The sequence below is a fragment of the Etheostoma spectabile genome, unplaced genomic scaffold, assembly GCF_008692095.1.
Source record: "Etheostoma spectabile isolate EspeVRDwgs_2016 unplaced genomic scaffold, UIUC_Espe_1.0 scaffold00018607, whole genome shotgun sequence".
Lineage (NCBI taxonomy): Eukaryota > Metazoa > Chordata > Actinopteri > Perciformes > Percidae > Etheostoma > Etheostoma spectabile.
Genome location: NW_022604346.1, coordinates 1 through 65,443, shown reverse-complemented (window position 1 = coordinate 65,443; position 65,443 = coordinate 1). Strand labels below are relative to the sequence as shown.

The 65,443-nt window shown below is 41.8% G+C and overlaps 1 long non-coding RNA gene and 4 other non-coding genes across 5 annotated transcripts; 4 read left to right on the top strand and 1 right to left on the bottom strand.

Moving 5' to 3' along the window:
- Positions 1-7,324: 7,324 nt before the first annotated feature.
- On the bottom strand, positions 7,325-27,026 carry LOC116681299 (uncharacterized). Its single transcript, XR_004329993.1, has 3 exons — positions 26,938-27,026; positions 21,247-21,249; positions 7,325-7,335 (listed from the first exon to the last, which is right to left on the bottom strand). It is a non-coding gene; the product is annotated as an uncharacterized LOC116681299 (long non-coding RNA).
- A 21,631-nt stretch (positions 27,027-48,657) lies between these two features.
- Positions 48,658-48,730, top strand: trnak-cuu (transfer RNA lysine (anticodon CUU)). Its single transcript has one exon. It is a non-coding gene; the product is annotated as a tRNA-Lys (tRNA).
- An 869-nt stretch (positions 48,731-49,599) lies between these two features.
- On the top strand, positions 49,600-49,672 carry trnak-cuu (transfer RNA lysine (anticodon CUU)). Its single transcript has one exon. It is a non-coding gene; the product is annotated as a tRNA-Lys (tRNA).
- Positions 49,673-50,901: 1,229 nt separating this feature from the next.
- trnak-cuu (transfer RNA lysine (anticodon CUU)) lies at positions 50,902-50,974 on the top strand. Its single transcript has one exon. It is a non-coding gene; the product is annotated as a tRNA-Lys (tRNA).
- A 1,229-nt stretch (positions 50,975-52,203) lies between these two features.
- Positions 52,204-52,275, top strand: trnak-cuu (transfer RNA lysine (anticodon CUU)). Its single transcript has one exon. It is a non-coding gene; the product is annotated as a tRNA-Lys (tRNA).
- The last annotated feature ends 13,168 nt before the right edge of the window (positions 52,276-65,443 follow it).

The window sequence follows — 65,443 nt, the reverse complement described above, 5'->3', positions numbered from 1 at the left end:
TGTGTGTGTGTGTTAGTCAGATTCTAACAGTAAGACATATTTCCCTTGATCTCTCTCTCGTCTTCCTCTCCATTATGACACATTTATGACAGATGAGTGCAATTATTATAATTTTTTTTAATTTGCCTCTGCAATTTTGTGTCTACTCATGTCTTTCCATTACCTTGTATGCAATCATGTCACCGCTCATTGATGCCTTGAGTTATGTCTGAACACACAGTTTACTTGCTAAACATGAACATGTTGACACTGGCTAAGTTTCCATCCACTTGTCATCAAGTTATCTGAAGTTCGGTAAAAACAACTCATGTGAATAATGCTGGTTAAAGTGTGTTAAACGGCTTTAAAGCGAATAAAAACCTGTGCGTAATGACGTCACACGCTGTTTTTTTGCCATCAAATTGGCATGAGGTGTTTCCATTCATTTCACCATGAATCGCATAACATTCAAGCAAACATTTGCGAACAAGTTTTTCTAGACAAAATGGATCGCTCCGTCTACAAACACACGATCAAAATTGCACAAGTTGTAAAGTCCTTATGTGCCAGCTGATAGTAACATATCAAGCATAATAAGAAAACAACGACACATTGCTATGAGACACAGATGCAACTTGCCTTTTACTTCCCTCTGGCTCCGCTGCAAGACAACTCTTTTTTGAGACATGTCTCGCTGTTTGAGTGCTTTCCATTAACTTCTGGAGGACGTCCCACAGCTGTCCTAACCTTTGTCGGCCATTTCCATTGAGAGTTCCTGATAAATTAAAGTAAAACCTCTCGTCTCCTCGTCCGTCCACTTCCATCTGACTTTGTTGACGTCAGCCTGTGTGAAAACAGAGCGGAAATACTGGGCGGAAATTAAATAAAATTCTTCTTCTTCGTTTTGTGGCGGGTTGCAACCATAAAGTGACTTAAACTTAATCGTAATTCATTATTTATTTGGCAAAAACGTTTCCATCAGCGTTTATTGCATAAGCCGTATATCTTTTGAGTCGATATTCTAAATTCCATCAAATTTTACTGTTTAAGGAATTTTCCATTCAACTTAAATTGGATCAAAACGTGTGGATGGAAACATAGCTCTGTCACTGTCAATGGTGACAAACTGATGTTAGCATTTATCTCAAGTCACTGCTCACATGTCCCCTAGTGTGGCAGAAAACTCTAAGTCTATCAATTGGAATTCTGATACTGTCAGTTACAGCTTCTGTATCTTATATTCTGCTAAAGAACCACAACCATATGGTGGCAATAAGGCTTGAAGGTCACAATTGGTGGCACTTGTTTCTAAATAAAATCCAGCAGAACTCAAATACAATTAATTTAGCTAATAAAAAAGGAGCCTCTATACTTCCAAAAGTGACACGAGTCACTAACTTGCCTGACAATCTGCAAAACAGACAACCTTGCTCAAAAAAATCTTTTAATGTGAATCTTTTCTGGTTTTGTAAGTAGCTTTGTTTTTAACATAACACTGAAATGTGACAAAATAAAAAAGCTTATTATGACTATTTCTCTGTTGTGCTGTTTGGCCTAATACTGGGGTAAACTCTCTTGGATCGGCAGCGGGACTCTGCCAATTCAGAATAAGATATAGGTTTTCAATTATGTTCCATTCTTCCAACATTGTGTAAAACAGCATAATAAGCACAAGTAGTGGGTTAGCATGAGCAGCAGTACTCACCAAATTGTTATACTACGTTTCTCAATTAACATCTGAAGAGGCGTGTAGTTTTTGATCTGTAACTTTAATTTAAAAGTTTCTTTAAAAAATCCTGCAGTGAATTAATGCCCTTTTTGCCCCTTAGGCATCCAACAATTCAGCTGTTTGTAGGCTAAGCTGATGATGGAATAGGCCTCTTAAACAAAATCAGTTTCACCAAAATGACCTAAGAAACAAAACCAAGCCTGACTTACAACATTTCTGTCAAATACCCAATCTATTCATTCAAATTATTTGGTTTGACCCAAAAATTAATTTGCTTCTGACACAACACTCATTCACAATTACGTCTAAATCGGCTTAGATGTGACAACCTGCTCAAGCATAAAGCTGTTTAGAATTTTTTTTTCTTTTTTTTTTTCAAACCAATTGACTCGGAAGTGAAGAAGAAGATTAAATTGAAAGCAAATTAAACCGGGCCTCGGACATTATGGATATTGAGTCATCACTCTTCTTCTGTCTCTTCTGTCTCCCAGGCGTCCTGCAAATCAATCTACAGCTGAAGTGGTCAGTGGTCAGTATTGCTTTCGGATGGAATGGGGATTGGTAAATGGGACCAAACATAATCTCTAATGGATTGAATCTGAAAACAAGCTAGAGGTCATGATGAGGAAGATGGGGCAGTCATTCATTCAGTGGCTGTCTTGTGAATTGCTGTCCCTGTGCACCTCTAGCTGACGGATGCAGTGAAGCCAATATGGCTGATGTCCCATCTGATGTGACTAAGGATGCTCAAAAGGGTGATAGACCAATGTATTAGTTTCAGGAGTGTGCATAGTCTGGTGGCTAAAGTGGTTCAAGCAGCTGTGATTTTGCTCTATTGAAGTGGCAAAGTCTGCCGTTTGTCATTCACTACTGACTGAGTTGCGGAAGGACTTCTTCCTAATGCAGATGTTTGTTCGTTCATTGTGTGTAATAAAGCATAATGAACTGTATTTGGTCTTTATCATACAAAGATGCTTTGATCAGCGGGTCTGAGTTGGGTTGGATGACTGAGGTTACACTGTACGCTCATCAGTACTTAATTGATTGTCATTAATCAGTCAATTAGAGCTCCCACGCAGAGATTTTATTTGTGATTGGTTTTGCAGTCGGTGTGTTGTAACTGTTAGCTTCGTACCATTAAAATGTCAGTTAGTTGCTTTTTTCAGGTTTTATGGCCCATTTTCTGCCTGGTTGGTTTGAATTGCAATAGTGAAAACTTTCCATGCCAGAAAAAAAACATAATAAACATCAACAACAAAATGTCCCTAGAGACTTCTCAAACGACTTCTGTAGAATAATAAAGATGTCCATTATGTAAAATACTGTATTGATTTGAATACAGTATTTTTTCTAAAATTACTTTTGAAAAATTGGAGATGGTTCTTAACTCATGATTAGACATGTACCAATCATATAGAACAATGGTACAAGTAACATCAGCAGCCATTCTTTCTGAATGGAGAGAGTACCAGTATGACAACAGCTCCTATAGAGAGTATTTGCATTATGGGTTGTTTGCAACCTAATAGCTTTTTTGTTGTAATTTTTTCAATTTGTTTAATGTTTTTTAAGATTTAATCAGCCCAAACTGTTTCCCAGTTTAACTTACAGGAGTATTTGATGGCTTGTAAATGGACTGTTCTTTTATAGTGCTTTTTGACTACTCGAAGCACGTTTACATAGTACAGGAACCATTCACATACATTCATACACTGTGGCCGAGGCTGTCATACAAGGGGCCACCTGCTCATCAGATAAACCCTCACACACATTTACATGGGTAGCATTGGGAGCAATTTAATGCATTCAGGGTTCAGTGTCTTGCCCAAGGACACTTTGACATGGGACTGCAGGGCCAGGGATCGAACCACTAATCTTCCGACTTGAAGGCGCCCACTGTACCACTGAGCACGTTTTTGCTTTTTTAACATGAAATAAATAAATTGATGGTATGTGATGATGCGGGGCTATTTTAATTCCAAAGGCCAAGGAAACTTTATCAAGCAGCATTTCTGCTGACGGTAGAAATGCTGCTTTGTTCCAATAACATAGACCCACTGTAAAAGCAAAAGTAAAAAGATAGCATAAAATAAACACAAAATACCAGTATGAACTTGAAAATGCTCTATAATACTTCCCCTCAAAAATATAGCAAAGCCACTGACTTGATTGATCAGCGTTACTAACTGCCACCATAATACAGTATTGATATTACACTCAGTTCGGGAAGCATGCAGTAATAATGATGATCACTTTGCTGACAAGGGGTGGAGCCAGATGTTGTAAACATTTGGTGCTCAGCACAAACCTTGGGGAGGTTCTTTTTTTCCATTTACGGCAGCAATTTTAAGCAATGCGATGATACAATGCTTTCAAACAACATTATTTAGTTTCATGTAAGAAGCTCAGCATGACATTACCAACAACACAAAAGGTTTACTGCTCACTGCCATTTGAGAGGTACAGGAGGCAGATAATATACACTTTAGTAAAGTGCAGGAACCTTAGTGGAGCAGGGGAAGAACGAGAACAAGGTAATCTCAAGAATTGACACTTAATATTGTATTAATGGTAGAATGTCATCAAGACTTTAGAAGCAGAATTAACTGTTAGGAGCCTAAGGAAATAGTACCTTTGGGAAATAAGTTGACACTTCAGGAAGGGAATCTTGCATTTTGAATAAGCCATATACCAGCTGTTTAATGTGATGAATTTATAAGCACCTGTACAGGCCTCACAGTGTGGCCATAGTGGCAGTTGTTTGCCATCTGATTTGATGAGATTAATTGTCGATGCAGCACTACAGTGTCTGATTATTTAAATGCTGCTTTGAAGGCTTTTCCATTCTGTTTTTGCTCTTTTCAGATGGGACTCATGATTACTCAGTATCTCACACTGATGAGCCTTTTTTCGGAAATCAAAAGTTGGATTTGCATACATTAAAAGTAGTAGCAAAAACACCACATATTGCAAATGACCAAATTGATTGAATAGTTGCAGACATTTTATAAAACAGAGCAAATGACAGAAGAAAAACACGGAATATGGAATATGTCAGACACACACACACACACACACACACACACACACACACACACACTGATCCGGGCAGAGAGAGCAGTAAAATGTGCATTGCTCAGCGGTTGCTGCTGCCTTTGGCCTGCAGAGAAGGTTGAAATTCAATCAGTCACACTCTGGCAGAAACCTCAAGAGAGAGAGAGTGTGCGTGTGTGCGTGTGTGTGCGCGCGTGCATGCATTTTAAAATGTGATTGTCTGCATTGTATGTGTGTGTATATGGAATGCATGTGCTTTTTAATGTGATGGGTGATTAGCTGATTGTTTTGCATTTTATATCCTTACTACTTCCAGGATTGTTCAGGTGCCGCCGGAAATTCCGCTTTCTTACTGTTGGCATTTTAAACTCAGTTGGATTCATGAGAAATATTGTTAACTTCGGATCCGCTCCAGAACGGTGGCAGAGTCATTAGGTTTCCAGTAAAGTCAATGTGTGTATTTCCACTGACTGCTGAACGGCTGCGTCCCAGCTCCGTTGATCCCCAGCCCTTCGTAGATGATGCACAGGGCTTCTATTTTTGCTGAACGCCGGAGATCTCCGCAGCAATGCAGCACACGGCAGATGTGTGGGACAAGAAGTGGAGCACAGAAACAAAATAAAATAGTACATGCTCACGGCGGATCATATTTCCCTGCATTACACCTTGAAAACGCAGCAGAGAGTTGTTTCCTCTCTATTCCTCTGGATGTAAACAAACTGCTGTGTTTTTTGCGGGTCTATTCTACGTGATTTTATGAGATCTCGTGGGTTCTCGAGACTTCAGCTGTCAGTCACAGCCGTTCTGTAACAAAACCGGACCTGGTGTGTATTGACAGATGGTGGAGTACGGAGCTGTCACGCAGCGGAGCCCATCCGCAGCCGTTGGAAATCAGGTGTCAGATCTCTGCAGGGTAAATCCAGAAAGATAGCTAGATTATCAGAATTGACAAAAACCACCATCCCAAGGCTATTTTGCTGAGGCACCGTTTCTCCGTGCGGCGCTTAACGCCGGCCAATACAGTTGTGATTGGTTTAAGGAAATGACAATAACCCAGAGCATGTTTTTTTCCCATCCTGGAATGCTGCTGAAAGATTTACCTGTTCCTGAATTTCCCCTCTGGGGATCAATAAATGTTTATCTTAGTCTTACCACACAGAAGAAAATGATCATATCTGAAGCACTACTTACCTCAATTACATGGTGTCTGAGCATGTCAGATCACTGCAATGTTTTTGTCAATAAACAAAAATCTAAGAATAATTGCTTAATGGCAGTATGAATGTCAACAGCACACTTGCGTACTCTTGACATCTTGCATGACAACAATTCATCCAAAATATTTCATCCATTTTTAACTGCGTGTAAATTGCACCAGTTTCAGTTGGGATGGACATCGTGGTGGATGTTAGGCAATTATCCTTGAAATGGACTGTACTATCATTGATTCTGACTAGTTACGGTAATGGTGCTTTTTGGTAACTAACTGTCAAATTTTTGCTAGTAGAGCGTTTCACCCACAAATGGGTAATTGACAAACTAATGAGAATGACGACCATAAATATGCATCAGCAGTTTGGTGAGTTGAAGCCAGATCCCTTAGCAGATAAAGACCATGACACGTGATTAAAGTAAGACCTTATTACCAGAGGTGGGTAGAGTAGCCAAAGATTTTACTCAAGTAAAAGTACTATTACTTCAGAATAATATGACTGAAGTAAAAGTAGTCATCCAAATAATTACTTGAGTAAGAGTAAAAAAGTGCTTGATGAAAAAACTACTCAAGTAGTGAGTAACTATTGAGTAACGTCTGATTTATTTCTTAACACAAGCATCAATCAGACAGACAAAAATACAAAATATACATATTTAGGCAAACTATTGTTCATCCAATCACTAAAATAAATTAAAATTAATTTATTAATTACAAAATAGCTTAAGTGAGAGACTTGTCACATTAAATGTGGATGGATACTGCATGTGCAAAACATACTTTATGTAACCTGAAAGACAAACATTCACCGATCCACAGCAAAAATTAAAACTACCGCTACGTTTCCTCAGGTTAGATGTTGAGTTGTTGAACGCTCACATGTCCGTTTGTTTTGGTCGACATTGAAGACGCCGCATAACGTAGCTGCTGTTTCACACTTTTCCTAAAAGGTAACCATGCTTTCACTATGAGGCCGGGGGGGGGGTTCCTCCTGGTCTGCGTTGCCTTGGCGACATTCTTTGTTTTGCTACGACTGTAAGCTAACACGTCCCGCCCATAGATATATACAGTCTATGGTCCCGCCACTGAGAATGAGTATGGTCACGTGACTGCACATCGCCGTTTGATTGGTCGAACACAGTCACGTGGTAGAGCCTTCAGCGGAAGACTCTCTCTCTGTCAAAATAAAACATTAAAATGAGACGTATGCTGGGGTAAAAACGATGACGCGTAGAATACCAACAAGGTAAAAAGAAAAGTAACGAGCTCCTTGTAGCCTAATGTAGCGGAGTAAGAGTACGGTTTCTTGTTCACTAATCTACTCAAGTACAAGTAAAAGTATAGTGATTTAAAACTACTCCTAGAAGTACAATTTCTTCAAAAACTTACTCAAGTAAATGTAACGGAGTAAATGTAACTCATTACTACCCACCTCTGCTTATTACTCACACCCTATATTACCGATCTAAGTGCACGGCGGAAAGTGCTTGGTGCAGGTGCGTTTAGGGCGTGTCCGAATCCACATTTCCTAGTTTGACGGTGGAAAAAAAAGTACAAGGGTTGTATTTAGTGTCTTCATTAAATCATAGGTGTGTTTTAGGCATAACATGCAATAAACCAATCAGAGTGTCATCTCCTATTCCCTTTAACAGCCAGACGCATTTGTACCTTGGTGCATTGCTCATGATGGATGATCTGCTGGGGAGAAAGGAGTGAAGAACCTGATGCGTGAAGTGACGTGAAAGTGCGCTAGCAGATCATGTCATAATACTATTTCATATTGTTATATTTGTATTTTTTAAATCTTTTGCATGTTTGTGTGCTGTTGCACTTCCCTGTGTGTGTGTTTGTGTGACAAGCATAGTGTGCGCACTGTGCACGAGCCTAGGTGCATTTCACTAATGCGCTGTCAAAATAACAATGAAGTGCTGTATTAAATTGACCAGGTTAACCTGGACCACTTTAGACCAGGTTGTTGTTGATCAATGGCGCGATCACTTTCCACTGCCTCGAGATTGCAATACGCCAAGAATGCACCTGAACACAGCTACCTGTAAGACCAGCAAGCCCATGGGCGCAAGTGCATTTGCTATTTAAATAGCGTGGATGCTGGACAGGAAACTGTGTCGGTCTTAAACTAGCCGGGTGAAAGGTATGGCCCCTTAAGTTAACGTCATTTTTTCTATGAATACTATTCCCAAGCTCAAGAATTAACTTAACTCCAAATGGATATTTATAAGGAATCTTACAAAAACGTGTGAAAAGAATCTGTATTAAAATGTACACTGTAATACTTATCTTACATAATGTAAACGTAGATGTCATTGTCAAAAAATCCTGTGGTGAAGTCATGCCACTGGCTGCCTAGAACGCAGGAAATTATTATGCTTGGCCCTTATGCCAAGCTGCTGTTTTATGTCAGTCTGAGCGGTCAAATGTCTTTTTTCCCCTCTTGGCAGCTCAGGTGAATTTTGTGCACATGTGTATGTATGTGTCTGTGAGACTGCATGTGCCTCTTTGTGTACAGTGTGCGCATTCATGTGTGTATGTTTCCAGGGAGTTATACCTCTGTCTGTCGGCTGTCAGAGTGAGTTTCTGTCTTCTATACAAGCAAAGGTTACCTCTCCCAGGAACAGCCCACTGCCAAACTGGCCTTTACACACACACACACACACACACACACACACACACAAACACATGCAGCCTTGAGACATAATATACACCAATCCACATACTGTATACACCCTCACCCCTCACAGATGTCTGACAGATATTAAAAAAACACTGAACTGAAATTAGGAGATACATGTCAAATTTGTTTTTGTTTGTATTTGTTAATTCACCTCAACTTTTTCTGTCCCTTCTTTTTCTCTTTCTTACCATCCATTCATATTTCCTTTAGCAGTATATAACCTTCTCTTCTTTCTCTTTCTTTTCAACGTTTTCTTTTTTTCTCCATATTGTAATGAAGCTTTGGTTTTTAGCCTTCACTTCATCACCATGACAACTAAAGTAGTAAGGGGAAGTGGGGGTGGGGTTGTGTGCGTGCCATCTATCTAGCTGGCCTGGCCTTGGGAAGACAAATAGCTCCCCTGCCCTTTGCTTCAATGCTCTGTGCTCTTCAGGGCATGTTAGCTAATTGGCTAACACCATTACCGTTTTCTACAGTCACTTTACTACTAATTTCAGAACCTTTAAGTCATTTTTCAAAACTCTAGAAACTCAAAACAATCTTCACTTGTAACACAGGCTGTCCAAAGTTCAAAACATTGTATTGTGCATTCATGTCTTTAAAGAAATCTTGCACTTGCACAATCATTGGTTCAAAAAACTAATTTCTTATGAAATACCATTGAGACGTTACTTTAGATCACCCACACCCAAGCTACCCATAGTTTCACTGTCATTGTTCGGATCCAACCGATTGAAACAAGTGTTTGTGCATTTTGATCATTGGTTGTGAGTTTTGTGTCTAGAGTTTTGAAAAATGACGTTGAGGTTCGGAAATTAGTGCTAAAGTGAAAAAACTGTAATACTGCTAATTACCATTATCCTTTTTAGGTAGCCAATATCTACACACAAAACACACACACGCACAGCATGTGTTGACATGTTTGCATGATAGCTTGCACATGTTGAATTGAACACGTCCTAGTCTTGCACCACAGCGCTGTGTGGTCTCGCGGCACTGCCTATCTATTCTTTATCCCAGCAATCTACATCCATTAAGCAAAACTAAACATATGTTAGCATGTATATTTCCCACCCCCTTACACACACACACACACACACACACACACACACATTGTCCTGTACATGGAATATGTACCTGCCAATAATGAGCTACAGAATTATTGCTGGAAACAAGTCAACCATGTCACCTCTGTTATTACGCCTTGGTCATCAATATGGACTTAGGCAAAGGACAGAGAGTGTGTGCGTGCGTGCGTGCGGGCAAAACAGAGAAGAAGAAAGAGGCATAGAGAAAGGGAGAGAGGGTGGTGATGCAATTGATCGGCAACATAACTGAATGGCTTTCTCAGATGCAACAGTATGACTGAACGTCCAAAGCACTGCTAGAGGCCCCTTACAGACTTCAGTGTTCATTACAGCCAACACACATGTTGGACAGAACAAAAAAGCATACTGACATTAGGTGTTTTTTGAAGCCTTAACCCTTGTAGTAACACTGGTGCTGGTGGAACAGCTACATTAACCAAAAGGGTTTATTAACAAGGGAGAATTAATCTGATCAGCAAATGGAAGTATTATATTGTTATTTTGCATGCATGGGGGATGTAAATAAGGCTGTGTAAAGTTGATGGCAAGCTTGAGCAACTCCTTTTATTCAAAAGACTTTGTAATGGTGATACTGTCACCGAAACTATGACAGTAATGTGAAACCCCAAGCTTTTCAATGGAAAGCATCTGGGACGGATGTCCTTATTTATGCTTTTTCTTTGTGTTGGCATCCTCAGTCGATTAATGAGGACTATAGTTACCTGGTCCACAGATCTCTGCAGGGTAAATCCAGACATATAGCTAGACTATCTGTCCAATCTGAGTTCTCTCTTGCACAACTAAAAAATGTGTTCACGTTCTACCAAAACAAGTTCATTCCAGAGGCTATTTTGAAGCGGCACCGGGGCTCCGTCCGGCGCCCAGCGCCACCCGTGACAACTATGATTGGTTTAAAGATATGCCAATAAACCAGAGCACGTTTTTCGTTTTGCTGTATGGACCAGCAATGCAAAACTATCTTCAAGCAAACTTGGTCTTACGCCATGTCATTTATAAACGTCTAGAAGTGTTCGTACATGTTCCCAATGGCCACACTCAAAGTAGGGGTGTCATCACAGATTGTTGTCTTACCATCCCTGACCCCTCCAAGGTCTTGATGGCTGGCAACTGTATTTAAAAAAACAACAAAAAGGCTTTAAAAAAAAGTCAAACCTTGCCTGCTTTTTCACCAGCACAGTCAGACAGACAAACATTCCTAGATCAAAAACAGAGGTTACAGTTAAGCAACTCAAGGGAGCAGGTCATCAACTCACTGATCAAGTGTCCTAATTTGTTCCAATCTCTATGATTATATTTTAACTCGTTCTGGCAAATTTATTTCTATTGTTGCTTAACACACTTTTCCATCCATTCTATCCTACTCCAGTCATAGTACAAGAGTGATTTTAACAAGAGTCTTGTTATCTGTATTGTTTGCACTAAATTTGCTTTGGCAAATAATCAGCTTTCTTTTAACGTGGAAAAAAGGGATTTGAATTATATTGAATTTAATTAAAGTTAAAGAAAGATCGAGTACAGAACATCTTATCAGTGTGAGAAAAAGAACAAAATGAGATAAGAAATTAAAAAGCTTTCCTCAAGGGTTGTGATCCAATTGGAGACAAAGAAGGACTTTCCTCATCTTTTTCAACAATGCTCTTTTCCCCCAGGGCAGTCCTTTTTCACTTAGCGATTAGACTATTGTGTCGAGAGGTGTAGTGGTAAAAAAAGAGGTGGGTAAACTATACAGTCAGGTCCATAAATATTGGGACATCAACACAATTCCAATCTTTTTGGCTCTATACACCACCACAATGGATTTGAAATGAAACAAACAAGATGTGCTTTATCTGCAGACTTTCAGCTTTAATTTGAGGGTATTTACATCCAAATCAGATGAACGGTGTAGGAATTACAACAGTTTGTATATGTGCCTGCCACTTTTTAAGGGACCAAAAGTAATGGGACAATTGGCTGCTCAGCTGTTCCATGGCCAGGTGTGTGTTATTCCCTCATTATCCCATTTACAAGGAGCAGATAAAAGGTCCACAGTTCATTTCAAGTCTGCTATTTGCATTTGGAATCTGTTGCTGTCAACTCTCAATATGAGATCTAAAGAGCTGTCGCTATCAGTGAAGCAAGCCATCATTAGGCTGAAAAATCAAAACAAACCCATCAGAGAGATAGCAAAACATTAGGTGTGGCCAAATTAACTGTTTGGAACATTCTTAAAAAGAAAGAACGCACCGGTGAGCTCAGCAACACCAAAAGACCCGGAAGACCACGGAAAACCACTGTGGTGGATAACCGAAGAATTCTTTCCCTGGTGAAGAAAACACCCTTCACAACAGTTGGCCAGATCAAGAACACTCTCCAGGAGGTAGGTGTATGTGTGTCAAAGTCAACAATCAAGAGAAGACTTCACCAGAGTGAATACAGAGGGTTTACCACAAGATGTAAACCATTGGTGAGCCTCAAAAACCGGAAGGCCAGATTAGAGTTTGCCAAACAACATCTAAAAAAGCCTTCACAGTTCTGGAACAACATCCTTTGGACAGATGAGACCAAGATCAACTTGTACCAGAGTGATGGAAAGAGAAGAGTGTGGAGAAGGAAAGGAACTGCTCATGATCCAAAGCATACCACCTCATCAGTGAAGCATGGTGGTGGTAGTGTCATGGCGTGGGCATGTATGGCTGCCAATGGAACTGGTTCTCTTGTATTTATTGATGATGTGACTGCTGACAAAAGCAGCAGGATGAATTCTGAAGTGTTTCGGGCAATATCATCCGCTCATATTCAGCCAAATGCTTCAGAACTCATTGGACGGCGCTTCACAGTGCAGATGGACAATGACCCAAAGCATACTGCGAAAGCAACCAAAGAGTTTTTTAAGGGAAAGAAGTGGAATGTTATGCAATGGCCAAGTCAATCACCTGACCTGAATCCGATTGAGCATGCATTTTCACTTGCTGAAGACAAAACTGAAGGGAAAATGCCCCAAGAACTCAGCAGGAACTGAAGACCGTTGCAGTAGAGGCCTGGCAGAGCATCACCAGGGATGAAACCCAGCGTCTGGTGATGTCTATGCGTTCCAGACTTCAGGCTGTAATTGACTGCAAAGGATTTGCAACCAAGTATTAAAAAGTGAAAGTTTGATTTATGATTATTAATCTGTCCCATTACTTTTGGTCCCTTAAAAAGTGGCAGGCACATATACAAACTGTTGTAATTCCTACACCGTTCATGATCTGATTTGGATGTAAATACCCTCAAATTAAAGCTGAAAGTCTGCAGATAAAGCACATCTTGTTTGTTTCATTTCAAATCCATTGTGGTGGTGTATAGAGCCAAAAAGATTGGAATTGTGTTGATGTCCCAATATTTATGGACCTGACTGTAAATTCTGTGATCAGGTGGATCAGGACGCGATCGCCAATAAGGTGGGCCACGGCCTACCGGTGTATCCTGATGACATTGCTATAGGCTGTCATTTATCACTGGTTGTTCCCTCATTAGGTCACACAATCAGTATTCAGTTTATACAATTAGCCACTATCTTACGTAGAAAAACTACAATACCCACACTCCTAAGCGTAACAGCAACGTTTTTGATTGGTCCAACTCGCTGTTACGATAGAAACGTTTACCGTCCCCGCAAAACCGCAACAGCTAGAGCGACAACAATAACTAGCTAGCTGACTAGCAAAGGGAGCTTCTTGTCACTAACTTTCAGTGGCCAGAGAATGAAATAACATCCAGTTATTTATCAGACAATATATCCTGAATTTCACTAATGGGAAAAGGTAGCTAGGTGACCTGCAACTTCATGTCTGAAAGGGGAAGGCTAACCTAATCAATGCCGTGGCTTTTTGAGTTAGTGGCATGAATCTGCCATTAACCAAATTAACCTCAAAAACATTACGTTGAGTCCTGTTTTTTGAGCTTACTCACTTTGGGCTTCTTTCTGAGACCGTTTGCTGGCATCAGGAGGACGGCTGCTGTCTTGGCGGCGCTTAAAAAAAGTCTGCTGCTTCCTGCTTGATGTTTTAAGCCCCCAACGTCGACTTCAAGGCAGCGCTTCGACCGTGACTTCAAGGCACCCAACCACTGCCCAATCCTATCACCTTCCAAGCAGCGCTGCCTGGAAGGCGACGTTGGGGGCTTGATACCCCAAACACCGCAAGAGATTGGTCAACACTGACAGTAATGCAGCGCAATGTGATAAACTTAGGTTTAACAACCTATGAAACTAATAATGAACAATATGAAACTAAAACGACATAAGCTTAATTTAGAATGGCTTTTGGACGATAGGCTATTCAGAGGTGGATAAACGCACTTTGGAGGTAGGTAAACGCCATTTCCAAATTTTGAGAGGTGCATAAATGGCGTTTACGTGCGTTTAGCCTCCACTACATCACTGATTGTGTCCATCAATACTGTGTGGCGCAGAGAGAAATAGACAATGTCTCCCTGGTTCAAAAAGATTCTCTTCTTTTGTTCAACCCAGGACCATTTGGGAAAGAAATATGTCTGTTTTCAGCATGCAATCAATACAAACTAGTTTGACTGAAAATTGCCTATACTTAGGATATAGTGAACTGTTGAGAAATGAACAGGAAGAGACACATAAAAAGAACGCAACAGAAAGAGTGACGTCCACAGCTTACAACTAATACATCCATAAATAGACACACACACACAGACAGACACAAGACAGGGGAGCCAATTTTTATTGCTTTTTTCCAACACTTTTTGCAGGTTTTGACATTTTGACACGTTTCCTGATTTTTGGCATATTTGACTTTTTTAATTACATCAAAGCATTTCAATAAACTAAACATGTCTGGCCTTTAATGTGATTGTCTTTTTCCAATGTGGCCCTTAGAGAAGTTGATTTTGACACCCCTGGTTTAGAGGTATGATTCTTGCTTTGGGTTAGGGAGGTCCCGGGTTTGAAAAAACATTGTAAAAAAAAAAAGTCAAGAGACCTACCTGCCTACAGGGGTCCTCTGTGGGGGGACTTCTGGAGCAGGCTCCGCTCTCAAGTCAGCTCCATTGTAATTTACAACCATAAATACATTAGCAATACATATAGTTTAGAAATGACATGAAATACAATTTGAAATACTGCACAGACAACAGTTAACATTTATAATGAGATAAGTGGACAGGTTTAAAGATAAAGGCTCATGGAATGGCAGTTCAGTGTGCTTTTAACCCTTTGTTGAACAAAGAGTGCCTTTTGGGGGGGTCAGAAAATAAAGAAAATGGTTAAGCTTCATTGGGCCAGCACTACTTCTTTGTGGCTTTAACACCATCAAGCCTCTTACCAACTGCTCATTACAAAAGCAGTATATGAAAAGCCATGTATCTGTGACTTTAAAAGCTTCACTTCTATTCTGCAGCTTTTCTTTACACTTTAAAATGCAGGCAGAATATTGACTCCATCACATTATTCATGAGCCTCTAAGCAAGACACATAAAAACCTAGATAGAAAAGCCTCTACAGTATGCAGAAATTTAAAATGGCGATTCGTTTTGTTTGGAGGGCAAATTCCTTTTTTTTCCTCCACCTATGCCACTCTCTCTTTCTCTCATTACCCCCGTGCTTCCGATCTGCATGAAAATTGCATATCAATAGCTCACAGAGGCAGCGTAGAAGCTTCCTTCGAGGCCCACAGCATATTCAGATAGCCTGCAGAAAGTCGTTTTAATGTGAGAATGACATATATTTACAGGGAGAAAGAGTGAGAGGAGACAGTGAGAGGGTAAGAGAGAAAAGAGAAAGATTCATGGACAGAGGGGAAGAGACTAAGGACATAAAATATGTATTGGGATGAAGAGATAGAGGGACTGAAAACAAGACGGTAGTGACTGTCCTCCCCCTCTCGCCAACAAGCTGCAAACATGACACCTTGTTATGACTTGCAGGTATAGTGCTCATCACAGGCCAATCACTTTTAAACAGGCTGAAACATAGTGGAGAGAGGAATTTTGTATCCAGTGAAAAGATAAATAACTGAAGACGCAAACCAATCCTAATTGTAACAATGAAAATAAGCTGAACGTCTTGTTACGAACTAGTGCTGTCAGTTAACGCCGTTAACACAAACCCATTTTAACGGGGTCAATTTTAATATCGCAAGATTAACGTTCTTTTTGGCCTAGAAAACTATGTAGTTTTTTCACATGCTGTAGTAGCATTACAAAAACTACAACACCCACCAAATCTAGCTAGACCAGAAAAAAAACAACATAACAGGTACGCTACACACACACTTTTTTTGGGCTAGTGAGCTGGCCAAATAGTATTAACGTTACGTTTTGAATGGATGGCGAGTGTGAGACGCTGTAATGGACGGCAATAATATTCTGAATGGAAAACTTTTTAAAAGTTGCCAAATGTTCCATTGACAAGACCCCCCCCCCGTCAAACAATTTTCATTGTGTGAGAGATTATTTGCTCCAAGTGAGAATGTTAGTGTAAAAGTAAACACCACAGTAGGCTATGTGCCAATGTTGTTTTCAAGAATAGATAAAAATGTGTGATTAATTGCGAGTTAACAATGACATTAATGTGATCGTAATTAAATATTTTAAATTGTTTGACAGCACTATTATAAACACTTATTCTTATATATATTATGTAACACTTAATTAGATTTAAAGGACTGAAAGTATAAAACCAGTTGGTAACTGGTTACGATTAGCATATTTGAATAAGTTTATAAAAGAGATGGCTAAGGCAGTTGAACTGCTTTTTTTATTAGCAGAAATAGTCAATTATCTTCTTTGGGCTAACAAAAAGTATTACAGTCATCTAAGTTTAGAAAATCCAGATCAAATTCAGGTAAGCCTCCTAAACTCAGATCTGATGATTCATTTGTTTAGCTCGTTTTTTTTCCCACTGTTTAAATGAACAAATCTTCAAGTTCACTAAAGTATCTTCACTTTGACACATAGACTACCCTTATCTTGACAGCATGGTATCACAGATACGGAGCGCTGAAACGCTAATCTTATATTTTACACAGGCTTGGGCTTGAAGGTTCATTATTGACCTTGGGAATGTATATTAATTAGCTGTTATGTCAAATGCTTCAGTTGTTATCACATTAACTAAACAGGGAATTTCAGTTACATGACAAGTTTTACAATCCATCTGGAAAAATTACCAGTTAGCAGACCTTATAATACATAGTCTTTGTCAAACAGCATACATACGTCCTATAGAGTGCTCCAGGGACGACATATTTTGGTAGGCCAACCCAGAAATGCCAAGATTGTGTTTCTTGGACAAAATATAGAGTTGATTGGCTCCTGTTGCTTTCACTGACTAGGAGCCAATCAACAGCATGAGCTGTGCGCTGTTGGCATGATGAATACTCACAGCTATTGAAAGGCACTGTTGGGTCGGCATGTGCAAGACTCCATAAGCACAAAGAGTGTATATGTGGCCTTAGCATGAAATATACACAAAGTACAAACAAATGGAAATATCCCGCTAGTGCATTAACCACCAAAAAAAAAATACATTAACTAGAGGTTAATTTACTGGATCAACATGACAAACGTCAACTGAGCGATACAGACTGTCAAACTGGGCAGCCATGACAGGGAAAGACTGATCCAAAAGTTAACAAAAAGACAGTTTCATCCCATTGACCACTAGTGGGGAGGGATGTCAAGCTTTATCCCAGCAATGTACATTTGTTGAGCTAGAGTGCACATTTTCAAACGCAACAATCTAAGAAATCTATTTTTTGCCGAGAGATTAAATGGTAAACAGTAAGTAAGTCTGATATTACTGATGTTAAACTGCACTGGTTTAGATGCTGCATCACTTCCTGTGAATCCCTTGTGCATAGGAAGGTAATTTGAATCCAGTGGACAGGGATCCAGTAACAGGGTCGGATTTCTTAGGTATCTTTATGACTTTAAAGTGCAGCAGCCATTTATTAAGTGGCATCCTATTCTACTGTACATACACTACGTTCCACTTCCGGGATTGCTCCGGTGCTACCGGAAATTCTGCCAAATGTCCCTCATTTTGTTAATTCCCATTACCTTCCACTTTCTTGGTGTTGGCATTCTAAACGCAGGGATTTCTGAGGACTATGGTTAACTGCTCCTCAGATCTCTGCAGGGTAAATCCAGACAGCTAGCTAGACTATCTGTCCAATTGGAGTTTTCTGTTGCACAACAAAAACAACTTTTGATTGTACACGTTCCACCAACACGAGTACCGTCCCGAGGATGTTTAGCAGCGGCACCGTTTTTACCGTAGGGTGCTTAGTGCCGCCCAAGACAATTGTGATTGTTTAAAGAAATGCCAATAAACCAGAGCATGGTTTTCTCCCATCTCCCAGGGTGTATAAGAGAAGCATACATTTGTGCGTTTCTGACAGTATTCCTATCTAACTAATACTCAGGGTCTGCTAACTTCCAGGCTATTACAGTCACAGTAAAAACTGATCTATTAAATACAGAATACACAGACAACAACTACACTGTCTTCATCGTGGAAAGATAATTTGATCACTTAGTATTTAACAAAAAAAGTATTTTTCTTTAACAACAGCATTACTTGATCCCTCTGCTTGATCCTTTACTTTTTGTCATCTTTTCATTTTCAAGAGAGACAGAACACTTGGGAGGAAATTGTATGAAGTAGAATACATTAAGTGGAAAGTAATGCTCACCTGTAACAAAGGAAAAACTGTGAGGATTGTCTGTTTAAATACCATCGTTCTGCATTTGTCGTGCTTGGTTTAAAATAGATCCACATGAGGAGAAAGACGGAGGTCTGGATGGAAAATGTGAAGAAAAAGAAAGAGAGATTAGGGCGGACTTCAAGAAAAAAGAACATGAAGGAAAAGGGTAAGAAAATTGAGCAGAGAAGGGAATGTGAGGCAAATCATGTAGAAAAGGGAATTACAGGTGAAGATGTAAGAATGAGTGATAAAGAGAGAAGAGAGGAGACAGAGAAAGGAGGTAAGTATATCCACTTCATCTTGGACATGACAACGCTCTACACCCAATACTATTTTCCAGGTAATCACAGGAGAGGAGGACGTGACAGATGGAAGCAGAGGTACAGAGACAGAGCGAGAGAGAATTTGAAGGCTTTTGTTGTTGTTGCTTTTTTACATGTGCACATCAACAGCTCCACTGGCTCCCTGTCCAGTTCTGTATCCAATTCAAAGTCCTCCTGTTCGTATTCAAGGCCATCCACAAACTCGTCCCCCCTATTTGTCTGATCTCCTTCAGCGTCCCCCTCCCTTCCCGCCCCTCAGATCCTCTTTCTCCATAACCTCTCAGTCCCCTCCGCCCGTCTCACCACCATGGGGAGCAGGCATTCATGAATAATGAATTCCCCATCTCTGGAATTCATTAACAACCCAACTTAGAAACATCGATTCAATCCGCCCCACCCCCCCACCCCGCCCATTTTAAATCACAAATCAAAACGTGTTTAAAACTGCCTATTCCACTTTAATGTACTGTATATTGCTCTGCCTTTTCTGTTATAGTTGTACTGTATTCTTTTGCTTTTTTAAAATGTCCTATGTAGTATACCTTGTACGGTGTCCTTGAGTGCCGAGAAAGGCGTATTAGGGGTGATCGAGTATCCGGCTGAACGAGTATCCGGTGAGTATCTGGTGAACGTGGGGTTTGTAGTCCTTACATAGTAACCAGTAGATTTCTGGTGAACGTGGGGTTTGTAGTCCTTACATAGTAACCAGTAGATTTCTGGTGAACGAGGGGTTTGTAGTCCTTACATAGTAACCAGTAGATTTCTGGTGAACGTGGGGTTTGTAGTCCTTACATAGTAACCAGTAGATTTCTGGTGAACATGGGGTTTGTAGTCCTTAAATAGTAACCAGTAGATTTCTGGTGAACGTGGGGTTTGTAGTCCTTACATAGTAACCAGTAGATTTCTGGTGAACGTGGGGTTTGTAGTCCTTACATAGTAACCAGTAGATTTCTGGTGAACGTGGGGTTCAGACATGCTGCTTGGTTTAAAATGCAACTCCCGTTGCGTCTCTGCCGTTGGCGATTTTTTTTTTTTACTGTCAGCTGCCCCCCGCCCCCTCTCTCTCTGTCTCTCTCTTACTCACCCACACACACACACACACACACACACACACACACACACATATACCTGGTAAAAAAAAGAACCAAAAAATCACACTGATCATAAAAAATAAAGTTAAAAAAGAAAGTTATATTGAGTATGAAAACTCTTGTTCAGTACATTTTACTTCATAATTGCAACCGCATGTGTTGTATTCATTGTTGCAAAACGTTCTGTATATAGTTTGTTTGTTACCATGACAACACCATTGATCTGAAGCTCGATGCTGTCATGGAATAGTTTTCAAATCAGCAATACATTTAACAATTTCTGATCAACTCATATCAATTGCATGCTTAAAATAACATATCGGTTAAAGCCCCGCCCATTTCAAGAGAACCCGACCCACTTCCTGGTTAAATCTGACCACTTCCGGTTTAGGCCCCGCCCAGTCCGAGTACGGATCCGGATACAGATAATTCATGTGGTAAACAGATACAGATACAGATAATGCTGTACTCGCTCATCCCTAATAAATATTATTATTAAGTGTAACAGAGAGTCACTCATGTGATCTGTCCATACAAAACCGTAAGAGCTGGAGGTGCCATTGTTTTCTGTTTTCTGTTTCATTACTTACTTGTGATACTGTCATATAATTTGCTTTTTGTTTTTCAGCTGTTATAGTACATCAGAGGTTAAACCTTTGCCAAAAAAAGACGCACCGGCGAGTCCAAGCGATGTTTGACAACATTCCTTCTCTAAAAGCAACATTACAAAATGTTATTTTAAACATTTGTTTACTATTCTATTCATACAGTATATAACCTTACTACTGTGAACCAAAGACTTTTGTAAAGTCTTTTCAAGCCCCAAAACAATTGAGTGTATGTTTTCACAAGATATTTGATAAATATTCCACTCACCAATATTTACTATACAGAAAGCTGACTTTGATATGAAACACATGGGGATTAAGCTATATGCATATACCCTTAAAAGTAGAAGAAGATATCTAAAAATGCCCTTAGACCTCAGAGGGTCAAGAGATACATTTTGTTTTGGGCTGGAACTGACGGACATTACAAGTTGTAATTGTAATTGCAATAAAAAAAGCAATAAAAACATTGTTAAAAAAAATGGTGGGTTGGGACAGGAAGAGGCTTTAGAAAAAAGAGGAATGGTAGTACAGAAAGCATCAAGGTTTTGAAACGTGGACAGCTAAATACTCACATCACAAGAGTAATTAAGTTTCCCCACTGTTGGTTATGTCATGACAGTATGTTGCACTGAACAGAGTATATATATGTGCAACATGAGTAGCAGCAGACAGGGTTGCAAAATATATAAGGAGGATATTAAACCACATACTTGAGGATCAAATACCCATCGCTGCAATCAATGGACTACCTGTTCTACCTGCTGAGCTTGTGTCCTCTTATGTCTGGTCTCCCCCCCCCAGCTTTCACTATACTGAGCAGGGTTTTTCACCAATTCATTGTAATTTTCAGTCAATAAAAAAACAGATCCCTTGTTTCATTTCGAGCCATGATGCAATCTGTCTTTTCCAGAAAGCAGTCAAGTACACACACAGAGATTTGGGAGTGACAAAAACAGACCTGGTGGTGGGAACCACCAAAGTTCCAACCCTGTTAATGAGGGAATAAAGTGATTAATTGATCATGGTAAATAACTTCATGTGCATAACTTACATTTTCTGCAAATCCAATTAAACTAAGGGGTAGCTGACTACTTAAAATTTTTACTTTTCTGATAGTATAGCTTAAGTATGCATCTAATCGAGCAGTTCAATTAAAGTTCACTGAGGATTTGTAGATTAATCAGTTTAAGGCTGTATGCAAACACCATAATTTGACATTCTTTTCAACATTAAGAGCTTTGGTTGTGCATCACTATAATGTATATCGGCATATACGCATGTTTGGGCTTCATTACATAAGATAATTATGGGTTCTGGTTCTCAAAGTCTTCCCAACATGGAAAAAGGGTGTCTGCTCCTGCATTCAAACCAACTTGTCTTTCCCATTAAGTATTAGTAGGGCTTAGGCTACTATAATACACTGATATGCATGAGTGTACTTACCCAATGATTCAAATTGATAAATGTGATTTCTGTTGTTTGAACATTGAACATTCTGTTCATTTTCAGACGCCTAGAGGCCGATGCTGTCCATAATGGAAAATACAGTTTGTGGGCTGTTAATGTCTAAATGTCTGGGGCTGAATATTTTGAATGTGACTATTTCCAATGAAGTTATACAGAAAATCCAGTTGTCGTCTGCACACTCACTAGTTTTTACGAAGCAGGAGCAAGCTTCAAGTACAAGCACAGACCTCAAGATGCCCAATCACAGATGACAGGAAAGTTTGGTGTAATGAAATTGACGACCGGGAACAAACCAAAACCATTCCCCCTGTCAAATCGGACATGATTTGATTTCATGCTTCCCACAAAGAGAAAGAACTCAAAAAGGTCAACCATGTTTGCAACCACGAGAAGGCATTTCCATAGAGATTCCAACATTCTGTGAAACCTTTCAACTACGTAGGTTAAAGAGAAAATATGAGGTATTTTACCAGAGGCTATGCATAATAGAAACTCTCTCGTTGTGCAATGTAATCATTTTTCCACTGGCAAGACTGCCACACTGTCTCGTTATACGCACACGTAGAAGTAACCTGTTTCTCATTAGCTCACTGGAAATGCCACGGTTGAGCTTTGCTGATATATTTGCTCTCTCTTTAGTTGAAAGCCTCGGGCTATGAGCGTGATGGCAGCAAGACTCCAGCTAAATTTGAAAATATGTTGTGGATAAAACAATAATGATGAAACATGATACTTTGTGAGGGCTCACTTCTACACAATAAGACACATTGCTTTGATTTGAAACTAGTCAACTTGAAGTGTATTGTGCAAGGTTAATCAACAAAAAGTAAATTTTCCTCTGATTATGTCTTCCAAAGTTTAATGAAACCTACAGTAGACTGCCCTGTCAATGAGAGTAGTCCAGTCAAATTCCCCAGCTGTTGCTATCCTCCCAGCCAATGCAGAAAAAGTATTTACTGGCCCAATCCGAAGCCTACCCGATGCTGCTTCATTTGTTTTCCATTACAGTAAAGCAATATTTCTCTGCAGGTTTATACTCACAAATTATGTTATACTGATACAGTATAATAGTATTAATGTCTTAGATCTTTGAAGTCAAACTGCAAATCTCCACTAATGGGATTAGCCCAGTTTTCATCATTGTGAATTTGATAGCTTTCTTTTTTTCATTAAAGGTAAATTAATTATTTAAACATTTCTTTTATTCAGCAAAAGATCTGCTGAGTATATGCTCTTTCCCCGGAGGGCCTCACAGATTCATACAGCTGTAAACGGTCACCTGCAAGAAAACAATCACTATCCTCTACTGTCGGTAACTAAGCAACACCACAGGGACATTTTAAAGTTTCGACATATGTTTTTGTGGTGGGCACATTATTATTTTAATTTAAATACTAGTATTAAACAATGTCCACTTAATCCCACCTCCCTAGACTTCTGCATACAGTGGGGTTCGAAAGTTTGGGCACCCCAGGTAAAAAAATTGTATTAATGTGCATAAAGAAGCCAAGAAAAGATGGAAAAATCTCCAAAAGGCATCAAATGACAGATTAGACATTTGTATAACATGTTACAAAAAGTTAGATTTAATTTCCATTATTTACACTTTTAAAATGACAGAAAACAAAAAAATGGCGTCTGCAAAAGTTTGGGCACCCTGCAGAGTTAACACCTTGTACTGCCCCCTTTGGAAAGCTGAGACCTGACAGTGTCATGGATTGTTCTCAATCATTGTCTGGAAAGACCAGGTGATGTCCATCTTAAGGTTTTAAATGCCCAGACTCATCTAACCCCCCCAACAATCAGCACCATGGGTTCTTCTAAGCAGTTGTCTAGAAAACTAAAACTGAAAAAGTTGATGCAAAACAGGAGAAGGCTATAAGAAAACACAAAGGGTTTTCAGATGCCAATATCCTCTGTTCGGAATGTGGTACTTGCCAAAGGTATTAACTCTGCTCGGTGCCCAAAGTTTTGCAGACGCCATTTTTTAGTTTTCTGTTATTTTGAAAGTGTAAATGATGGAAATAAATTCCATCATTTTGCGACATACAACACAAATGTCTAATCTGTCATTTGATGCCTTTTGGAGATTTTTTCATCTTTTCTTGGCACGTACTACATAATACAAATGTTTACCTGGCGTGCCCAAACTTTCAAACCCCACTGTAGGTCTAGAACTGAGACCCGAACCTTTCAGAACTAACCCAACTAAACATGCCTGGTCCTGCTACATTTGAGACACAAACCCAACTTGTGTGAGGCTTTGTTTGAATTTCCTCTGAAAGACAAACTCAAAAGATCTTTCTGAGCTGAAGTTGAGAACAGTTCAAATAGTCATAATCCCGACACATGACCAAATGTTGGGCAGGTCCCCACATATCCTGTGTCATGAGGAAATGCTTCTGTACTTTTTTTCTTTTTCTTCTTCTCTTGAAACTACTTCCTTTGAGTATTTCATTGAATTAATTGAATTTGTCTCATAAATACTAATTTTGCTCACTTTAAAGTGCCTCTCCCTTTCCTTGTCGTCGTATAGAGCTTAATAAATAGATAGATAGATAGATAGATAGATAGATAGATAGATAGATATACTTTATTGATCCCAAACTGGGACATTTCTGAGCTGGGTAATTGTTCATGTAAATCCCAATGAGACATTGGATGCTAATATTGGGCTACACAAATTCACTGAACTTGAAACTCTGCAGCTTTAAATGATGATTCCAGTTTATTACAACTTGGCTCTTATTCCCGTCCCTCTGGCCATCATTTTCTGTTTTAATCACATTGTGGCGTCTTCTTTTTTCCTTTAAACCAAAACACACCAGTTAAATAAGGTAGCTCCCCTTTACTTCTGTTGCTAAATTTTTGTTGTTAATATGGTGTAAAGTCAGTCTTGTTTTCTGATCTATTCTCTTTTATCAAATCTTTTAATGTATGTATTAATATTCTCATCCATGCAGAGGCAGACTTACCATTAGGCAAAGGTCGGCAATTGCCTAAGGCCCCAAGGGCCCCATAAAACGCCTCATAAACTTATGGTTACGATTTGTTGTCTTACTTTTCACAAATTAATCATCTCTAAACATTGATACTCTAAAGTGCTATCCGATTGTTTAATTCATGATAAGAAACTCCCCCCAGTCCCCACTACATTGGACTATTCCATTATCCTACGCATCTGCGTGTGTTCGTAAACAAACGGCTCAGCATGCTGTAAGCTGGAGTCTACAGACGGTTGAAAAATGAAGCAAAGCTACCGAAGTGGTTCTGAAAAAAAGCAGAAAGTTTTGCTAAAAAGGTAACAACCTTTTTCGCGACAGCCACTGACAACACTAACATTAACGTTACTAAAGAGCAGCAAGAAGCCGGTGCTTGCACTAGCAATGCTAACACTGATGAAGAGGAGCTACCCACCGGCAGTGTCAGCCCAGGTTGTTCTAGTGAAGACTGGAGAAAAGTTACAAGTTGCATCTTTCTCAGATAAATAAGGACTGAAAAGGGGGAGAACAAGGGTTGTGGAGGGCCTCATGCCTGTGTTTGCCTTAGGCCTCAAAATGACTAAATCCGCCCCTGCATCCATGCATTGTGTCATGACACGTGGAAAATGTATCTATCTAAGTAGAAAAATTGCATGTGAGCTAGAACCACAATGGCAAAACTTGCAGTTTTACAGTAAAGGTATTCCAGTGCTTTAAAATGCACATTTCGGAGCACATTCAGAAAGGGACAATTTAGCATTGGTTGTAGCTACACATATCAAAATCAAAGCAGAAAAGTATCTGCACTGTGGATCTGTCACATCACATCAGATCAACTTAATAAGGTTAGTATTGGTGCTGATGCCGATCAAATGGATGATAATAGTAAACAAGCCAGTATTTCAGTTAGAATTTTGATCGACTTTATCAGTGGTAAAACTAAAAGTAATTAGATCCAAAATGTTGCTAACAATTACGAAGGCAGTAGGTCAAAGTTCAACTGTGATGGATGTTTACAATCTATAGTTTAAGTAATCATTGTACAGTTCTTCTTTGTTTTCTCTAACTAATAAGTATTGTTGTCTGACTCTTTATGTTTAGTCCCCAATTGGACTTGTTTTGTGCGATGCCGCTATGCTCCCCGATCTCATCAATTACATGGTCAGTATAATGTCCATTTTGTCGGTGGGAATGATGGCCAGACTATGAACATAAGGTTGTAATAAACTTAACTTATCTTTTAGAAGAGATGCGTAGTTTTGAGGAGACAAACATTGCAACCCAATTATTATAAAAATCATGGCCTGAGGCTAGAGTTGCCCCTGTTGACATTTTACATGACCTTTTGACTGGGTATCACCGGCGGAACATTGCCTGTGGTGATTTATAGTGTTGAATGGGATGACTTTACACAATTATGATGTCTTTTCACCTTCTTCACGTACACTGGCCTGCACTTAGGGAGAATACTGTGAAAATTAGAAAAAAAAATGTCAAAAGTGATTGAGCTGAAATGAGGGCTACTTTCCATAGCGCTGACAGAAAGCAGATTGTCACTAAGAGTTACTAGTCTTGTGGAATTAGCCCACTTGAATCACACTGCAGTGAACAATAATATTAATTTAATGATTAAATAAGGTAGTCTTTCCGAAATCTTAGCTCAATTATAACTTGTCTCCTGCTAGTTGTACTACAACACTTACTTAAAAAAAATAAGTTTAATTAATACATATTTTTGTTGTATCTCTTTTTGGTGTTGTAATTTGCAGACGTCCCTAAGTAACAGCAGAGAGCAGAAGCCAGCAGGCAAGCATTATTTAAAGAAACTCCTGGTGTACTTACAAACTTTCCAATTCACCGTTATTGAGTACATAACATATTTGTTCTACTGTGGACGTTTGGTATCATTTCGGGCATTATTAGTGGGGTAATTCACCAGAAGCACAGTTGGTTCCATTAGCGCCTGCACTAAGATAACCAGTTGATAACGCTAACTCGCCCAATGTTAGACCCAGGTAAAAAAAGCTTTTGGGTGGTGGTTTTGGCTCAAGGTCGTGGTGCAAAGGACCCTTGGGTGAAATTACCATCACTTTACCAAAGAACCATCACTTTAACAGCAGGAAAACCCTACACAGTCCCTTCAGTGGAGTGTATTAATTTTACATTAATGCCAGTGTATTTTGACATTTCCAAAGGGACTGTGAATGGATATAAGTGTTTCTTGAGTCCCAATATAACATTTTCCTTTAAACGTGAGGAAAACTGACATTAGGGACACATGAAACAGCCACTTCAAGTCAACTTGCTATTCAAGACTTTTGACATTTACCCGTGGGATATTAACCAGACCATTAAGTAAAACAGTTGCAGTTACTGGACAACCCTGTAGCTCCAAAATCCTTCCTTTTCTGAAAATATGAAAAACATCAAGTTTTCTCCTTCTGCCAAACGAGAGTCAAAGGGCCATTTGACTCTCCACAGTGCTGGGATTAACCCACTTTCCATCTTGCAGTGAAGTACCAGGGATTTGACAGTTATACCCGCCAGACTCTCTACTGGAATGTGAACTGTTCTGACCTCTTTACTTTAAAATGTCTGCCTTTTAGGAACCAAAGGAAAACTGACAATGTGTTGTATGCAATTTTATTTTTTTAGTTTATGACAAATTTTTTTGCGTTGACTCCTTACATGCAAAGGGAAAAGTTGCCCTAAGTCTTCATTTCTTTTTTTCCCCAAGATTATTATAAAGGCCATTTTAGGTCTTTATTTTTTCATAGGACAAATGGAGACATGAAAGGGGAGAGAGAGGGGAAAAGCCATGCAGCATAGGGCTACAGGCCTGATACAAATATATATATATATATATATATAAAAAAATATATATAAAAAGATTTCCCAAGCTTTAAACATCCGAAGGAGCACTGTGCAAGCGATCATTATGAAATGGAAGAGTATCAGACCACTGAAAATCTACCAAGACCTGGCCGTCCCTGTAAACTTTCAGCTCAGACAAGGAGAAGACTGATCAGAGATGCAGCCAAGAGGCCCATGATCACTCTGGATGAACTGCAGAGAAGTACAGCTGAGGTGGGAGAGTCTGTCCATAGGACAACATCAGTCGTACACTGCACAAATCTGGCCTTCATGGAAGAGTGGCAAGAAGAAAGCCATTTCTCAAAGATATCCATAAAAAGTCTCGTCTAAAGTTTGCCACAAGCCACCTGGGAGACACACCAAACATGTGGAAGAAGGTGCTCTGGTCAGATGAAACCAAATCAAACTTTTGGCCACAATGCAAAACAATATGTTTGGCGTAAAAGCAACACAGCTCATCACCCTCAACACACCATCCCCACTGTCAAACATGGTGGTGGCAGCATCATGGTTTGGGCCTGCTTTTCTTCAGCAGGGACAGGGAAGATGGTTCAAATTGAGGGGAAGATGGATGCAGCCAATACAGGACCATTCTGGATGAAAACCTGTTGGAGTCTGCAAAAGACCTGAAACTGGGACGGAGATTTATCTTCCAACAAGACAATGATCCCACATACACCAAAATCTACAAAGGAATGGGTCACAAATAAACGTATCCATGTGTTAGAATGGCCAAGTCAAAGTCCAGAACCTGAATCCAATCGAGAATCTGTGGAAAGAACTGAAAACTGCTGTTCACAAACGCTCTCCATCCAACCTCACTGAGCTCCGCTGTTTTGCAAGGAAGAATGGGCAAGAACTTCAGTCTCTCGATGTGCAAAACTGATAGACATACCCCAAGCGACTTGCAGCTGGAATCGCAGCAAAAGTGGCTCTACAAAGTATTAACGCAAGGGGGCCAAATAATTTTGCACGCACCACTTTTCAGTTTTTTATTTGCTAAAAAGTTTAAAATATCCAATAGATTTCGTTCCACTTCACAATTGTGTCCCACTTGTTGGTGATTCTTCACAAAAACTAAAGATTTTATATCTTTATGTTTGAAGCCTGAAATGTGTCAAAAGGTTGAAAAGTTCAAGGGGGCCAAATACTTTCAAATGAGCAAAGTGCCCCCCCCTCCTCCTTAATAGCTACAGACACAGAAATGGCCCATCCTAAGGAAAGCTCAATGTGGGACTGGCTCTAGTGGCTGTAAGTCTTCATCAAGGCTGAATTTTGGGAAAGAGACTTCAGGTACAGTATTACGGGACCACTAAGGTCTAATTAAAAGAGACTTCAGGTACAGTATTAGGGGACCACTAAGGTCTATATAAAAGAGACTTCAGATACAATATTAGGGACCACTAAGGTCTATATAAAAGAGACTTCAGATACAGTATTAGGGGACCACTAAGGGGTAAAGCATCCAAAAAGCAGCATGTCATGGGACCTTTAACCAACAACATACGTTATTCATTTCTTTCCAAATGATCTGTATGACTGTTTCTAAAAAAACGTCATTGTTTAAAATGTGACTGTGTTTTTAGTAAAAACTAATATAAGCATGTTAAGAAGCTCACAATGTCAATGCTAACATGCTGATGCTTGCATGCATTAACCATGTCCCCTTATATCTTACTTTAGTTAACAGCATGAACAAAAAGTACAGTTGAGGCTGATGGGGATGCCATTTGTTTTGCAGATATGTGTTTATATACCATAGTATTGGGCAAATTTTGATTATTAATGGCGCTAGAAAAAAGAAATACATGATGTCACACAAGCTGATACATTATCTAGGAGCAGTACATATTTACATATTTATATACATATTTGTATAAAATGTCCCAATCCATCTAGTAGATATTGAAAAAACATTGACCTGGTAGCGCTATGTAAAATGTCTGGGCATTACCAAAGTCACTGAGATACACCGGCTGGGGACCTTGGATGTATGTTGAGCAAAATGGAAATGTTTAAATTAAAATTTAGGTGAAAATCTGCAGGTCTTTAATGCCTTTTGTTAGCGTTATGTATTAGCCGCAAAGGCCAGCTGGGTAAGAAAAGAAAATTGCAGCTCTCACCACGACAGCAGAACAGTTGATATCTGCATGCAGAAAAAGGTCCCTTGTCAAGACAACAAAATCATAAGCCATGCTCAGCATTTGAACAAAAAAACTCAAGCTTTTATTTTGTGGTGAGTCTCAATGTTCCTGAGTATGTCTGAAATATCTTAGGGGATCTAGCTCTGATAATCCTTGTTGAATTTGTTCTAACCACATGACACTGCCAACTGTCACTGTCAAATGAATGAGTGACTTTAACAAGAGTGTGATCTGGCACTGAGTGACTCAATGGGTGATATACATTCTCTTCTGCATTGTGTGGTGTGTATTTACTAGTTTCATTACCTGGTGATCCACTGAAGCACCGTTTGAGAAATATTGAAACTGCCCAAGTATTGACTAATAAAGGCAAAATTAAAAGCTTACCCATTCAACCGTGAGGACACCGTGAGACACATCACTGCTTTTGATTCATTTACAAACTGTACAGTTCTAATTTGCAATGGCTAATTTGGCTGATGTGTGCCACTTGACACCTCTTACAGCGTTGGGATTTGCCCACTTTCCTTAAGTATGCAGTCAGGACAACAGGGAAGTAACAAGCATATTCCCCTGTAGCTCTCTACACAGGAACACAAAATTTGCAAGAAACCACCATAAAGACGCCTTCTCCTCTCAGTGTTGTGGTCTACGTGATACGCTGGTGTACACATTATAGAAAGCTCCAGGATTTCTGTTTACCCATTAAAAATGGCCAATAACATGTAAAATACTTTCTATTATATTTTTGATATATTTTAAATTGTCATCTGTGTTTGTCTTCTTTGCATAGGCTAAATAAAAGTATTTCCACCGTAAATTGGTGCATAAAGTGTATCAGAACACAGGAAATAAAGTCTTTGACGCTCAAAATAACCCTGGGGGAGCAGACCCAGACACCCCCACTATATTATCCCCCCCCCCAAAGATTCTGGCCCATATATATAGGCTAATATTTATTTACAGTACAGTATACCCACTACAATACATTAGACTGCACCACTGCCTCACACCCCAGCACTCATTCTTCTGTAGTTAATTTACTCCTGGGTCCTCTTGCAATACGGCCTGTAATGAAAGAAAACACACTATTAGAGGAAGAGACACCTTTTGGATGTGAGATACAAAAACATTTTTTTCTCTGTGTCTATCTGTCTCCCCCCTTTGCCTCAAAAGCTTCTCTAATCAGTCTTTTCCTCTCTTTTTTTGTCCCCTTTTTTTCTTTTCTTCAGATGCTTTGTCGAGAGCGATAGAGCAGCGCTTCTCGGTTCGTGCAGGTTTTCAGATTTTTCCTGGAGTCCCTTTTGATATGGAAATTAAACGACTCCACTCAATGTCAGAATAGCTGACGCACAATCGCAATGTTAGTGGTTTCAGCTCTTTCAGCCTTTTTAAAAAATAAAAAAAAAAGCTCCTTTGCTTCGGCAAAAACATTGTCAAAAGAGAGGGAGAGAGAAGACACAATGACAGTGAGATGATTAGAGCTGGCTATTTTGCTGAGCATTATTGAATTTGATATGTCCACCCGCACAAAGGAAACCTTTTTTTTTTTTTAAATAAACGCCTTGGGGAGCGGATTCCAATAAACGCCGGTTGTGTCTCAAAGTCGCTTTGCTGTGGTTTCCCCAGAGTAAATTCAGCTCACTCACCTAAAAAGTGACACGCTTTAAACAGAAATCCCACAGTCCTAATGAGCGCATCTCAACTGAAGCAGTCAAAGCACGTCCGGTGTCAGCATGTTAGCGTTTCAGAACTAAAGCCTCGCTCAATGACAATGACAACAGATCAAACAATAAAACCTCTTTGAACCTGTTCCTCAGAAAGAAAGTCACCTATACTAAGGGTACTAGTATCTACACTAAGCTTTCATTTCAATGTTATACATTTTCATTTCATTTGCTTTTATTTCAATGTTATACATTTTCAATAAATAGACATTACACTTCCTGCTTTGTGTGTTTTCTTCCTTAATTATTTAAAAATCCCATACATAAGCACTTATGAATTAGAAAAAATATCTCTCCGTCAGTATTTTAGCCTATGCCAATGAACTATGTGGACAAAAAAAAACAAGTCCCAAAAAATTAAATCATCGTTCATTTCTCGTTATCGAGGTAAACTGTGCAATTAATCGTGATTTAGATTTTAGGTCATAGCGTGCAGCCCTATTGCAGCATACTGAGAACCTCACAGCTGGATACAAATTAACAGCCATTGTGGCAAGTCTCAGCTGATGAAACGTATGTGACCTCTGGGCATGCCTCGTTGAGGTAATGAAATTCTAAAATAAAGCCAGGCCATCGGGGAACCGCCTTAATTTCCCTGTTCACTGTAAGGTCTTAACTTTAACCTTCCCCACTGTTCTATTTTTATTACCGAACACATTATAACTCTGCGATATGATGACACAGATGAGTGGAGTCCTGGAACTACATGGGAGTCAATTTAAGGAACGTGACGTCTGAAGCAATGTTTCATTTTTAGTGCAGCTCAAGAATTTATGACCCAGGCTGAATTACCGACTGGGAAAAGTGGGCAATTGCCCCCACGGCCCATGAAGTCCAGGCATCCCAAAAGTTTAGGTTTACTGTGTGTGTGTTTGAATTTAATTTAATTTTTTTGGGAATATGCAGCACTAAAGCACTTATTCAATACTTAAATTGACACCGTGTATTGAACAAGGTCCCTGTATTCAAATCTAGAAGGGCTGGGTATCGCCACTGATCAATTCGATACAGATTCACAAGGTCCCGATCTGATTAGATTTTATATCCGATTCTATTTGATCGATCAGGATATTTCAATTGCAATACCAATTGTTATTGCTAAGATCTCACGCAACTAAACTACCACTGTACCGTACTACACATGAATGTGTAGTTTGCCAGAATGCAAAGTTACTTGTGGTTCCTAGAGTCTCTAAAAGTAGAATGGGAGCTTCAGTCTTCAGCTATCAGGCTCCTCTCCTGTGGAATCAGCTTTCAGTCTGGGTTCGGGGGGGGCTCACTCCATCACCACATTTAAGAGCAAACTTAAAACTCTCCTCTTTGATAAAGTTAGGGTGTGAGGAATTGTGCCAGAAACTCTTATGTGTGTGTTTTTTTTTTGCCCAGCATGCTGCCTTGGATTAGGTGGAACCAAAGTCATGACTGCAGCTGTCGGTGTGGTCCTGCTGCACTACCTGCTATGCAGTGACCTGCCGCACCCTGCTGCGTCCTGCTATGCCCTGCTGGATCCTGTGGCACCCTGCGGTGCTCTGCTGTGCCATGAACAACTATGACTACTATTTGTATTCATTGTTCCATTATCTTTCATTGTGACTGTTATTGCCACTCTTCATTTCAACCTCAACCGGCCCGTCAGACACCGCCTACCAAGAGCCTGGTCTGTCCCAGGTTTCTTCCTAAAAGGAGTTTTTCCTCGCCACTGTCACACTACTTGCTTGCTCTTGGGGGAATTACTGAAACTGTCGGGTTTTTGTATGTTAGTGTGGTCTAGACCAACTCTATCTGTAAAGTGTCTCGAGATAACTGATGGTATGATGATACCATGATTATGATTTGATACTATAAATAAAATGTAGTTTAACTGAATAAAACACAGTTCTATAACCCCAGTTTCTACCCTGCCACAGTCAGACTGCACAAACAAAACACTCAACATTCCTAGTGATTTAAATGTGCAATAATCCTCGCTACTTCACTCTACTGTGAAATACTACCGTGCAATATTTGCAATATTATGTTCATTATTTATGCAATATCCCCCATAGTTGTATCCTCCACTTACAGTATTATAATTGATTATATTTTTTGCATTCTTTTGTATAGTAACTATTTTTTTGTCTATGTTTTAATTTATTTACCTTGTATAATCCTTTTCTATTTTTTGTCAGTGTGTTTTTCTTTGCTCTTACCTCTTTTTTTTTTTTTACTCTTTTTACTTGACTCAAAGAGCCTGCACAAGATTTCCTATGTGCCTGGACTGTTTGGGGTATGCACAAATGGCAAACAAAAATCTTGAATCTTGAAATTGTACAAAGAACCCTCCAACCCTGATGAATTATTAAACATATTCATGTTGACGTTTACAATCGACCCCAAAGCAGTTACATTAGTGTACTTTTTATTTAACATGAACGCACTAAAGCAGTCAACGCAATAAAGTGCAACTCTACAGTCAGGCAGTTTTGAGAGACCAGAAAATAATGTAAAATTGTTTTTTTTTGCAGTGCAGTGCAGTACAGGTTACCTCTGTGCAAAATGGCAATACTAGCTTTTACCTTTGACTAAACTTGGATTGTTTCTTTAGGATTTTTATGTGGCAGACAGCTGAAGATGTGATAGAAGAGACAGAGGGGGAAAGGACATGTTGCAAAGGGACGCACGTCGGAGTCAGACCTGCGGCCGCTGCGTTGAGGAGAAAACCTCTGTACTGTACATGGGCGTGACCTACCCAGGCACCCTTTGGAGCTCTTCTTAGCATGATATGGGTTCCTTAGATCGTCTAGTTTCATATGATACCAATATCTTTACAGAGCCTCATAACCCTTGTGTCGTCTTCCCTTTAACCATGAACTTGTCCTTCCAGGTAAAAATTGAACATGAACATTTCTTTGTGCTTTTCCAATGTTTTTGTCGCTTTTTTCTGATTTATTTGCACTTTTTTGAAACCTAAGATAGTTTAATAACAGTTTTACACTTGTTTTTTTGAATTCATGGTCACAAACCTCAATTTTACCAAATTAAACATGCATTTTATGTTAAAAAGGAAGAATTATAAATTATTTGACTAGTAGTTAAGATCAGAGGATGTTGAGTGGATCTCAGATGGGTAGATGTCAAAGTTTAGGTCCGGATCCTGTTTTTTGAAACCATTAAAAAGAACCCCCCCCCTTGTTTGTTAAGCGTCCTTGGTTTGTGAAAGGCGCTATATAAGTCCAAATTATTATTATTATTATTATTATTATATTATTAAAAAGAATTCAAAGCCTATAAGATTAATAAAATACCCCAAAATGCAGGGAAAGTAAACATTAATTTTACCTGAAGAATGTATGTTTTATTTTTGGTTTTGGTTTGAAAGAAATTTGGTTGAAAGAAAAAATACTTCTCAAATAAACACTTTTTAACGGGTCAATTTGACCCAAGGATAACACAAGGTTAAAGGATCTTGATTTGGGAATCTATACAATTGTTGTTGGGAAATCCTTCTATAACTGACAACTGACTCCATGATGAATTAACACAGTGTTTATTCTTGTGGTCAACAGATGAAATGCGTTTCCGAGCAGTTTTACGTGCACGGACCTGATGGAAACTTGTCTAGTACAGAGGTTCCCAAAAGGCACTTAAACAATAGTGTGCTCAGGGTTATATTGGTTCCCCTTGTGGGGCCTGATTGGTCAGCTATACTGTTGCTGGGTTACACTCCCTGCTCTTGCTCTTCTCTTCTTGCCTGTCTATTATTTTCAGTTATCATTTACTTCACAAGACAGCTATGTTCACTCCCTTCTTGTCCTGTTCTCTGAGTTATCAGACCGTCCTCGAACTTCAGTGTCCTTGGCCTCACCATCTCCTCTTCTCGTGCTCACTGTAGCTTATCTGACTAAGATAGCCCTCCTGTTCTCTCCCTCCTAGCCGTACCCCAGCTGCAAAGCATAATGTATAATATGTCACACACACACACACTCTTATTTAGTCTTTGGTTAATTCAGCATATACTTTAAGCCAGCTTTTACGTGGCCGTTCCTGAGTGCCCTGTTCATCACCACCTCAGTCATTGTATTATTTTCCCACAAATTCCCCCTTTTCGCACCTACTAGGTGCGAACACTTTTTACACTAACTGCAGTGCCTCAACGTCCTCCCCGTCCTCAGGCATGGTGAGTAATGGCAGCATCCCAGCGGAATAGGGAGGCGGCGCTTTTTCTTTGGACAAGGCAGTGGTGATGAGCCGGGATATCATGGTCCGCAGGCAGGGCACACAGCAACACCCACAGGTAACTAGAATAGCGAGAAAAACAGCAATAGATGTCAAACAAGCAGTGATAAGATTCTTCCATTTGCCAAAAAAGGTTGTCATCCACCCCTCCAATGGATTTGATACACCTGAGGCGTCATGCATCTCCTGGGAAAGGGCTCGAAGTTGGTTCAAAGCCCTGGTGACCTTCCCATCCGGGGCAGTGTTGTTAGGGATGACCGTACAGCACATCTCTCCGAACATGGAACAGACTCCTCCTTTTTCAGCCAACAGCATGTCCAGCGCCATCCTATTCTGGAGCGCCATGAGGGACGTTGGGGCCATCTGCTCGGCCAGGCCTTCGATGGCATCCCTAGTTGCATTGCTCAAGCGTAAAACATTATAATGCACAAAATTTATCCTATCTACATTTTTGCTGGGAGTGACGGGGAAGATGGCTGAAAGCAGTGGTATATTCTCAAATCCTGCGGCTATTTGATCTGCCAATTTGTATTCATTCGGGACACCCCTAGGAACTCCTATGCTGTCTATATAGGTTGGGGTTCCCGCCCATGGATCAAAAGCCGGGCCTTGCATACTACGGGCCCTGCGCCTTCTCTTTACGGTCAGTTGCACAGCCTTATGGTGGGTATAGTGGACTCTACTCCCCACCAAAGATATGGGCATAGCTAATCTAACCATAGCACAAACTCCTGACGTTTGATTTGGGAACTTTATCTGGGAGTACAACCTAAGACCACCACAATAGTAGAATAGTCCTATTCTAGCCACTGGGCCTAGGGCTGTTTTGTTTTGTACAGTTGTATTACACCAGTCTGGGGGTATATCACCTAGTTTGATTGTGGGCTTGCTTGATCCGGTGAGATTGAAACAGTGATATCTTGCACCCTCCCCCTTTATGGCGGTAAAATACCCTGGTTTTTCAAAGCCTGGGGAAAGAGGGATGCTAGGGTAGTACAATTGCGGGAAGCTGTCTTAGAGTGTGTGAAGTTCAACATGCATGCATATCCTGCTGGGTCCTCATTAGGAAACAACGGGGCCGGGTTAGTGAACATGACTGGTCTAGCTGTGGCACAGGCCACGCACCCTTCCATGTGTTGTTCTTTGGCATTCTGTATTAGCCACCTGATCCATAAATTGTCCTGGCCTGCACCTGCTGATAACTCTAACACATCTTCCACCCTCATTTTAGAGAAGTCCTGCACTATTACGTCTTCCTCCTTCAGGGGGGTTTTACTGTAGTCTCTGCCATGTCAGTGTCATTCTGTGTGTGCGTGAGGGGATCCAAAATATTTATCTGCAGGGGGGTTATCTGGTCACTTCCTGCTATCCATACACCTATGGCTAACATCCACACATCCTGACCGTTCCTGCTCCCAATTGCTCTATTTACTGACAGGGTTATGGGATTTTTCGTGGGGTCTGAACTATAGTCCCGCTGTATAGATAATATCTCCCATTCATCTTGTTGTACCCACCAATCTCTTTTGTCTGTCAACCTCGCCCATGGTTTCCACCCTCCTGTTGTCCAACCCGCGTCATACCAGCTGTTACAGAGACTACCTTTCACCTGTCCGGAAGCGCTCCTTTCACAGTCCTCTACCTTTTGATAGTCGTCACAGATGTACACATCTGTGTTTTTGTAGAAACTATTATACCCCCCGCAGTCTATAGCCTGACACAAATCAAAGGTAAATGACGTGGTTGAGTCTCTCACATAGGGGAGAGTCAATCTGGCACCGCACCTTGGGATGGGCCCTTAGTGTGTTGCTTCACTACTGCCCAAACTGCTCTTCTTTTCTCTCGTCTAGTTTCATTTCCTTTGTTACTGAGAGGTGGTTGGACACTACCGGGTGATTGTTCTTTGTGGTCTCGGTCCCCATACGCATGTTCCAACCCCAGAATTAATGCTGCAACTCCCACTACTACTACTACTGCTAGGACAACTGTTGTCTTTTTCCCAAACCCCATTGCCTTCCAAGTTATGGATGTACTATGCGGGGGCTGTTCCCCGCCAAAACATCTCTTCCATCTATACATTTTGGATTGCTTTTCTAATTTCTGCCAATGGGCGGCTAGGAGGTGCGGCTGGGGCACAATGTGTCAGGTGGTGCCAAGGTGCTCCTTTTTTACCTTTAACCTGGACCGAGTGTGAAGTAACCTCCCTCACTTCGTAAGGCCCGGACCACCTGGGGTCAGTCCACTTCCTCTTGTGAACTTTGACCCTGACCCAGTCGCCTACCTTGACAGGTAGTGTTGCTTCCTCCTGCGGTTTCCTGTTCGCCAACTGGACCTGCGTAGAAAGGGCTGAAACCAGAGATGTTAGCTTTTCATATAGTCTGTCATTTCTATTTGCTGAACATCTAACATTGGCATGTGGCCTCCATCTAGTGGAGGTCCTGGCATTTTTCTCCCTGTCATTATTTCATGTGGGGTCAAATGTGTTTCTCGTCCTTCTGAGGACCTCATAGCCATGAGGGCCAATGGGAGCGCTTCTACCCATGTTAACTTACTTCCTGCACATGCCTTGGCTATCTTAGCCTTCAATGTCTGGTTTGCTCTTTCCACCATTCCCTGTGACTGTGGATGATAAACTGATCCGAAGCATGAGTGATTCCCAGGGCCTGTTCTACTTCTCTTAGTAGTTTGTTGTTAAAATGTGTGCCATTATCTGACCTTATTTGCCTGGGGACCCCATACCTCGGGATGAGTTCAGTTTTGAGCCATTTCACCACTGTTTTTGCGTCCTCTTTTCTGGTGGGAATGGCTTCTACCCACCTAGAGAACCTGTCTACCATCACCAGAAGATACCTTTTTCCCCCTACCACATTTTCTGCGCCCATATCAGTATAATCTATACTGATATCTTGAAACAAGCTGTGGGGACTGGGTACGCTCCTTTTAGTGTGGTGTATGGTTTCTGAACATTATGCTCTCCACACACCCTGCATTCCTGACAAAAATGTGTCACCATGTCCCTCAAATTGGGGTGCCACCACAGCTCAGACAGATTCAGGAGAGTCTGTTTTCTTCCTTCATGTGTTGGTCTGTGTGCCTCAGGTAGCAACATTCTGCACATCTCGGCTGATGCTGCTATCTTTCCTTGATGAGACCTCCATATCCCATCTTTGTCTTTTGTGGCGCCGCTCCGCTGCCACTGATTCCATTCATAGGCTCCTGCCTTTTTCTGCATTTCTAGAATGTCTTTAGGCTCCAGTGCCATTGGTTGTGATTCTATCTCTTTCGATAGTACCATCTGTTTTGGGGAGTATCCTCCCGCTCTTTTGGCTGCAGAATCTGCTGCCTCGTTTCCTGCACTTACTCTTCCTTGCCCTGCGTCATGTCCTTTGCATTTCATTATGGACACCTTTAGTGGAGCGGCAATAGCCTCCACTAGCTCCATTATCTCCTTCTGATGTTTTATGGGCATTCCTGCAGAGGTGACGTATCCTCGCCTTTTCCACATGATCGCGTCCAAGTGTGCTGTTCCATGAGCATAAGCAGAGTCTGTAAAATGTTCACTGTTCTTCCTTTGGCTAGCAGAAGGCTGCGATCAGAGCTTTTATTTCTGCTTTCTGTGCTGACGCTGGTTGTTTATTATTCCTGCTTCCAATGTCTGATGTGTTCCATCTGGGTGTTGTTGGACTACTGCATATGATGCTTTGTTAGTCCCATCCTTTGTTTTGTAGCAACATCCGTCTGTGTAGAGCCACATGTCAGCCGACATGTCTGGTACGTTTTCCAGATCTGACCTTATTCTGCTTTCTTGGGCTGCTTCTTCCTCGCAAACATGTGGCACTCCCTGTCTACTCATACTGTTGGCCATGTTTATTCCTTCTGATGAGTAGGTGATGTGCGGTTGGGTACAGGCAGTCTGCAGTTTTGTTCTCCTTGTGGCACTGTATGCAAATTCCTTGCTGGCCAAAAAAGCTGTGACACCATGTGTGGTGTGGATTGTTATTGGATGGCACATTACAATATGTGCTGTTTTGTCAATGGATTTTGCCAGCGCCGCTACATAGCGGGCACAGGTTGTCTGTCCTTTTTCCACTGTATCCAGCCTTGATGAGTGGTACATCAGTACATGTCTGTCTCCCCCTTTTTTCTGAAATAAAATGGCATTGAGAAAGCCATTGTTTTCAGAAACATCCATATGAAATGGGAGTGAGTAGTCTGGGGAGGTGAGTGTCTCTGCCCTTGCTAGGGCACTTTTGAGGTCAGAGAAGGCGGCCTCGGCCTCTGTTGTCCATAGGAGGGGGCGGTGAGACAGCGATGACCAGCAGCAGCCACCAGTTCCCTGAGCGATGTAGTTCTGTTGGTATAGTCAGGGATATGTGAGCGGCTGTATCCTGTGAGGCCCAGAAAAGACAGCATGTCTGCAACTGTGAGGGGAAGCGGGTGATGCAGAATAGCCTGTCTATGGCTGGGAGACACCCCAAGGCCTGCTGATGAAATTTGTCTGCCCAGAAAGAGGACTTGTCTCCTAGCAACTTGTACTTTGTCCCTTTTGACCTTGTAGCCTTTTGAGGCTAGGAATGTCAGCAGTGCCATTGTCTGTTCCACACAGGTGAGGGGATCTGTAGCAGCCAGCAGAAGGTCGTCCACATACTGTATGAGGACCACAGTTGTGGGGAGTTGCAGCTGCAGAAGATGAGATTTGAGGATCCTGTTGAACAGTCCAGGTGAGTCTCTATATCCCTGTGGCAACCTGGAATACGTGTATTGTTGACCATTGAAAGTGAATGCAAAGTACTCCTGTGAGTCTTGGTGTAGGGCACAGAGAAGAAAGCATTGGCCAGGTCAACCACTGTGAAGTGGTGAAGGAGGGGTTAAGTGATGTCAAAGAGACATGTGGGTCTGGGACAGGATGCACAGCTGGGACAGTAATGTCATTAATGGGTCTGAAGTCCTGCACCATGCGCCATCCTTTTCCTCCAGCTTTGGGGACAGGTAAAATGGGAGTGTTCCAGGGAGAACGAGTGGGATATATGACACCAGCTTCTAAGAGTCCCTGAATGGTTGGAGCTATGCCTTGGACCTGGTCAGGGGTGAGTCTATACTGTGGTCTGTGAATGACTGTGTGGTGCTGCGGTCTGATTGTAACAGTCACAGGATGTGTTTCTAAGAGTCCAGTGTCATATGGGCCGGTGGTGAACAGATGCTGGGGAAGAGTTAGTAGGGCGGTAGCTGCGCTGGGATGGTCAGTGCAGGGGAGTCCATGTTCTCTGGGGAGTGGGAGAACTTCAGGCAATGTTTTCTCTGTTGTGTGAGGCCCTTTAAAGCACCACATGTCTTCAGCGTCAGTGTCAGCTTTTAGAAGGCCAGGTGTGGAGGTGGGGAGCCATTTAAATGTTAGTGCACGTTTTATCATAGGGCCCAGGGATCTGGCCTGCTGGCCAAATCCTACTGCGAGTGTGACATGCGGGGAAGAAGAGTCCCAGAGTGTGTACCAGTCTTCAGAGGAGTGCGTTAAGACCACAGAAGCAGCCACCCCTTCTTTACCACAATATATGCCTCTGCATAAGAGAAGTGGGTGCTGTCCTTGCATGTTTGTCTCCCAGTCATCTTGATATGGGGTGTCCAGGTCGTCAGCTACATGTAGAGTACAGTGTACTTGTGGGAGTGGGGACATGTAGGGGTGCAGTCTGTATATGGCTGGTTTCAGGATGTTGAATGCATGTTGAATGGAGGGTGTGTCAGGGCCTGTGGGAAGCAGGCGTAACCAATATACATATTGGTGTAGTTCTGACACTGGGGTTGGTGTGAGGGAGAGAATGGTGACTGGGGAATCAGGAGTGGATACTGGAGGAACAGGAGTGACATGAATGCCATCCACATTCATCCATATGCACAGATTCAATTTACACATAAGATCTCTTCCTAATAAATTTACTGGGCATGCAGGGGAAAGCAAAAAAGAATGTGTGTGTGTTTGTGAGTTAAATTCGGTTAACAATGGCTGTGTGAAGTGCTGTAAGATAGGGGTCCCACTGACTCCCATAACTGACTGAGTTTGAGCTGAAGGAGGGAAGTAGGTGGAATTTAGACAGGAGAACGTTGCTCCTGTGTCTGCCAGCATTACATGTGGTTTACCTTGAATAGTAAGGGTAATGAGGGGTTCTGTGGTCAGACCAAAATGAAAATCAGTGGGAGGACACCTTCATTGTGGACCCTGTTGGTCATACCATTGCTGTTGTAGGGCCTGATTAGCGGGGGACAGTGGCCATGGCTCACCGGGTATGGTTGGGGTGAGGGATTTCTCCCTGGCCCTCTAGGGGGCTGTGCTGGGGCTCTTGGCATTCTCTTGCATAGTGGCCTTGCTGACCACAGTTGTAGCAAAGGAAGTAGGGCTGAGAGGTCCTTCCTCCAGGCCTGGACCTAGTCATTCCTCCTCCTCTCTGAAAACCTCGCCCTCTTCCTCTTGTGGGCCAATTTTGCTGGCTCGTGTTCGCTGGCCATGGTGGTTGTGGGGGTGGTGGCCAGGAAGCTTGTGCTCTCTGTAAGAGTTGAGTGACTGCTTCCAACACTGGGGCTTCTGACTGTTGGGGGTTCTGTGAGACTGTCATTTGTTTAGCTTTGCTGGGCTTGGGCTTGTTTAATTCTTCCAGTTGTTTCTTTAACAATTGAGTTTGTAGTCTTTTTAATTCATCTTCTTGTTGCTCTGCTCCTTTTTGGTGTTTTGACAGGAAATGACGCACATTCTCGCCCCATGTTGCATCGGTCATTGTTTGCAGGCCTACTACTCCTCCTAACTGTGTCTGAACTGCTGTGGGTAATCCCCCTAGTACCCCATGGCGGAACAGCGCCACTGTGGCGGCGGACTGGTCCCACGGTTCCCTCATAGCACGCTGCCAAATCTTTTTTGCTCTATCTGCATAGGCATCAAAATTTTCATCACTTAGTCTTTTTAAATCATGCCATGCTGCATGATCCCCAACTGTGGGATACATGCGGTGCAGCTCAGCCCAAATGCCAGGGGTTACTGCTGATGCAGGCACTGATGCGGGAACAGTGGGTCCAGCTCCCCCTCTGGTGAGGGCAGCACTAGCTTCATCTGCTCCCATTACTCTACCCAATACTGCTCTGAGATCTCCCAAACACAGCTGCACTCCTGCTGTAAGACTATTGAAAGCTGTGAGGAAATGCTCAGCCCCTCCTGTCAGGGAGGGGAGTTTTGCACACAGAGCATCTAAGTCACCAAAACTGTAAGGGGTGTACATCAACAGTCCTCCTCCTCCTCCTACTGGGCGGAGTGGGCATTGTAGCCCCGCCTCTGGTGTGTGGCGCGTCTGCTCTTCCTCACTGAGCTCATTCACTGTTCGACGCAGCTGCTCTTGCTGCTCTTTTATCTCTCTGAACTCTTTGTTAAGTCTTTCCCTTATTCTAGTTGATCTTCGCAGCATAACTTCGTCAGGGTCCTCGTTGGTAAATTTACCTTTAAATGTGCCTGCTACAAAAACGTCTTGAGGACTTTGTGATCTAGATCTGGGCCTGCGTTTATGTCGTTTTTTAGTCCTTTCCCTAGAGCTAGAGCTTCTGTCTGTTTGCTCACTTTCCCTGCTGCTGTCTGACTGTTCGCTATCTTCCTTACTTCCTGAGTCTTGTGGGGTACTATGGTGAGGTGGACTGGGTCCTTTTACTGACATGTGAAAATGCTCTGGATTTTGTTGGCAAAAAGACGCTGAATATGGGGTACTAGCTTTGCTTGGGCCGGCTGGGACTGTGGCCGCTGGTTGTGGTGGAGCCGCTGCTGCTCCCCCTGACGCTGACTGTACCATTAAATTTAGATAACATTCTAAATCCTGTACGCGGCCCTCTAATGCCGGTATCAATGGGTCCTGTGGTACGTCTATTTGTAATGCATTTGGCTGTAAATGGGCAGTTACCACTGGGGCTTGGACTGTGGGTTTTGATGCCGTTGGACCTGTATACGGCGGCGGTGGAGCGGAAATTCTTAGGTTTCTTATGTCTGGATAAAAAGGGTTTGTTGGCGGGGGCGCCTCAGCGGGCAGCGGGGTTTTCTCTGCGCTAGCGGTTTTATTCTGTTCAGCTTCTGTCTCAGTTTTTGGTGAACTTTTGTCATCTTGTTTTGTCAATCCCAATTGTTTCTGTATTGCATTTGTCATTTTCAACCCCACCCCATATTTCTCTTTCTGCGCTTCATACTCCTTCTGCTTTGGTTTAGTCAATTTAAACCATTTTCTTTTCTTTTCCTCCTCTGCCTGCCTTTCCGCATACTCCAACTTACTTTTTTCATACTTCACTATTTCATTCACTTTCTCCGGGGACGGCGCCCCTTCTCCCTCAATCCATCCTCCTCTCTCCCATTCTTTCACAATCTCTTTTGCTACTTTCTCCTCTCCTTTATTGCCATACTTTTTCACTGCCCCTACTAACACTTTACCATAAGGGGTCGTCATTTTACAACAAATAAGCAGTGAGAAAAATCCAACAAGCCAAACCACAACAAAAATCACACATGCAACAACAAACAACTTTTTCATTAAGACTCCATCTAGAGCCTTTTTATGTACATCTCTATAATCTTTACAACTTAAAAAGTGACCTCTCACTCCTTTGCACAAATACACTCGCGGTGGACTCGTAATATTACAATGACAATCTGTTAACTGCAATTCTTTTTCAGGTTGTTCACACAGAACCAGGGTGGCAATTCACAATCACTCATCTGAACTATCTGTCCTTAGCAGTCTCCTACCTCGTCAACCATCTGGACGTATTTTCCTCTGACTATTTGTCCCTTTTCCTCTCCTACCGCCACCCGTATTATTCAACAATTCTCTCACAACTCTCTAGTTGTTTTTCTCTGTTTAATCACATCACATGCCCCAACATTTCATCTGTTTGTATCCCTTTAATTACAGCACATTCAATCAATACTTTTCGCTTAAAACAACACTTACGACAGTTGAAATGTGATCACATCAATTTAGTTTTCAGCCAATAACAGAATTTGATTTTAAACAGGCTTCTGCTTACCTTTTTTGTTGAGAGCTCTCAGTGATCACACCAACGAATCGCAGTATCGCCGCTCAGTCCCCTTCACGGGCTGCGGGATGTCAGTCGGTGGCTGAGCTGAACCGGACCGTGGACACAATGCCAAGGTCCAGTTGGATTCTCCTGTCCAATTACGTTATCACGTCGGGGTCACCAAATTTGTTGGAGAAATCCTTCTATAAACTGACAACTGACTCCATGATGAATTAACACAGCGTTTATTCTTGTGGTCAACAGATGAAATGCGTTTCCGGGCAGTTAAACGTGCACGGACCAGATGGAAACTTGTCTAGTACAGAGGTTCCCAAAATGGCACTTAAACAATAGCGTGCTCAGGGTTATATTGGTTCCCCTTGTGGGGCCTGATTGGTCAGCTATACTGTTGCTGGGGTACAATCCCTGCTCTGCCTCTTCCTTCTTGCCTGTCTATTATTTTCAGTTATCATTTACTTCACAAGACAGCTATGTTCACTCCCTTCTTAGTTTGTACGTCCTGTTCTCTGAGTTATCAGACCGTCCTCGAACTTCAGTGTCCTTGGCCTCACCATCTCCTCTTCTCGTGCTCACTGTAGCTTATCTGACTAAGATAGCCCTCCTGTTCTCTCCCTCCTAGCTGTACCCCAGCTGCAAAGCATAATGTATAATATGTCACACATACACACACTCTTATTTAGTCTTTGGTTAATTCAGTATATACTTTAAGCCAGCTTTTACGTGGCCGTTCCTGAGTGCCCTGTTCATCACCACCTCAGTCATTGTATTATTTTCCCACAGACCATAACTCTTAAAATTCTAAAACTACATCCTATTGTTCTATAACTGCAACTTAACATTTCAGAACTGCAGTTTAACATTCTAGAATTGCCACTTTACATTATAAAACTGCAGCTTACCGTTCTAGAACTTAGAGCTAACATTCAAAAATGGCACCTTAACATTCTAGAACTTCAGCCTAACATTCTAGAATTGCCAAGTGACATTCTAGAACTTTAACCTAACTTTCTGGAACTGCAGCTTAACATTCTAGAACTGCCAAGTAATATTCTGGAACTGTTACATTTCAGAAATTTTAAGTAACATTTTAGAACCGCAACTAAATCTTAAGAAGTGCCTGGCTAGCTCAGTCGGTAGAGGGACCATAACTCTTAAAATTCTAAAACTACATCCTATTGTTCTATAACTGTAACTTAACATTTCAGAACTGCAGTTTAACATTCTAGAATTTCCACTTTACATTATAAAACTTCAGCGTACCATTCTAGAACTAAAATGTAACTTTTTAGAACTGTAAGTAACATTTTAGGACCACAACTTATAAAATGTTTAAAACTTCAACCTATTGTTCTTGAATTGCAATTTAACATTCTAGAATGGCAGCTTAACATTCTAGAACTGCAACTTACCATTCTAGAACTACAATGTAACCTTTTAGAACTGTAAGCAACATTTTAGGACCACAACTTATAAAAATTCTAAAACTTCAACCTATTGTTCTTGAATTGCAACTTAACATTCTAGAACTTAAACCTAACATTCAAGAATGGCAGCTTATCATTCTGAAACCTCAACCTAACATTCTAGAATTGCCAATAGACTTTCTAGAACTTTAACTTAACTTTCTAGAACTGCAGCTTAACATTCTAGAACATAAACCTAACATTCTAGAACTGCTGCTTACCAATCTAGAACTGCAATGTAAACTTTTACAACTATAGAAAACATTTTAGGACTGCAACTTATAAAATGTTTAAAACTTCAACCTGTTGTTTTTGAACTGCAACTTAACATTCTAGAATGAAAGCTTAACGTTCTAAAATGGCATTTTACCATTCTAGAACTACAATGTAACCTTTTAGAAGTGTAATGAATTAACATTCTTGAACTTAAACCTAACATTCTAGAACTGCATACTGACATTCGAGAACTTAAACCTAACATTATAAAAGTTCTAAAACTTCAACCTATTGTTCTTGAATTGTAACTTATCATTTTAGAATGAGGAAGCTTAACTTTCTAGAACTGCAGCTTAACATTCTAGGACTTAAACTTAACATTCTAGAACTGCAGCTTAACATTCTAGAACTGCAGCTTAACATTCAAGAATGGCATCTTAACATTCTAGAGCTGCAGCTTAAAATTCTAGAACATAAGCCTAACATTCTAGAATTACCAAGTGACATTCTAGAACTTTAACCTAACTTTCTGGAACTGCAGCTTAACATTCTAGAACTGCCAAGTAATATTCTGGAACTGTTACATTTCAGAAATTTTAAGTAACATTTTAGAACCGCAACTCCAATCTTAAGAAGTCTTGGCATGTGCTGACATCCTGTTCCTCAGATCATACGAAAGTCTGGTGACAATGCCTGTTGTTGTTCCAGAACTGAGACTTAACATTCCAGAACTGAAAGTTAACTTTCTAGAACCTAACATTCTAGATCGACCGCTTAACATTCTAGAAATTAAACCTAACATTCGAGAACTACAAAATAACATTGTAGAACTGTAAGTAACATTTTAGTACTACAACTCTTAAAATTCTAAAACTACAACCTATTGTTCTAGAACTGCAGCTTAACATTCTTGAACTTAAACCTAATATTCTACAACTGCATATTAACTTTGTAGGACTGAAACCTAACATTCTACAACAACAAAATATCATTGCAGAACTATAAGTAACATTTTAGGACCATAACTCTTAAAATTCTAAAACTACATCCTATTGTTCTATAACTGCAACTTAACATTCCAGAACTGCAGTTTAACATTCTAGAATTGCCACTTTACATTATAAAACTGCAGCTTACCACTGTAAAACTACATTGTAACCTTTTAGATTTGTAAGTAACATTTTAGGACCACAACTTATAAAATTTGTAAAATGTCAAACTATTGTTCTTGAATTGCAACTTAACGTTCTAGAAAGGCAGCTTGACTTTGTAAAATGACATCTTACCATTCTAGAACTAAAATGTAACTTTTTAGAACTGTAAGTAACGTTTTAGAACCACAACTTATAAAATGTTTAAAACTTCAACCTATTGTTCTTGAATTGCAACTTAACATTCTAGAATGGTAGCTTAACGTTCTAAAACGGCATTTTACCATTCTAGAACTACAATGTAACCTTTAGAAGTGTAATGAATTAACATTCTTGAACTTCAACCTAACATTCAAGAACTGCATACTGACATTCGAGAACTTAAACCTAACATTATAAAAGTTCTAAAACTTCAACCTATTGTTCTTGAATTGTAACTCATCATTTTAGAATGGAAGCTTAACTTTCTAGTTAAGCAGCTTAACATTCTAGGACTTAAACTTAACATTCTAGAACTGCAGCTTAACATTCTAGAACTGCAGCTTAACATTCAAGAATGGCACCTTAACATTCTAGAGCTGCAGCTTAACATTCTAGAACTTCAGCCTAACATTCTAGAATTGCCAAGTGACATTCTAGAACTGCAGATTAACATTCTAGAACTTAGAGCTAACATTCAAGAATGGCACCTTAACATTCTAGAACTTCAGCCTAACATTCTAGAATTGCCAAGTGACATTCTAGAACTTTAACCTAACTTTCTGGAACTGCAGCTTAACATTCTAGAACTGCCAAGTAATATTATGGAACTGTTACATTTCAGAAATTTTAAGTAACATTTTAGAACCGCAACTAAATCTTAAGAAGTGCCTGGCTAGCTCGGTCGGTAGAGCATGAGACTCTTAATCTCAGGGTCGTGGGTTCGAGCCCCACGTTGGGCAGTTGTGTTTTAGAGAGTGGGAATCCGTGAATTCTGCATAGTATCAGGTGGCTGTATTGGGGAAGATCAGCTGTCGATTGCAAAATTAGCACTTCCATCCCAGTGTAAAAATACCTGTTATTTACCAGACTAAAATGTGCCTGCATTCTACGATCATGGCATGTGCTGACATCCTGTTCCTCAGATCATACTAAAGTCTGGTGACAATGCCTGTTGTTGTTCCAGAACTGAGACTTAACATTCCAGAACTGAAAGTTAACTTTCTAGAACCTAACATTCTAGATCGACCGCTTAACATTCTAGAAATTAAACCTAACATTCGAGAACTACAAAATAACATTGTAGAACTGTAAGTAACATTTTAGTACTATAACTCTTAAAATTCTAAAACTACAACCTATTGTTCCAGAACTGCAGCTTAACATTCTTGAACTTAAACCTAATATTCTACAACTGCATATTAACTTTGTAGGACTGAAACCTAACATCCTACAACAACAAAATATCATTGCAGAACTATAAGTAACATTTTAGGACCATAACTCTTAAAATTCTAAAACTACATCCTATTGTTCTATAACTGCAACTTAACATTTCAGAACTGCAGTTTAACATTCTAGAATTTCCACTTTACATTATAAAACTGCAGCTTACCGTTCTAGAACTTAGAGCTAACATTCAAGAATGGCACCTTAACATTCTAGAACTTCAGCCTAACATTCTAGAATTGCCAAGTGACATTCTAGAACTTTAACCTAACATTCTGGAACTGCAGCTTAACATTCTAGAACTGCCAAGTAATATTCTGGAACTGTTACATTTCAGAAATTTTAGGTAACATTTTAGAACCGCAACTAAATCTTAAGACGTGCCTGGCTAGCTCAGTCGGTAGAGCATGAGACTCTTAATCTCAGGGTCGTGGGTTCGAGCCCCACGTTGGGCGGTTGTGTTTTAGAGAGTGGGAATCCGTGAGTTCTGCATAGTATGAGGTGGCTGTATTGGGGAAGATCAGCTGTCGATTGCAAAATTAGCACTTCCATCCCAGTGTAAAAATACCTGTTATTTACCAGACTAAAATGTGCCTGCATTCTACGATCATGGCATGTGCTGACATCCTGTTCCTCAGATCATACTAAAGTCTGGTGACAATGCCTGTTGTTGTTCCAGAACTGAGACTTAACATTCCAGAACTGAAAGTTAACTTTCTAGAACCTAACATTCTAGATCGACCGCTTAACATTCTAGAAATTAAACCTAACATTCGAGAACTACAAAATAACATTGTAGAACTGTAAGTAACATTTTAGTACTATAACTCTTAAAATTCTAAAACTACAACCTATTGTTCCAGAACTGCAGCTTAACATTCTTGAACTTAAACCTAATATTCTACAACTGCATATTAACTTTGTAGGACTGAAACCTAACATCCTACAACAACAAAATATCATTGTAGAACTATAAGTAACATTTTAGGACCATAACTCTTAAAATTCTAAAACTACATCCTATTGTTCTATAACTGTAACTTAACATTTCAGAACTGCAGTTTAACATTCTAGAATTGCCACTTTACATTATAAAACTTCAGCTTACCATTCTAGAACTAAAATGTAACTTTTTAGAACTGTAAGTAACATTTTAGGACCACAACTTATAAAATGTTTAAAACTTCAACCTATTGTTCTTGAATTGCAGAAAACGGCATTTTACCATTCTAGAACTACAATGTAACCTTTTAGAAGTGTAAGAATTAACATTCTTGAACTTCAACCTAACATTCTAGAACTGCATACTGACATTCGAGAACTTAAACCTAACATTATAAAAGTTCTAAAACTTCAACCTATTGTTCTTGAATTGTAACTTATCATTTTAGAATGGAAGCTTAACTTTCTAGAACTGCAGCCTAACATTCTAGAACTTACATCCAACATTCTAGAACTGCAGCTTAACATTCTAGAACTTAGAGCTAACATTCAAGAATGGCACCTTAACATTCTAGAACTTCAGCCTAACATTCTAGAATTGCCAAGTGACATTCTAGAACTTTAACCTAACTTTCTGGAACTGCAGCTTAACATTCTAGAACTGCCAAGTAATATTCTGGAACTGTTACATTTCAGAAATTTTAAGTAACATTTTAGAACCGCAACTCAAATCTTAAGAAGTGCCTGGCTAGCTCAGTCGGTAGAGCATGAGACTCTTAATCTCAGGGTCGTGGGTTCGAGCCCCACGTTGGGCGGTTGTGTTTTAGAGAGTGGGAATCCGTGAGTTCTGCATAGTATCAGGTGGCTGTATTGGGGAAGATCAGCTGTCGATTGCAAAATTAGCACTTCCATCCCAGTGTAAAAATACCTGTTATTTACCAGACTAAAATGTGCCTGCATTCTACGATCATGGCATGTGCTGACATCCTGTTCCTCAGATCATACTAAAGTCTGGTGACAATGCCTGTTGTTGTTCCAGAACTGAGACTTAACATTCCAGAACTGAAAGTTAACTTTCTAGAACCTAACATTCTAGATCGACCGCTTAACATTCTAGAAATTAAACCTAACATTCGAGAACTACAAAATAACATTGTAGAACTGTAAGTAACATTTTAGTACTATAACTCTTAAAATTCTAAAACTACAACCTATTGTTCCAGAACTGCAGCTTAACATTCTTGAACTTAAACCTAATATTCTACAACTGCATATTAACTTTGTAGGACTGAAACCTAACATCCTACAACAACAAAATATCATTGTAGAACTATAAGTAACATTTTAGGACCATAACTCTTAAAATTCTAAAACTACATCCTATTGTTCTATAACTGTAACTTAACATTTCAGAACTGCAGTTTAACATTCTAGAATTGCCACTTTACATTATAAAACTTCAGCTTACCATTCTAGAACTAAAATGTAACTTTTTAGAACTGTAAGTAACATTTTAGGACCACAACTTATAAAATGTTTAAAACTTCAACCTATTGTTCTTGAATTGCAGAAAACGGCATTTTACCATTCTAGAACTACAATGTAACCTTTTAGAAGTGTAAGAATTAACATTCTTGAACTTCAACCTAACATTCTAGAACTGCATACTGACATTCGAGAACTTAAACCTAACATTATAAAAGTTCTAAAACTTCAACCTATTGTTCTTGAATTGTAACTTATCATTTTAGAATGGAAGCTTAACTTTCTAGAACTGCAGCCTAACATTCTAGAACTTACATCCAACATTCTAGAACTGCAGCTTAACATTCTAGAACTTAGAGCTAACATTCAAGAATGGCACCTTAACATTCTAGAACTTCAGCCTAACATTCTAGAATTGCCAAGTGACATTCTAGAACTTTAACCTAACTTTCTGGAACTGCAGCTTAACATTCTAGAACTGCCAAGTAATATTCTGGAACTGTTACATTTCAGAAATTTTAAGTAACATTTTAGAACCGCAACTCAAATCTTAAGAAGTGCCTGGCTAGCTCAGTCGGTAGAGCATGAGACTCTTAATCTCAGGTCGTGGGTTCGAGCCCCACGTTGGGCGGTTGTGTTTTAGAGAGTGGGAATCCGTGAGTTCTGCATAGTATCAGGTGGCTGTATTGGGGAAGATCAGCTGTCGATTGCAAAATTAGCACTTCCATCCCAGTGTAAAAATACCTGTTATTTACCAGACTAAAATGTGCCTGCATTCTACGATCATGGCATGTGCTGACATCCTGTTCCTCAGATCATACTAAAGTCTGGTGACAATGCCTGTTGTTGTTCCAGAACTGAGACTTAACATTCCAGAACTGAAAGTTAACTTTCTAGAACCTAACATTCTAGATCGACCGCTTAACATTCTAGAAATTAAACCTAACATTCGAGAACTACAAAATAACATTGTAGAACTGTAAGTAACATTTTAGTACTACAACTCTTAAAATTCTAAAACTACAACCTATTGTTCCAGAACTGCAGCTTAACATTCTTGAACTTAAACCTAATATTCTACAACTGCATATTAACTTTGTAGGACTGAAACCTAACATCCTACAACAACAAAATATCATTGCAGAACTATAAGTAACATTTTAGGACCATAACTCTTAAAATTCTAAAACTACATCCTATTGTTCTATAACTGCAACTTAACATTTCAGAACTGCAGTTTAACATTCTAGAATTGCCACTTTACATTATAAACTGCAGCTTACCGTTCTAGAACTAAAATGTAACTTTTTAGAACTGTAAGTAACAGTTTAGGACCACAACTTATAAAATGTTTAAAACTTCAACCTATTGTTCTTGAATTGCAATTTAACATTCTAGAATGGCAGCTTAACATTCTAGAACTGCAACTTACCATTCTAGAACTACAATGTAACCTTTTAGAACTGTAAGCAACATTTTAGGACCGCAACTTAAAAGAATTCTAAAACTTCAACCTATTGTTCTGGAATTGGAACTTAACATTCTAGAATGGCAGCTTAACTTTCTAAAACTTAAACCTAACATTCTAGAAATACAGCTTAACATTCGAGAACTTTGTCCTAACATTCTAGATTGGCAGTTTAATATTCTAGGTAGGGGACCCCAAACTTCCCTTTCCTGAGCCACATCAACCAGCTCCGACTGGGGGATCCCGAGGCGTTCCCAGGCCAGGTTGGAGATATAATCTCTCCATCTAGTCCTGAGTCTTCCCCAAGGCCTCCTCCCAGCTGGATGTGCCTGGAACACCTCCCTAGGGAGGCGCCCAGGAGGCATCCTTACCAGATGCCAGGACTACCTCAACTGGCTCCTTTCGACGTGAAGGAGCAGCAGCTCTACTCCAAGCTCCTCTCGGATGACTGAGTTTCTCACCCTATCTCTAAGGGAGATGCCAGCCACCCTCCTGAGGAAACCCATTTCAGCCGCTTGTACCCTGGATCTCGTTCTTTCGGTCATGGCCCAGCCTTCATGACCATAGGTGAAGGTAGGAACAAAAATTGCCCGGTAGATCGAGAGCTTTGCCTTCTAGCTCAGCTCCCTTTTCGTCACAACAGTGCAATAAACAGAATGTAATACCACACCGGCTGGTTCGATTCTCCGACCAATCTTACGCTCCATGGTCCTCTCACTCGCGAAGACACCGAGGTCCTTAAACGCCTTCACTTGGGGTAAGGACTCACTCCCTACCTGAAGAAAGCACTTCATCGGTTTCCTGCTGAGAACCTTGGCCTCAGATTTAGAGGCGCTGATCCTCATCCCAGCCGCTTCACACTCGGCTGCAAACCAATCCAGTGAGTGCTGAAGGTCACAGACCGATGATGCCATCAGGACCACATGATATGCAAAAAGCAGCAATGAGATCCTGAGCCCACCAAACTGCAACCCCTCCCCGCCCCAACTACGCCTTGACATCCTGTCCATAAATACTACAAACAGGATTGGTGACAAAGCGCAGCCTTGGCAGAGGCCAACCCTCACCTGGAACAAGTCTGACTTACTGCCGAGTTCCTGGACACAGCTCTCGCTTTGGTCATACAGAGATTGGATGGCCCTGAGAAGGGACCCCCTCACCCCATACTCCCGCAGCACCTCCCACAGTTTCTCCTAGGGGACCCGGTCATACGCCTTCTCCAGATCCACAAAACACATGTAGACTGGTTGGGCATACTCCCAGGCTCCCTCCAGGATCCTTGCGAGAGTAAAGATCTGATCCGTTGTTCCACGACCAGGGCGGAATCCGCATTGTTCCATCCAACTATCGGCCGAACCATCCTCTCCAGGACCTTGGAGTAGACTGTACAAGGGAGGCTGAGAAGTGTGATACCCCTGTAATTGGCAGACACCCTCTTGTCCCCCTTTATGGATGAGGGAAACCTCTTCAATAAGGGAGAGGCCACTCCTTAGGCACTGTTCCAGACTTCCACGCAATGTTGAAGAGGCGTGTCAACCAAGACAGCCCCTCCACACCCAGAGCTTTCAGCATTTCTGGACAGATCTCATCAATCCCTGGTGCTTTGATGCTGTGGAGTTGTTTTACTACCTCAGCGTCCTCCACCAGGGAAATTGATGACAATCCCCCATCATCCTCCAGCTCTGCCTCCACCACAGAGGACGTGTCAGCTGGATTTAGGAGTTTTTCAAAGTGCTCCTTCCACCGCTCTATTACCTCCCCAGTTGAGGTCAACAACGTTTCATCGTTACTGTATACAGCTTGGATGAGTCCCCGCATCCCCTCCTAAGGTGGCGAATGGTTTTCCAGAAGCACCTTGGTGCCGACCAAAAGTTTTTCTCCATGTCTTCTCCAAACTTCTCCCACACCCGCTGTTTTGCCTCTGTCACGGCAGAGGCTGCAGCCCTTCGGGCCCGTCTATAACTTGCAACTGCCTCCGGAGTCCCCCGGGATAACATATCTCGGAAAGACTCCTTCAGTCAAAAGGCTTCCCTGACCACTGGTGTCCACCAGGGTGTTTGTGGGTTGCCGCCCCTTGAGGCACCTAAGACCCTAAGACCACAGCTCCCCGCCGCAGCTTCAGCAATGGAAACTTTGAACATTGTCCACTCAGGTTCAATGCCCTCAGCCTCCACAGGGGTGCACAAATTCTCTGCCGCGGGTGTGAGTTGAAAGTCCGTCGGACAGGGGCCTCCTCCAGACTTTACCAATTTGCCCGCACTACGTGTTTGGGCTTACCAGGTCTGTCCAGAGTCCTCTCCCATCCCCTGACCCAACTCACCACCAAACGGTGATCAGTTGACAGCTCTGCCCCTCTCTTCACCCGAGTGTCCAAAACATATGGCTTCAGATCAGATGAAACAATTATAACATCGATCATTGACCTTTGGCCTAGGTTGCTCTGGTACTAAGTACACTTATGAGCATCCCTATGTATGAACAGGGTGTTTGTTATGGACGATCCATGACTAGCACAGAAGTCCAACAACAGACAACCACTCTGGTTCAGATCAGGGAGGCTGTTCCTCCCAATCACGCCTCTCCAAGTATCTCCATCATTGCCCACATGTGCGTTGAAGTCCCCCAGCAGAACTATGGAGGCCCCTACTGGAGCCCCATACAGGACTCCATTCAAGGTCTCCAAGAAGGCAGAGTACTCCGAACTCTTGTTTGCTGCATACACACAAACAACAGTCAGAGTTCCCCCCCCCCCCCTCCCATCACCCGCAGGCATAGGGAGGCGACCCTCTCGTCCACCGGGGTAAACTCCAACGCAGCGGTGCTCAGCCGGGGGCTTGTGAGTATCCCCACACCCGCCCAGCGGCTCACACCCTGGGCAACTCCGGAGTAGGACAGAGTCCAACCCCTATCCAGGAGTAAGGTTTCAGAACCGAGACTGTGCGTAGAGGTAAGCCCCACCAGATCTAACTGGTAGCGCTCCACCTCCTGCACAAGTTCCGGCTCCTTCCCCCACAGAGAGGTGACGTTCCACGTCCCCAGAGCCAGCTTCTGCCGCCCGGGTCTGGTCCGTCGAGGCCCCTGACCTTCACCGCCACCCCTATGACAGCGCACCCGACCCCAGCGGTTCCTTCCTTAACAGTAATTAGCCTGTACCTATGTTAATATTAACTAGCCATTTAGTTAGGTTGCTTACGTCTTTAAGCTCAGTTGGAGGTGCACAGTAACGCTCAGCCATCACTGGAAAGGGCTTCTCATAGACTTAGACGTCATACCCACTGATCGTAAGCCTTCATCTTTACAACTGGTCTGTCCTTACCCCCATTCCCCGGCGTCACGCCTGTCGTCACAGGGCCTTGACAGCCACAGCACGCATCACCAGCTCCTCTCTGTCAGTACCTTGCAACTGCCCATGGAGTCCTCCGGGATAACATATCCTGGAAAGACTCCATCAGTCGGACAGCTTCCCTGACCATCTGTGTCCACCAGGGTGTTTGTGGGTTGCCGCCCCTTGAGGCACCTAAGACCCTTAGACCACAACTCCCCGCCACAGCTTCAGCAATGGAAACTTTGAACATTGTCTACTCAGGTTCAATGCCCCCAGCCTCCACAGGGATGCACGAAAAGCTCCGCCGGAGGTGTGAGTTGAAAGTCCGTCGGACAGGGGCCTCCTCCAGACTTTACCAATTTACCCACACTACGCGTTTGGGCTTACCAGGTCTGTCCAGAGTCCTCCCCCATCCCCTGACCCAACTCACCACCAGATGGTGATCAATTGACAGCTCTGCCCCTCTCTTCACCCGAGTGTCCAAAACATACGGCCTCAGATCAGATGAAACGATAATAACATCGATCATTGACCTTTGGCCTAGGGTGCTCTGGTACCACGTACACTTATGAGCCTCCCTATGTTCGAACATGGTGTTTGTGATGCACAATCCATGACTAGCACAGAAGTCCAACAACAGACAACCATTCTGGTTCAGATCAGGGAGGCCGTTCCTCCCAATCACGCCTCTCCAAGTATCTCCATCATTGCCCATGTGTGCGTTGAAGTCCCCCGGCAGAACTACGGAGTCCCCTACTGGAGCCCCATACAGGACTCCATTCAAGGTCTCCAAGAAGGCAGAGTACTCCGAACTCTTGTTTGCTGCATACACACAAACAACAGTCAGAGTTCCCCCCCCCCCCCCCCCCCCATCACCCGCAGGCATAGGGAGGCGACCCTCTCGTCCACCGGGGTAAACTCCAACGCAGCAGTGCTCAGCCGGAGGCTTGTGAGTATCCCCACACCCGCCCAGCGGCTCACACCCTGGGCAACTCCGGAGTAGTACAGAGTCCAACCCCTATCCAGGAGTAAGGTTTCAGAACCGAGACTGTGCGTAGAGGTAAGCCCCACCAGATCTAACTGGTAGCGCTCCACCTCCCGCACAAGTTCCGGCTCCTTCCCCACAGAGAGGTGACGTTCCACGTCCCCAGAGCCAGCTTCTGCCGCCCGGGTCTGGTCCGTCGAGGCCCTGACCTTTGCCGCCACCCCTATGACAGAGCACCCGACCCCAGCAGTTCCTCCCTTAACAGTAATTAGCCTGTACCTATGTTAATATTAACTAACCATTTAGTTAGGTTGCTTACGTCTTTAAGCTCAGTTGGAGGGTGCACAGTAACGCTCAGCCATCACTGGAAAGGGCTTCTGATAGACTTGGACACCATACCCACTGATTGTAAGCCTTCATCTTTACAACTGGTCTGTCCTTACCCCATTCCCCGGCGTCCCGCCTGACGTCACAGGGCCTCGACAGCCACGGCACGCATCACCAGCTCCCCTGGCGGGGATTGGGTTGTGTCCCCCATGTGCCTGCTCCCTCTGTCAGTCATGTCTCAGGCGATCTCTGCCTTTTCATCCATGTGTCTGCAGGCTTCACAAAACCCCGGTGCACATACATCCTTCACCCCTTCCTCCCCTCTTCTACCGTTCCTTCAACTGTTCCTGGCCAATCGGCTTTTGCTCCCTCCATTTCCAAGATGGCCTCAATTCCAGTGCCGCATCCAGCAACTCAAAGGGACCTCCCTAACATTGTGATTGACAATCCTCAGCCTTATTTCCAACTGGTCTGGACTAGGAGTTGCTCCACCAAGTCATGGGTCTTCCCCGAGGCCTCCTCCCAGCTGGACGTCCCTCCACCTAGTCGTGGGTCTCCCCCGAGGCCTCCTCCCAGCTGGACATCCCTCCACCTAGTCGTGGGTCTCCCCCGAGGCCTCCTCCCAGCTGGACGTCCCTCCACCTAGTCGTGGGTCTCCCCCGAGGCCTCCTCCCAGCTGGACGTCCCTCCACCTAGTCGTGGGTCTCCCCCGAGGCCTCCTCCCAGCTGGACGTCCCTCCACCTAGTCGTGGGTCTCCCCCGAGGCCTCCTCCCAGCTGGACGTCTCTTCCAAGATCCTTGTGAGTATCCCCAGACCCGCCCGGCGCCTCACACCCTGTGCAACTCCGGAGTAGTACAGAGTCCAACCCCTATCCAGGAGTAAGGTTCCAGAACCGAGACTGTGCGTAGAGGTAAGCCCCACCAGATCTAACTGGTAGCGCTTCACCTCCCGCACAAGTTCCGGCTCCTTCCCCCACAGAGAGGTGACGTTCCACGTCCCCAGAGCCAGCTTCTGCCGCCCGGGTCTGGTCCGTCGAGGCCCGGGTCTGGTCTCCCCCGAGGCCTCCTCCCAGCTGGACGTCCCTCCACTTAGTACCGTGTCTTCCCCGAGGCGTCCTCCCAGCTGGACATCCCTCCACTTAGTACTGTGTCTTCCCCGAGGCCTCCTCTCAGCTGGACGTCCCTCCACCTAGTCCTGGGTCTTCCTTGAGGCCTCCTCCCAGCTGGTCTTAAAGGTGTTGGTTTGATCAAGAAAGTGGGTCCTTCTGGCCTTGTGACACTGGCTAGGCCTGCTGAAGAACCTGAGGAATGTTTTAAGCCTTTCATTTTTGATGGATTTGTGTCATTGACAGGACTTGTTGCAGATCAGCGGCACGTTAAGATACTAAGAGATACTCTTTCGTCCTCTTACTTCTTTTGCCTCTCAGCAATAAGACCTCCTATAAAGCAAGTATAATAGTCCGTGGCATAGAAATGGGATACGTACCCGCACCACTTCATCGTGTGCGTGTCCAGTTAATTTTGGGCGTCTTTGATGTTGCTGCACGCTGCTCATTTCCTATATCCAGGGTTGAGTCTATAATGGGTAATGCTATAGCTGGGAATAAAGTACTGCCTAGTCCCGAAGTGGTGGAAATCCCAGATACCAGACAACATATGGATGAAGTGTTGAAAAGTCATCCTGTCGTGTTTACTGTTAACGTCATCACTCGATCCCAGGCTCGTAAGCAGGAAGAAGACGCCGACCTGGCCGATTCCCTGCTGGCCCCAGCTTTAGTGAAGGGGAAACTGCCCTCCACGGTCCTCCAGAGTCTTCAGCTCCTGAACAGGACCCCTCAACTATGCCGATAGTAATCCCTCCATTACTGACTGCGTCACGTGAGTCCTTGCGTGAAGCACAAAAAGGTGACGCTAGTCTCACTAAATGTTTTGTGGGAGTTGCAAAGGGAAAATAGGGGGAGAAGGCACATTCCTTTTGTGTGAATGATGAAATGTTGATGCAAAAATGGGTTGCCCGAGCTACGTTAGCAAGGGATGGACTGGATGAGGAGTGGGGTACCATGCACCAAGTTGTTGTTCCCACTATGTACCGTCAGAAAGTGTTGCAGTTAGCCCATGAACATCCATGGTCCGGCCAGGAAAAATATACATATGTACAATCCACATGGAATAATAATAATAACAACAACAACAGGAAAACATATGAACAGGTATTTAAATATATACAAGATTGGAAAACAAAATGTGCAACTGCTTAAATAATATGCTAAAATGTAAATAAACCAGTTGTGCAGGTTGCCCTTAGAGCAGTATTAGTATAATATAATATTTAGTAAGGAGCCGGAGCGATGCTGCTGGAGCCGGAGATGGGCCCAACGACATTAGCCATCCTGTCTCCTACTTCTCAGTTGAGTTTAAGCACAATCAACTTAATTATTCCACTATTGAGAAGGATGCCTTGGCTTTGCTCCTTGCCATGCAACATTTTGAAGTGTATGTGGGTCCCAGCACCAATACAGTCGTGGTAGCCACCGACCACAACCCCCTGGTTTTCCTGCACCGTATGTACAACCATAACCAGAGGCTGATGCGCTGGGCATTGCTAGTCCAAGAGTTTAATCTAGACATTAGACACAAGAAAGTTGTTGCTGATGCTTTGTCTTGTGTGTGACTCTTTGTTGTTTTTCTCATGTGTGTTTGTAACCCACTGCTTGTGACAAAGTAGTGAAGAACAACATCCAAGCTGTGTTTGTTCTTATGGGAGGGGGTGTTACTTTCTCTAATGCTACTCTGGCTTTTTCTTGGAAGAGACCTGTATGTTGTTGTGTTTCCTGGGTGCCTGATCATCCACAGGTGTTTTCTGTCTGGTGATCAGAGAGGCCTTGGAGACCCTGACGTTTTTCAGCTTCTATTTTTAGTTGGGTTACTGCTTATTACCAATTTTTGTTTAACATCATGCATACATATTATATTGTGTAGTAAATTAGCTGCTATTTTAACTACATTATACCTTTTAAAACTTTTTTATTATCACTGTTCTACAACGGTGATAATGAAATAATGAAATCCAATGCAGTTACAAGCACTCACCACCAGATGTCAGTCTAAGACCGTACGGCGCAGGGGGGTTGCCGCTGTCGCTGCGGTCTGCTGCAGAATATTAAAACAAAAAAAATTAACATTAATCACAACAACATATATACATAGTTATGTGTCCTCAATGTGTATTGTAGAAATGTTTAAAGATAACTAATCCACGAAACGTGCTATTTTATTACATGCCGGGAAATCGCCAAACCATATTCCATTAACAAAATCTCACAATTTACATTAGTTTTACTTTTTCCATGAATAATTATAACCTCGTCAAACATAAATAAGGATGTTATGAAATCAAGGGTTTAGTGTAGAAATTCGGCATACAAGTAACACACCAACGAGCTTGCATTTTGGCGAGACTGCAACTTTTATCCATACAACCTACCTACACACAACAGTGGTCGGTCACAGACGCACCGTAAAACACACTTTTTTAAACAGGATTTGGAAGAGAAACCAAAGTGTGTTTCACAGTATTCAGGTCCTATTTAAAGTTTAGTTAGTGTCATCAATGTGTATTGTTGTAATGGTTAACGATAATTAATCCCCGCAACATGACATTATATTGCATGGGGTGAAATCGCCCAACTGTAGGCTATTCCATTAATTAAACCTCATTATATTTGTATTTAGCTTTTTCATAAGATTTCTCCCCTCCATAAAGATGAGTGAGGATTTAATTAAAACAGGAATTTAGATAAGACACTTCGGCATACAACCCAAACACCATTGAGCTCTTACTTAACTATATTATAACTTTAAATCTGCGTTATTAACGCTGTTACGCGTCACCGCGGAGGGATATGCCAACTGAGCCACAGACCGCTGGCTAATGTAAATTTCAATTTTACAGTTTGTAGTGAAAAACACGTTTCAAAAGTTGTAATTTTTTACCTAAATGAAGTGAATATATGATTACTAATTGTTTTACCGTACATACTGGAGCTGTCATCCAGCCTGCGGTCCTGCGAAGCGTGAAACTCCGATTCAACTCGGACCACTTGATGTCCGCCATCGACCCCCACCTTCACCTCTGATCTTCACCCCAGGTAAACCACAGGTCCCCTGCGACGTTGGCTAGCTAGTATCTCGGTTTCTAAATCTTGATCAATTTCAAAAAATAAAAGATTGACTCAAACATTGAAAACAAGCAGAAAATGCTTAAACCTGCAGAAAAGTGGGAACCAGTGTGCTGTGGTCCCCCAGCCCCCCCCCCCCCCTTAATCTAATCAATAATAATTAATTAATTAATCTACTTACTGACTTTAAGCATTTGCCATTGCAGCAGGTGTTGTATATTTATAAAGTCATTTTTTTAGCTGATATCAACCCAGTTGTTTTATTTTTTTTATTTTTGTCTTGTGATTGAAGTGTGAGCTGTAAACATGTAGTCTTACTAACAACAATGTTCACACAGGTAAAGGAATGACCAGGCAAACATTTATTTATAAAAACACACACACAGCAAACACAAAATGCAAACAAGCCAATAGAAACAGCTGACATTTATATACAAAGAAAGCTTATTGTTAATGGTGTTAGTGGTAATGTTAGCTAGCTAACGTTATCACGATCGCTAACATTACTACTAACACCGTTAATGGCTAGCTTATTGTTAATGGTGTTAGTGGTAATGTTAGCTAGCTAACGTTATCACGATCGCTAACATTACTACTAACACTGTTAACGGCTAGCTTATTGTTAATGGTGTTAGTGGTAATGTTAGCTAGCTAACGTTATCACGGTTGCTATTATTACCACTAACACCGTTAACGGCTAGCTTATTGTTAATGGTGTTAGTGGTAATGTTAGCTAGCTAACGTTATCACGGTCGCTAACATTACCACTAACACCATTAACTTTAGATAGCTCAACGTTAATGGTGTTAGTGGTATTTGTTAGCTAGCTAACGTTTTCACGGTCAGTAACATTACCACAAACACCGACTTAGTAGTAATGTTAGCTAACCGCTAGTAGAGTTAAGCATCTGGTGGTCACGGTCACTAACATTACCACTAAACCGTTAACGGCTAGCTTATTGTTAATGGTGTTAGTAGTAATGTGTAATGGGAAAATTACATGTAACCAATGATTTTCGTATTAATTATTCATAATAATATCTTCAATGCCTCTCAGAGTATTTGGTCCTGTATCTGTCCTCAGTGTGATCTCTTTGTAGGAGACAACTGGATATGTTATGACTTTGCATTTTCCCACCAAGGATAGATGACGTGGAGCCTGACAGAAACAGTTGCCTAGAACGGTGTTTATCATAGCAGGTCCCAGGTCGAGACCAGAGCCTATCCAAGAGACAAGATGTCCTTTTTTAACTAAGATAGAATGACGGTCAAGACACTTGGACACACGAGGGACAGATTCAGAAATACGTAAGAGCTCCAACTGTCTGCCTGAGGTCCACTGATTGTTATGTTTGAGATTAAACTGGTTTCCAAACAAGGGTTGGTTTTCCTCTGGGGGCACTGCATATAAAGAAGTGTATTACTGATTGTATTTACCAGATGGTGGTGTCACTTGTACTCTGTTTCATTGTGAACTGCCATTCTCGTCATTTTGTTTGATTGTTCTCTCGAGAAAATAATTAAACTCTTTCACCGAATATCAAACTTTTAATCCAGTCTCTAGCCTGTCTTTATTTTTGTTTCAACAAGGTCTCTTCTTCATTTTACAAATTCCTCCCTCGCTGAACAGAAACTTCCACAACAAACTTGGCGTTGTCGGCAGGATTTCAAGGAGGGATCAGATCGGGACTCCGCTGGTGACTGATGACAGCTAGCACCCAGGGATCTGAGGATCACCTGCCTCTAAACCTCGCCAAAACATCTTTGAGAGACAGAGGGTCAGAACCGCGGAGGGGCTCGCTGATTCCACTCTGAAATCCAAACGAAAAGGAAGCAATTTCAAACAGCGGGGGTAAGTTAGAATTTCAATTTTAAACAATTTGAATTGGATACCGAGACACCGTGTGAGACAAAGACTGACCAAGGTTTTCACTGGGATTATTTGGTGAAAGTTTATCTTTGTTTTGGGAAATTTAGGTTTTTACAAAAACAAGAGAAAGGGTTTTATTCGTGGGTGTTAAACACCAGGTTGTTGAACAGAATGAACCACTAATTTGACATCATCTCATCAAACAAGGGAGTAGGACGGGGTGAAGGATAGATTTTGAAATCATACAGATAAACAGTCATCGTAGCTGCCTATCTGGATTTTCATCGAGCTAAAATCTATCACAGATAAACAGTCATTGTAGCTTAAATTAAGTTACAGCTGTTTTCAGGTTTTTTCGCAAAGTTTACCGGAGACTAAACTGGGCCGTATAGTGACGATTATACGAAAAAGAAGTACTTCAAATACTTGTTCATTTCATATTTAGACATGGGCAATAAAGGCACAAAATCACACGTTCCTTCAGGCCCGTGGGTTGATGAGATGGTGAAACGATATGGTCCACAAACCTTAGATTGTTTGGCTTATTGGACCACTAAGCATGGCTTCCCTGAGAATGGCTCTTTGAGCACAGGGAAGTTAGGTGCAAGCAAGATTTAGAAGAAGAAGAAAAATTATTGAGAGGGGGTAAAACACCTCCACCATTAACAATAAGCACCAGGATTTATTCAATAGAGAAAAACAAAAGGAAGTTTTTAGTCAGTGGATGGAAGAAGCCACTTGTAGGGAAAGAAAACAGATGAAAAAACTAGTAACTAAGGAGGGAACAGATAATGCTGTTGAAACACAGAGAGGAGAATGACCACTGTCACTAATGCATTTTCCCTCTATCCGAGTCTTAAAGATGGCGATCAGCTGCTCAAACCAACACCCTACCCACTCCAGCACCCAGGCCGAAGGGAGAAACACCGTCCGTGTTCCCCCAGAAGCAAGCACCAGGAGCGGACCAGATCCCACACAGCCCCACCTCGCTGCAAGCTCTCTCTCTACAAGCAGCCACGGCCTTCCCCCACCTACATTGACAATAACAGCAGCATCGGGTACGTCATCCACTGCTACAATCAGCGGAGCAGGCTGACAAGAAGAGAAACAGAAGAAAAATAACTTGACAGTGTCAACGTTGCTGAACCGGGGGGGGCAAAGAAAGCAGAGGCAAAGCGAGAGGAAGAGGCAGAAGACGAAGTGGAGGGCAGGGGCCAGCAGTGGACCGAGACACATGTTTCAAACTGCGGAGGAAGAGGTCACTGGGCAGACAATGCCCATCCCGAAATACAGAAGGGAGACGACAACCGAGGGGTCCCCAGCTGGGTATCACACCTACAGCCAGCAACGGGGGATGAAAGGAGGAGGGGAACGGAGTAGGTGGGGAGAGTCTGAGCCAGTCTGCACGGATAAGGGAAGTAAAATGCAAAACACACTAACTAATCTGCTTGCAAAGAAGTAAATGCTTTCACACGCTACAGCCCATAAACTCACACTCTTCCTCACACGATAGGGGAATTCTAGAAGCATATTGTCACCTAGACCAAAAACATTTAGAAGGTATTCCTAATTATGATATGTTTTATCTGAGGGTATAAATTGGCTGCTACAATTTTAAAAGGTGCATGGAAGGGGGTGTAGAGTTG